The sequence below is a fragment of the Phasianus colchicus genome, chromosome 3 (assembly GCF_987193195.1).
Source record: "Phasianus colchicus chromosome 3, bPhaCol1.hap1.1, whole genome shotgun sequence".
NCBI lineage: Eukaryota > Metazoa > Chordata > Aves > Galliformes > Phasianidae > Phasianus > Phasianus colchicus.
This window is the reverse complement of record NC_143438.1, coordinates 89,226,659-89,298,747: the sequence shown is the minus strand read 5'-3', so window position 1 is coordinate 89,298,747 and position 72,089 is coordinate 89,226,659. Positions and strand designations below refer to the sequence as shown.

Sequence of the window (72,089 nt, the reverse complement as noted above, 5' to 3'; positions counted from 1 at the left end):
TTGTTCGTAAAGCTCCAGCACTTTGTTGGGTCTTGTTGTTAGGTAGGAAATAAAGATGATCATAAAGCAATGTAACAACAGGTGCCTCTCATTGCTTTCCTGTGTGTTTTGTGGAGTTCATACTAAGATTCAGAGACTGCAATATTCCTGTGAGCTGTGCAAGACCTCAGTTTCTCTAAGAGTTCTTGTGTGGCCCCAGAGGTAAGTCCCTACTCATCATCATATCTGGTAATATTGGGATTTGACTGCATTACTATAATGCATTGGAAGTAACAGATTAGACTGTAAGAGCTCGGATCATCCACTGAGTAGACTCTACAGAGACAGCTATACTATACACAGCCTGCTGTTGGGAGCCTTCTTTAGCAGGGAGGTTGAGCTTGATGATCTTCAGAGGTCCTTTTCACCCCCTGTGGTTCTGTGACTCTGTTTCTGTTTCACTGTATCTTCTGTTATCACTATGGCCTTGCATTTCAAATAGAAAAAGTCCATAATATTTTGTAGGATTCAGATACAAATGAGAATGCTCTGACGGGAGGGCTGGAAAATCAAGTTCCTTATATGAAATTTCTACAATATAAGAAGAAATTTAGCTTGTTGCTTTCTTACTGTTAAAGAAAAAGGAGAACTGAAAAGTAAAAATAAAAATAATGGGCAAAGGAAAGATGTAAGCAGTGATGGAATTCTCCCTTACCCTGCAGACGACAGCTCTGTGTGGAAGTTAGGATGTCAACAGAGGAGTTAGAAATGAAGTCTCCAGCCTGCCATGGAGTGATTTATGGAACATAGGGTTATCAGATTGCAGAGCAGAAATGGGCTGAGCTGCACTAAATTATCTGGTGCTTTTCTGACAAGTGGATCAGGATTCTTTGTGTTTTCTGGCTGGCCTCATTAAGTTTCTATAATTATCATTTATTGATAAAGTGCTGTCCTTGGTGATACTTCGGACATGCTGCATAATTTTAATAACACTATGCGAATGTAAGATAAATATACTAACAGAACAAAACTTGTCTTACAGAAAGAAAAGGGTTAGTAGCAGGGATTCTTTCTTGATACTAGAACTGAAGAGGGATTACCTTTCTGGCAGTGAAAAATTCATCCTTTCAAAAGGAATATTTTTTATAAACTAGCCTATCTCTCACTGGAACTGCTGAGGATCTGTTGTCAATCCACCTGAGTAGTAATGTTCACCTCCTGTCTCTCTCAGTGCTTTTGTGACAAATCCACACTCTCAGTTTTGTAACTGCAGATCATGAGTTAGATTTCTAGAATTAGGAAAAATTACATCACTTAACTATAATGTTGAACACTTTTCAATGAAAAGAAAAGGGGGGGGGGAAATTTTGAGTTACATTCTCACCCAAAATCAAATGTAGGAATACATAACAGAGACCTAGATCCACAGAGGAGTTTAGGCATACAACTATTTATCTGGCAAAAAACAATCAGGTTAAAGAGGATAGATGAAATGTCTTCACTGAAGAGACCTAGGTGTTGTGATACTCAGTGATGCAAAGGCTAAGATGAAACTGGCAAGGTCGACAGACATTCATAATGATGGATTAAATGTATATGGTCCCCATGCAAAGGGAAGAGTTAGGTTCATACTAGCTCAAGGATATATAAATTCACCATCAGGAGTAATTCCAAAGACATTTGCCGTCAGTGTGAGATCATCTATCTCTAGAAAATCACATTCACGTATACCTTTTAGAGTGCAGATATTTCTCATACTTAGAAATCTGCTATAAGAAGATTAACATTCTCCACATTGTTTCTGTACAATTTACCCAGTTATTATCTAATTAAATATAACATAATTCTTTTATTTCAGAGTCGGGGATGATCCCTGTTTTCCTGTTACTAAGTAGTGAGATGAAAGACAAGTGCTAAACTAGCACCTTGGCAAGATACAGATACTCAATCACACCATTTATATGCCTGAACTTGTTAGGCAAACTTTTCTTTGAAGATGATACAGGCACCTTAATTCTGTGTATTTAGGATCCCAGTCACTGTACATAAAGTGAGCATTGGGTTGTTAATGGGAAGGCTGTGGTAGACTGAAAAATATCTTTAAATAGCCTAGCCATGAAGGCAAGAGGGATACTCTCATTCATTTTAATGTTGATTGAGTCCATGTAATTATGCAAAATCTTTTTGCTTCTGTGAGATTACTTGCACTGCATAAAATAAATATTTATTTGCCACTTTCACCTTCTGAGTATTGCTGTCATTCTTCTTTTAATTACTTCATAGTTTTTAATAATTGCATGTATCACCTATTAGGCTGCTTCCTCATTCAAAATGATTTGCAAATGTGAAATATCTGTAACTGATATTTTTAGAGAAAATACTAGGAACCATTCAAAAATTAGAAAGTTAAAAGTCCTGCGTGAACTTCACCTGACCACCATTATAAAAGATAATAAAAAATGTTTTTACAATTTATTTACAGCAAGATGATGGCAAAGGAGTATTTTCCACCTTTATTGGCTGTGGCAGGGAACATTATCACTGAGTGTGAGGAAAAGGCTGAGGTTTTCAATGCCTTCTTTATTTCTGTCTTTAATAGTTAGACCAGTTATCCTCAGGGTACTCAATCCCCAGAGCTGGAAGACAGGGATGAGGAGCAGAATAAACAACCTACAATTCAGGAGGAAACAGTTAGTGACCCACTACTCCCCCTGTACTATCATAAGTCCATGGGCCCTGCTTAATATCTTTATTGACAATCTGGATGAGGGGATTGAGTGTAGCCACGGTAAGCCTGAAGATACACCAAGTTGGGAGGAAGTATCAATCTGCCTGAGGATAGAAAGGACTGTCAGAAGGATTTGGACGGCTGGAATGATGGGCTAAGACCATCCAACAAAACCAAGTGCTGAGTCCTGCATTTTGGTTACAAAAACCCATGCATCGCTACTGTCTTGGGTCAAAGTGACTGAAAAACTGCACAGAGAAAAAGGATCTGGGAGTGTTAGTCAATAGCTAGCTGAAAATGAGCCCAGATGACTGAGAAGGCCGACAGCATTCTGACTTGTATCAGAAATAGTGCTGCAGCAGGAGCAGGGAGGTGATTGTCACTCTGTACTCAGCTCTGATGAGGCCACTCCTCAAGTACCATGTTTAGTTTTGGTTCCCTGACTACAAGAAAGAGACAGAGGCCCTGGAGCGTGTCAAGGTAAGGGCAATGAATCTGTGGAGGGTCTGGAACGCAATTCTTATGAGGAGCACCTGAAGGAACTGGCATTGCTCAGGAAAGACCGTATCACACTCTACAGCTCCCTGAAAGGAGGTTGTAGTGAGGTGAGCGTCAGCCTTTTTTCTGGGTAGCAGTGATGGGACTAGAAGTAATGGCCTCAAGTTGCTCCATGGGAAGTTCAGGTTGGATATCTGGAAAAATTTATTCTCAGAAAGATTGCTGAGGCATTGGAACAGACATGGTTTAGAGTGGTCATAGGCATGGCTTGATGGTTGGACTAGATGACCTTACTGATTTCTCCAACCTTAATAATTCTATGATTCTATGAAAATACTTGTCTGCAATTTCTTGGGATAAAATAAGGTTATATGTAAATTAAACTACATCTTCCTAGATACATATCTGAAGGAATGTAACTGGATTCTTACTTTATCCTGGAAATCAGAATGAGTTCCATATGGAAAAAAACAAACAAACAAACAAGCAAAAAAAAACAAATAACAAAAAAACCTTTATTTCAGAGTGTCAATGTAGACGTTCAAAGGTGCAGTCCGTGTATGAATCAACTTTGCATTCTATCTAGATCCAGTCAACTCTGACAGTAGAAACTGGTGAGTAGAATCCAGTCCATTGCAATGCCTGTTTTAGGACAAAGCTGCATTTCTGTACAGCTTCTTCAGCCCCTCGTTCCCAACAGTGCTACTCTACCAGCAGCAAAGGTGACCAGGGATCAGATGCTCAGGAATGGATAGGCTGTTAACAACAACTGCTGTGAATGTTTCAGAAAAGAAACTGGCCTACCTACCTACCTTTTGTGAAACTCTTCTTTGTGTAGGCTCCAAATGTTTGGTGCTTGACAGAGGTATTGTAACATAGTCACATGAAACATGGTCTCTGCTGGCAATCCATGCAAACAACTTCTTGTTTCTACAGCAGCCAGGCTTATATTTATTTACCTTACTTGTACAAATATCTCTTGACAGCATAAGTGGTTTGCTGCATGGATTGTACAATGTTTTTTATGTTTACTGGGATGGACATCAAATTTTCATTCACATGATTACCAACTTCAGTCTATTTCATACATCTCTCTATCTACCTAAATATCTCTATGTACATAAAAATATCCATATACCCATGAGCATGTATCTCTATATATAAATGTGTGTATATGTTTAAAATTATCAAATCTGAATAAACTCTAAATAGTGGCTCAGAAATTTAGTAATGAATCTACTGCTGCTTTTCAGAATGCTGTTTGTGCGGTAATGGAAGTAGAAAGACACAGGCTACAAGCATAAGCAAGATCCCAAATGTAATCTCCATTAAAAAGTAATAAGAGAAAAGGAAGGTGTTCCGAATGACTCATGAACAATGGCTTGTTTAGCAGTAGGCTTGTCCTTTTGAAGAAACATTTCACAAAACTGATAGCATAAAAAGGCAAGGTTACTACCTACTGGAGAAAATTGTAGAGTGTGTGTCTTTACATCCCTAATATTCATGTAGTAGGGAAAATGATATTATTTCAGGCTTTACTGTTTAAAAGTTCACTTTTTTCAATATATATTTTTCTGCCCAAGGAAATCAGTGATGATCAGTGTTACAAGTCCTAAGTATAAACAAAGTGCACACACATCTACAAATATGTGAATACATTCACAGACATGGTCTCCTTACATATATGTATGTGTGCATATTGTGTATGTATGTATAAATGCATATATTTCATTTAAAAATGCAGCAATATGAATATTAAGAATACATTTATTTCCCAAATAAAACAGTATTTTTAAGATCAGTGTACAGAACTGGTATTTTTGTCCTTATATTGGAGTTGTCTAATAACAACATATTTGGAAGGATTTTTAGGCTAATATGATTCCACTTGCTGTTCAATACCTGTGTCCAGAAATGAAAGATGATGCACAATGAACACGCCAGATGGAAAATACATTTATAGGGGGAAGAGGCTTGGTGTTTTGCCACTGTGTGGACTACATTAGGCAGTACAGCAAGCCAGTAAAGTAATGATGTGGAAAAAAATTAAAGGTTACAGAAATAAAATTCAGAAGAATGGTGATCTTTCCACGGAACAGAAGGCAAGAAAATATTCCAGATAAAGGAGGAAGCCAGAAACAAAAAGTAGAATTGTTTTTAAGATATCAACTGCATATGAAAAATAAGAAAAAGACATGAGAGAGCTCTGTAACTAAGTAGAATGGGCTGCTAAGTAAAGGGGGCACCCAGAAAAAAAAAAATAATAATAAGATTTCCAAAAAAACAAATAACAAAAAAGGGGACTTCTCATAGAGGAAGAAGAGAATGAAGAGCGACCGATGACAAATAAAAAATCAAGATTAAAAAATTGGATATAAGTAAGAAGTTTGTAACAGTAAGGGTAAAGAAGCACTGGAACAGGTTGCCCGGGGATGTGGTGGATGCCCTGACCCTGAAGACTTTCAAGCTGAGACAAGATGTGGCTCTGAGCAACCTGATCTAACTGTAGGTGTGCTGTTCATTGCCGGAGAGTGGGATTAGATGACCTTAGAGATTCCTTTCAACTCAAACAATTCTATGATTCTATGAAATTAAAACCATAACCATAAAGTAACCATAGAATCTCCGTATCTCAAATCACAAATCAAAACTTGTTGCACGTGGTTTCATGTGCTTTGCAAGTATTCTATTCACTAAAAGAAAGCACTCTTCATTCCTTTAGATAAAATCTAAAATTTCATTCCTCTTTGAGAACTGTGGAGGCCATAGGAATGACGAATGAGCATGATCGTTCTTTGGGAGGGAAAAAGTATTAAGTTCAAAGAAGTTCATTTCTTGACATTAACTGAGAGAAAAGCTAGAGGAAATTAGAGCAGTGTGTTATTTTTTCAGTTGTTCAAATTATAAGATAATACACATTTATGAAACGTGGCCAAGGAAGTACAGGGTGATAGATCCAAAAGTGATAATACAAAAACGTTTATATCAGGTCAGCATGATTACTCTTCATTTTACACCTATTATATATATGCAGATAAATGTAACATATACATATTAGAAATCATAAAATCATGATATTGCAGGATCATTTGAGTTGGAAGGAACCTTTAAAGATCATCTAGTCCAATCCCTTGGCAATGAACAGGACATCTATAGCTAGATCAGGTTGCACAGGGCTACATCCAGATTCAACTGAATGGTTGTGATCAACAGAAGCCGAAGACCTTATCTATAATCCCTAATGTGTTTCTGAAAGCTACACTGGGAATCTTTAAGCCTTCTCTACATTCAGAAGAGCTGGCCATCAGCCTGCTGGTCTGTGAATTAGTTTCCAAAGACTCACTGAACATCATGCACATTAGTCTTTACATTTTTGATTATGTTGGCATTGAATTTGCAACCCCTAGCATTGTTTACATGATGATGCTGCTACTTTGTCTTGGAATTGCAAATTTCCTAGTTACGGGAATCAGCAAGTAAGAAACATCTCTCTTGTGGGCAAACCTTAACATACTAACAGAATAGAAGAAAATGTCACCGCCGGCATCTTGGAGAAATGTCAAGGTAAACTACTAGCTAATAAGTGGAAGATTTCATTCTGTAAGCATTTGGCCTGAGGCTTCATCAGCCAGATTCGATGAATATTAGAATCAATAAATGCCCAACTATCCATCACAGTCATGAAGCATGGTTTATTTATCATAATATATAATGTTTATTTAATGAAGAATATCATCAGAATTTTTTATGATAAAATAAGTGGATGCTTCCTCCTTTCCCACTCCTGTAACCTATTGTTTCAAGTCATAAATACCTGACCTAAATCTTCCTCTTCTCCTCTCTAGGGAGGAGGTTAGGCTGATGCCGCTAGGCTGATAGTGGTAAGAAGTAGGTCAGGTTCAAATGCAATTGTTCTGACACTTTTACTGATACAGAGCAGTTACATGAAACTTTCACATTTCTGAGTCCCTTGTTGCTATTGGTATCCACCTGTGTCTACCAGATATGGTCTTTGTCTAAAACCTTTTTTTTAAATGACTGGACAATATTTTGTTGTTGTTGTTGTTGCCAAATACCTATCGCAGATTGCCTAAGCATTGTTCAGTGAAACTAATAAACAGAATAAGATATTGCTGGGTTAAATTTACAATTATTTCTTTTTACAATTGTTCTATGAAACATTTATCAATAAGATTTTTCTTTTTTTTTTCTTTTCTTTTTTCTTTCTTTCTTTCTTTCTTTCTTTCTTTCTTTCTTTCTTTCTTTCTTTCTTTAATGGGAATCCAAAAGTTCAATTAAAAGTTGTTTCTTTACAAAATGGCTTTGTCACCTCTTCATGACAGAAGGGAAAATACAGATAAAGATAACCGCTAGAAGCTGGTTTCTAAAATGAGAGGGTGAATTCCCTCATCCCCCTGCAGCCTGTGGTGCTGTGGTATCACAGCATGGGGAAGATTTCAGGGAGTCTCCAAAGTGTCTTCTTTCAGAAGGAGCTCCGCAGTTGAACCATACATCAAAAAAAGACCTTCTGCCACCTATTTCTTGTAAATACGAGGTGCATATGAGGTGCTGTTTGACAGGTCACAGCTTGCACAGACTGAGCACTGGGTAACAGGAATATTAAATAAAATACTCTGACCTGGTATGGGAATGGGCAAACAGCCAGATCACAATCCATCATATTAAGACACGAGTTTTGCCATTGCTGGGTCAAAGATTCAGTTGTTTGTCAAATAGCATTATAAACCAAACGGGCTCTTTTAAACAGAAGAGCTGGATGGAAATAGAGACTGGAAAATGTGATAACACAACTATTTCACAGCAGGATTTAGGCAACTAGCTGTTACATGCTTTTTTGACAATCTTAGATTGAAATGGACACATGACCATAAAATATTAATTTAACTCAGTGCTGTTTCTGGACAAGAGTATAGGTAGCAGCTTTGTAGGTGTTGTTACATGTGAAAGAGTCCCTAAGACACAGTCAGAACCAAGCCCGAGAGCAATACTGCCATGAACAAAGGAACTGCAGAATGATTTCTCCCAATCATGTGTATAGATCCACTAACAAAATTCAAAACCTTGAAATTGTATCAAGCAGATGCAAACAAAGTCTAGTGCTGGCTATGTTTCTTGCTGATTCTCTTGCTTTATTTTGTGTTTGGGATGATTCAAAGAGCCACTTTTCTTTAACATCTGCTGCCTGCCTGTAAATGATGAACTAGATTCCAGACACAATTTCTGCAGGTAACCAGCTGTGATACCCTGCAGTGATTCATAATACCAAAGTGTTTATGGAGATTTTTGAATTTACATTTTTATGAAGTTTACAGTGTGACACGAGAGGAAATAATTTAATTGATGTTGTTTATTTTGCTGCAACCATGGCTCTGCAGTTCTCAGTACAGTAAATAAAATTAGTGTGTACACTTCACTCTAAGGTTGCAAAGCTATGGTCAAGAGGACAAATCTTGGGGAGAGGGAATTGTGTGAGATCAAGAAGAGAAGTGAAATTTGACATTGTAAAGTCAAACATCCGTAATGCAATGTAATTTAGTGAAAGAATTTAAATTGCTCAAAAATTACAGATAATCAGTCAGGGAATGATTTTTTACTTGTTTTTATGGAATTAAGTATCCTTCTGGAAGTCAAAAATTGAACACAGAAGTATCTTGCTGCATGTAACAGAACAAAAACGGGCTTACATGAGGTGCTCCCAAACATCTGTGGGATGTTGTGGTAGGATTTTTGTGTAATTCAACAGCTCCTCATCCTGACTGAGAAAGATGCTGAGAGGATGCATCTGTTGCTATGTGTTCAACACTAATTGATAGGAAGGACTGTGTTTTGGCACAGAGTGCATGGAACAGGTTCAATACGGTTGTTACTGAAGTTGGGGCTGGCCCTAGGCTTTCCATCAGTTTGTACAGCAACACTCAAAATGTGACAATAACTGAGCAGTCTTCAAAGCATTGTTCTGTTCTTGATCTTTTCATGGAAACTGTGCTTAGAGGAATTTGGGAATTCTGAACTGAATCATTGTTTCCAAATTTTGCCTTAGTCCTTTGATAGTAGGTTGGAAAAAACAAGTGAGCAACCTTCCTGAAAAACTGAAGAAGGAGAAAACAATTTGAAAGAGGAGATGATCCAGTCTTTTTTTGTTGTTTGTTTCTTTGTTTTGTCCTTTCATTTCTTTTGGCCTCTGGTATTGCCTTTTCCCTTAGAACACACAGGCTTTGTGCTTGCAGGGAGAGATCTGAAGATATAATTCTAGGCAGCCACTTTTTTTATTCCTGTCTAGTGTTTACTATACAAATAACCATCTTTATAATCACATTAGATTAAAAGAAAAAAAAAGAGAGAAAATGAAAAAAAATAGTGTCAGTCCTGTTATCTGATTGCACAGGCACTACAGCATGGCTTGCATCCATGTGCTAATCTCTCTTGTCTTTCAGAAGAGGATGGCTTCTTCCCAATTGCTTTCATGAACATTCTCTGTCCTGCACTTGCCCCAGAGCCTGGGAACATCTAGGAAAGATTTGGGAGAATGCTGTCTAGTGCTGCACAAAATTGGGCTGGGAACTTGCAAACAATTAGTTTATTGATATAATTTATGGTGCAGTAATGTCTTGTCACCCATCCAAATAGACATCTTGATGCAACTCTGAGCAACAAATCTGTAGTAAGGCAGACAGAAATTACAGCTCTAAACATTTTTGCTTGTGGGATATAATCCAGTTTTCTCTAAGCAGCCAATCATTTCAGAGGAAGATTTGTGCTAAGCAATTACATCCACTTGCTGTTCTTATGTTTGGGCTGGTTACCATTCCTCTGGCTAGCCAGCTTTCAAATAAAGATGGAAATGGAGCAGTAGAAAGAAATAAAATATCAAAGAAGAGAAAATAAATATTAAATTAAATTTCAAAAAACAGTTATAAATTAGAATCATAGAACAAGGGAAAACTCAAGGTGTTGATAATATGTTAAAAAATAATTTAAAAAAATAACCAACATTAAAGGAAAAAATTAAACAGGAAAAAAAAACCCTTTATTTATTTTTTTTTAAAATTAGGAAAATAAATATCAATTAGATCTAGATGAGTCTAGTCAGAGGTGGATATAATCTTAATTTTCACCAATTTTTATTTTTCAAATCGGCACTATCTCTTCTGTACTCGAGTCCTAATCTATGCTAGCTAAAGTTATCATTAAAACCTCTTAAAATTATTCTGGTTAGTACTTCATGCTTAGAGGGAAATTGTATAGAATTTATTGGGATATTTTAAGCATTCAATATGTTGTTTTTTGCTTAAACCAATCATCTAGCATTTAATAGACAATTAGATCCAGCTATTGAAGTCCACAGGATAACTCAGACATTCTACAAATAATAAACTTTTTCTCTATTAAGAATATTAGATTTTTAGAGTAACTGATTAAGTCACAATTAAATGCTAAAGTACTTTCCCACCAGGGTACAAACAATTAACACAAGCCAAATTCTTCATTGACTAGCATCTTGTGCAGAGAGAAAGAAAAATGCTTGTGATATGGTATCATTGTACAAATATTTGCTATTTATTGTACATTACATTAGTACAGAGACCATAAAGTGCTCTCTCCTCATTTTTCTCTCTCTTCTTAAAACACTAAATTTTCAGAGTCTGTAATATCTCCTCACACGTGATGTTCCATAATCCCTTTATCATTTGGGTTGTGCCTCAGTGTTGTTCTTTTTATTAAATAATTTATTGATGTCCTTTTTATGCTGTAGGAACTAAACTATGCTCTCTACTTCATTGCTAGCTAAAGTAATGAAGGAAATGATGGGCACAATCCTTTAGATCACATTCAAGTATCTCCTATCAAGTCTTTTTGATGGCATGCTCGAAGAAAATTTTTTTGGTGCTTTCACTATGTTAGTCTGAATAAGAAACCTGTGGACATCAGTAATAAGATAGAGTCAGGCTGAAGGTGAATTACAGCTTTACAGCTCTGAGTTGTAATTCCAGACAAAGAACACGTTTTTTTTAGATCATGTACTGGAGGAAAAAAAGGCTGGCTTTTCAAACTTTTTCAAACCTTTCAAATGTCTCTTCCTGTACATGTGTTTTATTAATGATATTGAATCACGAAATCAATGAATTTGGCAGCACCTCTGTAGATTGTCTTGTCCAACTCTCTGCTCACAGCAAGCTGGCTAGAGCACATTGTTCAGGGTCATGTCCAGTTAGGTTTTGAATATTTCTGAGAGAGGAGACACTGTCACCTCTCTGGGCAATCTATTTGACCACCTGCAGTGTGAGAATCCTTTTCCTTACGTTTGCAAATCTGTCTGTATTCCTCCTCGATCACATGACTTGGATTCCACCTTGAAATTAGTCAACTAAGTTTAGTTTGGGCTGAAACAAGGCAAAAAGTCTTCATGCTGTGCCTGCCTCACTTGTGTCCTGTGTGCAACATGACTTGCATCATGAAGTGAAACATTTCGTCAATCCCAGGTTTTTCTGGCTGTGTGCTAATTACACATTTGGTACAACACCTAGTTGGTTAGAAAGTAATGGATAAACTTAATATAAGGATATTCGTTATACAAGAATATTACTTATTAAGGATAACATTTCTTAATATAATACATTTCTTAACATACTGTAAAAAATTTCCTTCTGACTTTTGCAAAGCAGTGATACAGACAAAAAATACAATTTAAGATTTTCAGTGAAAATGATTATAGAAACCTAAAACATCTTGCAGGAATGTCATTGTGATAAAAAAGAAAAATAGAAACAAATGAAGAAACAAATAAAACCAGAACATAATAAAAAAAAAAATTCAGACGATTGCTATAAGAGTTTGCTAACTGATATCATTGCAAGAAAAAGTGCTTCTCTAGAATTTTGGCTTCTCTAAACAGGTCTAAGAAACAACAAAAAAAAGATTTTTATCTCCATAGTTGTAGATATACTCCTGTAAGATAAACTATAATAATTGTTCTTTTACCTTAGTTCTGATAAGCATGCCAATAAGTCGCATTATGATATTTGTAAAGAGATTTTTTTTACTGAATACTCTCTTCCAAAAATAAAATTTCATCTATTGATTATGACTCTCAAATTTCACTTGCTTGTTTTACAAGATTTCTTATTTAATATAATTTTAAAATAGAGATTAAAAATCTATATTTAGCCTACTAGCTACTAGCCTGCTCAGTTAGCTACATATTACCATGGCAAATTGTATGCCTTGAGTACCTTTTCGTGTGTCTGAGACAGGCAGCTCTACCACATCATCTGCAGACCTGGAGGGCTGTCAGCCCACCATAAAGCAGACTGAAATATTTTGAAATGAAGGCAATAAATCTTAAATCCAGGACTGCAGGTCTTACCTCCCTAGAGATGGGAGATGGGACCAAATACACATCTTGGGTGAATTAAAATAATAATTTAAAAAAAGTGTTAAATCTTGCATGATGAGCTACAATTTTGTATAGCTTTCAGAAGAATGCAGACACTACATACAGAAAACTATGCAGGTGTTATCCAGCTCTGTTTTCCTTTCCATCTGTAGACTGTGGTTTTGCTCCTGAGGGATTTACAAAATCTTGCAAGCTTCCTAGATGACAAGAGGATCCTAGCCACTGGTTTAGAGCTTTTGAGTTGGTGTTGAATGCTCTCTGAAATGTCTGGAATTTCTAACATGGAATGGAGCATCACATGTCAGTTTAAAGTACAGGGATACACACGACCTGGTGAGCCACGTGACCCTTATTTCTCCTGCTATGTGAGTGCAGTGTGACAGCCATCTCTTATAACCAAAACTGGTATGTAATAAAAAAAAAGTGAAACAACTTCGCAAAGAATGAACGAAACAAAACACAACAAAGGTCTGCTGGAACTAAAGATCCTAATTAGGTTTCTGCATTACATAACACTATGATTAAAGACATACATTCAAGGTTGAAGAAGACTACATGAAAAAAGGGATGCTTTAAATAGATGTATTTACAGCAAGACAGAAAAAAAGTGCTAGATAAAGAATAGACAACAGTTTGGTGCCATAGGGGGGTAAAAATGTATTTCAGAAAGAGGATCTTCCTATTTTTTTTTTTTTTCCCTTTCACCTTAGAAAAGCAATTCACACTGAATTACTACACCATTTATTTGCAATTGTAATGTATCATGTCAATCTTTATGTTATTTCATTTTGCTTTTAGTGGGAAAGAACAAATGCTATTTTGGTAGGAGTGAGGACTGTATACTGCAAAAAATAATCCTGCTCAAAGTACATATCCCTTTGTCACAATCTGCCAGTGAATTAAGAAGACCTAGTGAACTGTCACATATATATCTCATGGTGAAAAAAAAATGTTTTATTTAAAAAGTTACTATATCTTTACATATGCAGATGTATATACAGAGTATATACATATGTGAGCAGTTACAGATGTATATGTGGAAGGAAGCAGACAGGAAAGAATGAAAGAACAGAAATAAATTTCTAGGAAGAGAATTTTCATCAAACAGAAAAAAACAGAAATCTTACTGCATCAGGGAAAAAAAAAAAAAAAAAAAAAAACCTCTTAACTATTATTTAATGCTTCTATTCAAACCCAGCATAAATACAAAAGAATTAATTCAAGCAGAGAAAACTCCTTCTTATATCTTTTTTTATGCCTCCAACTTCCCTACCCATACCTGCATCTAAAGAATTTCTGTGCATATGAAATAACTTGCTGATTCATTATCACATGCTGAAAAAAAAAAAGAAAAAACCCTTTACCCGTGGTATTTCTGGTGTGGTCTAGATTAGTTCTATTCATTTTTTTAAAAAGATCAATTTATGATATTAGTAACCTCCAGAAGCTTGGCTGAGTCAGATAAGCTTCAGATAAGCATCTGACCTTTGCAGAGTTTATCCAAAGTGATGAGAAGCTATTGAAGTGCACCTAGCACTAATTCTCCACTTGTTCCAAGTGGGAAAGTTTCATTGATGTTAATGACGTCTTTGTGCAGCAAAGAAGAGGAGTTTATCCAACACATATCCACGCAAAAGAGAAGTTAACAGCAGAATATGAATCAACAAGAAGACAGTGCCAGAAAATTTACTTTTGCAGTGTGTCAGGTAGTTTCATTTTAAAATAGCAATATTACTCCATAAAACTAAATTGAATAAGTTACCAACTGAAAGTAGACTTTTTCTTTCAGCATAAAGTTCAGTTTCAATACTGCTTCGTTGTATGTGTACTTGCAAAATATAAAAGACAGAAAGAATTTTTAATCACCAAAAACAATTTGAATGATTTATACAAATTGATTTGGCAGAGTTAAATTCTTTGAAGTGTGGAGGTAAAAACTATTTCTTGATTTAAAATCACTCTTATCAGTCCTGTATAACATAATTTCAGCACAATATTCCTTCCTTCCCAACATTTAATTGGTCCTTTTCTTGTTTATGTAAAACCAAAAAGGATTAATCACCAGCACTCTGCGAGAAAATTATTCAATAGGCCCTCATGAAAATTGATGTTTGAAATGCTCTTGCCAGAAAAACTGGTTGACTGTTCTGCTGCTCCCTAAACTTGCAGCCCTGAGAGATGAGAAGCAAGAGGGGCACCCTCAAACTACCATTACTTTTTGCTTTGTCCTCTCACTTCTTGACGTGGAGCAAAGCTGGGCATTGAAATTAATCCAAAGCTTTGACTTAGAGGACTGTATAATGTAGAAATGAGAATCTTAATAAACAAAATTAACCAACAAAAACAGTTTGTAGGCATGAGTCACATACTGGTCATGATCTGCTGCCATGATTAATTCCCTTTGTTCTTGTCCTTAGAATTCCTCTAGGAAGATCTAGTATGTACTGGAAGTTAGCAAACCAGGCTTTACTTCCCCAAAGCCGGGCCACAGAAGCTTAACAATGGCTTTCACAAAAACTAATGAAGGGAGATAAGCTATGAAAAGAAAGACCTCTCTAGAATTAATATTGCAGCTGCACCCATTTATATCAGCTGCAGATCCAGTCTTTTGCCTGTCTTCTCCCCTGATAAAGCTGTCTCTCTTTTTAAGAACAGAGACTTTTCTTCTTTTTATCATTTCTATTTTTCCCTCAATGAGTTATTTGTTCACTGGAATGTAGAGCTAACCTAAGCTAAAAATTCATTGAATATGCATCCTGCATGGCAATGCTTATCTTCAGAATCCCTACTAAAAAACCCTGACCTGTGCATTTCCATTGTCCTACCCAGAATTCTATTATATTCATGATATTTTTGACATGAAGCAGAGAAAGAACAATGCTGGAGATGTGAATATATTTCCTTTCTCCCTCAAGCAGAACAAAACCTAGTCTATCTCAAGCCTCTCTTTATGGAAGAAAAAAAGAATTAATATATTGAACATAGGACATACCTCAGAGTTTTAACAGGATCTCTAATACACTGAGTTGGGACATGTAATTTTTAACATTTTGTTTTTTATTATGGAATGTTTTTTCTTTGGGTACTCCAAGAAATGAACATCTGGTATTAATAACTTCTCAGCATAAAAAGCTCAACAAAATTACCACCTATTGTAGTTGGCAGATGGGTTACAAAAAAGAAGAAAAATTCCACAAGACACCAGCTAGATTAATTCACTGCAATACTGGTTCAGACTGTAGTAAGCAACAAAATTCTAACAGCAATGTTTTCACCCTGAGCTAAACCTAAGACAGTTCTGACTTTATGTAATGGCCGTGGATGAAGTGGAGCAGGTACCTTTCCCAGAAGGACTGAATTATTTATGAAAGAATACTGTTTTCATTCCTTAAGGGAGAAAATATGTGGAGATGCCTTGCATGCTCCTTTTCTCTGTAGTCATCCAAACAAAGGGAGAGCATGTCCTTTATCAAAGCAAAAAAAATACAGTGTTAATGACATAGACTGCCATAAAAATTGAAGGGAAAGAAACCTTAATAAAAGGCAAGGTTAATAGATGTAAAATTGGGCAGATTAAGTTTATAGGAAAGTTTCTTTTCACTACAGAATTTCTCTTAACATGATTGCTTATATAAAAGATTTTGGTAGCCTAGAATCTTGTTGTCACTTGATCAGACTTTCACAGAACTGTAGGTGTTGGAAGAGACCTCTGGAAATCGTCTAGTCCAACCTCCAACACTAGTGAACACATATGGAATAATGCATAAAAGATAGAGCAAATGTGATGCAATGCTCTGTACACCTTCCCAGTTATAATCAGATCAGAGATCACTGAGAAGATGTTTATGTCTAGATAAACTTTTTTTAATCTATTTAAATTATACTAGTGGACCATCCTCCATGATTTGGCTGATTCTTTTATAACTTGTTTCTATGTTTGGCCTTGGTAACTTTTCACAGCAGTGAGCTGCCCAATGTGATTATATCCTATGTGAAATATTATCTTCTCTGTTTTAATCTTGTTATCTAATAATTTCCCTCAGTGACTCTAAATTCTTTAATTGTGACACTGAGTAATTTTTTCTTTTTCTTTTTTTTTTTTTTTTTTTTAAGTCTCGTGTATGCTAGTTGTCACTTTATACACATCTATCAGATTCCACTCTGTATTACTTAGCACTCGAATTAATAATTCCTATTCTCAAAATATATGTCAAAGAACTGCATGTTAATTCACACTGGAAGGGTCCTCAGGAAGTCTCTAACCCAATTTCCTGCTCAAAGGAGGGTCAGCCATGGGTCCCATGGGTTGGGACCAGGATACTCAAGACTTTGTCCAGTTGGTTCTTAAGAGCTACCAAGGATGGGCACTGTATGTCTCCATGCTATTACATATTATTTCCCTCCAAAAGAAGGTGGCTGCATTCAGACCACCCACTAAGAAAGGTCTACTGCCAGCACTGCCTTCTGAACTATACTTAGTACTGTTTGGTAAAGTGTTGCTGGCCCAATAGCCCATTTCAGCAGTATAAATGATTGTTCCAGTGCCTGGCGCCATTCCCCGATGCTACTGAATACACTAATGTTTACATTGCCTGAGCGTATGCAGTGCTTCCTGGTACATAAATCCATAATTCTGGCTCTTCAAGTTGATTTTCTGTAAATCTTTCATTCCAGATGCAGTGACTCAGATGGAAATAACAGCTAGAACTTAGACAAAAAACATTCCAAAACTGCAGCTGAAATGATTGGGATTAAACTGGGGAAATGGAAACAGTGCTTTCAGAGAACTTGTGAATGTGATCCCATGTGTTTTATGTGGCTGGTGAATGGTTGCAGCATGTTTAAAAGCAGTGAACTCCACAAGGATAGTGTTCTGCTGTTGCATTGGCTGAAAGGTCTGTGTCTGAGTCAATGGTACAAAAGAAAATTGAAAATCAGTGCAGTTACACTTAAAAGATGCAATAATCATTTTAGTATGAAAATTCTTGGGCGAAAGAAAAACAACCAACACAACACTGAGGCACTGCGTTGACACTTCTGTATCCTGATGGAATGTTTGCTGTCCTGTTTCTTTGTATTTGTACTAAGTGGATCCATAAAGCTAAAGAGTAAAAACCCAGAGATTAAACTAGAGCTTTAAGATATAATCTGCTGAACTGGTTATTATCATTGTATTCCCAGGCATGACTATGGCTTGCACTGCTGAGCAGTCTCCCATGTGGTACCAGGGCATGGATAGGGCAGTATCCACCAGGCACTATGGAGAAGATAAGATGATATTCATCTCCCTCAATCCAAACTAGCTCATCAGGCTTTCAACCTCAGTTTGGTATACTATTACACCATGTTTTAGAGTGTGAAAAATATTTTTTTGTTATAAAAGCACCACTGTGTTGGGCTTCAATGCAGACATGGCATTATTTCACACATCTTTATTTGGGGGCAGAATAAAGCATAGTCACAGATAGCAATAACACTTTCTTAAGGCTGGAATATATCTCAAAGACACGAGAACCCACAGAAAGAGTTAGTTCATGAAAATTGAGTACTGGGCCTTGTTTTATTTAGTGATAGAAATCATAGAATCACAGAATCACCAAGATTGGAAAAGACCTCCAAGATCATCCAGTCTAACCATCCCCCTACCATCAATATTTCCCCACTAAATCAGGTTATTTAGTACAAACTCTAAACTTTTCTTGAACACCTACAGGGACAGTGACTCAACTACTTCCTTGGGCAGCCCATTCCAGCTCCTGAGCACTCTAACAGGGGATAAATTTTTCCAGATATCCAACCTGAGCCTTCCATGGAGCAACTGGAGACCATTGCCTCTAGTCTGATTGCTAGCTACGCAAGACAAGAGGTTTACCCCCATCTCACCACAACATCTATTCAGGTAGTTGTAAAGAGCAACAAGGTCTGCCCTGTGCCTCTTTACCAGATTAAACAATCCCAGTTCCCTCAGCAACTCCACATAAGCCTTGTGTTCCAGATCCCTCATCAGTTTTGTTGCTCTTCCTTGGACAAGTTCCCAGGTCTCAAAGTCTTTCTTCTAGTGAGGGGCCCAAAACAGAACACAATACTTGAGGCGCAGCTTCACTGAGGTGAGTATAGGGGTACAATCACTTTTGTGCTCCTGCTGGCAACACTATTTCTCATACAAGTCAGGATGTCATTGGCCTTCTTGGCTTCCTTGGCCCACTGCTGGCTCATGTTTAGCTGAGTGTCAGCCAACACCCCCAGGCCATTTCTTCCACACAGTCTCCCAGCCACTCTGCCCCAAGCCTGTAGTGTTGCCTGGGGTTGTTGTCTAGGTGGAGTAGTAGTTCTCTGTTTCCACCTGCATCGTAGGGTTCTGCTCCCCATCCCAGACTTCCAGGTCTGGAAGGGTCAGAGTCTATTGTATCCTGACGATAACTGGTCTGACTTTTAAAGAGAACCTCAGGTTTTTTCTTATCCTCAGTGGTTCCCACTGCATCCATTAAAGAATGGAGATTTTCCTTAGCCCTCCTCTTATTGTTTATATATTTGTAAAAAAAAAAATTGTTTTCTTTTACCCAATGGCCAAGTTGAGTTTACCCTCCAGGACTGAATCCCAAGGAACTCTCCTACCAGTGTCCTGAGTAGTTCAAAATCTACCCTCCAGAAGTTCAATGTAGCAGTTTCGCTGGCCCCACTCCTGACTTCACCAAGAGTTGAGAACTCTACCATTTTATGGTCACTCTGTCCAAGACAGCTCCTGACCTCCACATCTCCCACATCCTTCCCTGCTTGTGAATAGCAGGTCTTGTGCGGCACCTTTCCTGGTAGGCTCTCTTACCATCTGTGTCAGGAAGTTATAGTCCGCACACTCTAGAAACCTCCTAGACTGCTTCTTCTGTGCTGCACTGTATTTCTAGCATACATCAGGAAAGTTGAAGTCACCCATGGGAGCAGTGGTTGGAGGCTGTGCAGCTTCTGCCAGCTGTTCATAGAATGGCTCATTCAATCTAGCCATACAGATCACAACTGGGTTCCTGGCAGCCATTCAGTCAGACTGCATCTTTACTGATATCTGAGCAGTGAAGAAGCAAAATCTATTTATTCTCTGGGACTCAGTTTCCTTAGTTTTGTACCTAGATACTTGGAATTACGTTAACAAGGATATTGTGATCTTTGGGTTTCTTGAAAAGCAAAGTAAGAAAAGCAGGATAGTTTAGAAATCATGGTTCTCACTTGGGTTTTCAGATTGTCCTGATAAATCTAGACCTCTAGTAACCAAGTTACTATGATCCTTTTCCCTCCCATATTATTGTTTTTAATATCTCAGTTACTTACATTGTAAAAATCCTTTAGGAATTAGGCTGTTTCTTACTACATAGCTCTAATGCATCTAGTTTTCAGTCCTAGTTAGTGCCCAGGTGTTGCTATATTGAAAATAAAAACAGCTGGATGACAGTCTCCTGAAGGAAATCTTCATAACAAAACACTGATTCAAGGACAGTAGCTTTAGCTGGAAGGTACAGATTTATAGTACGGAATATCTTGAAATATAGCTCTTAGAACTCCTGAAGTGTTTCAGATTGAAAAAAATAGGAAGCTAGAGAAAATTTAAAAAAAAAAAAAAAAAAAGTTGCAATTTATCCAAACAAATAGGACTGTGTTTATAAGAAATGTATATGTTTTTGTTAGTTTATTTTGCTTTATTTTTTTCACTCTTTCCTTTATTATTTTCTTTTGAATGGAAAAAAAGCATTTTGTTCAAAAATGAAAACTCTGTCGCCTGCCTGGACAGTTCATCATTTTCTTTTATTATTATCAGCAGACAGTTTGTCAGCAGCCAATAAATCTGCAATATTTCTGGGAAATCTTTTTAAGAAAAATTAAATATTTAAATCAAGAAGCATCATTTTTTTTTACTCCAGAAATGTAGGTTTCCATGTAGCTGTCATACTTAAAAAATAGCACTCTAAACCTAGGCCTATAATCACCTAACACCACATATACCATATGCAAATATGTAATTCACATGAGATTGGCTCCTGAGGGAATTCCTATTAGAAGCATGAACTGTATTGCGGGTGACAGTCTTTTTAGTGCCATTAAGGTAAATGAGGTGGTAATGGGAAGTGCAGATTATACAAACTTCAATAATTTATTTCATGCCTCCCATCAGGATAGCTTTTATAAACAGCTAGTGTTCTTAATTGAAATGTAAATGAATGATAAATTATGAAAAATGTATTATGAAAAGGAAAACACGGTAAAATAAAGGGAGTAAAAACAAAATTCTTAAAGTAGAGGAAAAAAGATGAGTTTGCATGTTAATTAGATAGCACAAAATGATAGGAAAACAAGAAAGAACGCAGATGAATGCCTTTGTGAACAGAATGAAGCCCACATATCCCCAGCATTAATACAGTGCTGCCTGACCGTGCCGAGCATACATGAACAGCAATGTGTGCTCCTCAGTCTGTTTGCCTCTCCTTGAACACATACTGTCTGAGGTGTATATTACTGAATGGAAGGTTTGTATTTCATGACATTGCTCTATAGCAGGGGAGTGTGCATTGCATCCTGGCCCTTCTAAAGGACCCTGGCAGGGATTTCCAAAGATAAGCAGTGATTTTCATGAATCATGAAGACTGGAAAAGACCACTGAAGTCATCTAGTTCAAATATCATCCAGATATCACAACCAATACTGCCTGCCCACTGACCATGACCCACATTGCCACATCTTCATGTTTCTTGAACAGCTTCAAGAACAGTGACTGTACCACCTCTCTGAGCAGCCTGTTCCAATGACTCACCACTCATTCTAAGAAATTTTTCCTACTATCCAATCTAAATCTCCTCTGGTGCAACTTAAGGACATCAGCTCCTCTCGTATCACTAGTTACGTGTGAGGAGAGGCTTCTGACTGCTTCAGATTTTCTTTTTTATCATGTTCATGTTGACGGCCGAGGAGTCAGGATTCAAAGAATTATGCCAGATTAGATACACAAATGAGGCTTCTAATTATCAGTTATGAAAAATCTTAACATTTTCTAGTTAAGATGGCCCTAAATAGCTCCATTTTTAAGGTTTCTTTCCTTACATACATGAAAACAAAAACATGAAAGACTGAAAAAAAAAAGGAAATATGAATCATGTTGACAGATAAGTTGCAGATCAGTTGCAGATAAGTTACAGTATATTATCACTTTTTGAACTATTTATATATTGCACCAAGAGAGTCCACAGAATGTAATTAAAGTGCTGGAAGATTACTGGTCTGGGCAAGTACTGCATGCTAGAAATAAAATACATACAACTCTGCAGTTTCTGGAAATGCTTGCACAGGTCTTTGCAAAGTATCTCATATATTTGAAGCAGCAAAGGTCTTATTAAAGATTAAGAAAGTGTCAGGAATTTCAGAAAACATTTATTTGATTATGTCTTTCTAAGAAATTGGTGTATTGTGCTCTCTACTCTTTCAATAAGAGATAAGTTTACTGAAATCAGTTTTGAAAATTAAAAAAAGTTGAAAGTCAGTAAGTCTTAAAATAAATTAGAAGTACATTTGTTCATAAAGTATACAATGGGCAGAAAATCCGTACTCAAAGTAAGCCCTGAGTGATTAAATATAAATCCATTTTTCCTTATCAATGCCATAAGACATATCCATGATAAAACTTTGGAGGTGCCCTAAAATATCACTTGCTGAGATGTTACACCATCTTCACTACAAAGATATCTGGACTGTATTCAGCAAATCCACTGCACAGAAGTTGGTTTTCCTCCAAAACCTTATGTGGCGTCAAGAGCAATGTATACAGATGAGACTTCTCTATCTCAGTGATGGCACAAAAACTGCAAAGAAAATGCGTCCCGTTATTATCTGAAGTCGTTATGTTTCCTTAAGAGACAAACTGCTTACTGACCTACTGGAAGAGTAAATCACCAAGATGATTCTCAAGGGAATATTCTTCACTGAAAATATTCAGTAAAATGCTTTGTTAGATCCATAGAAAATAAAACATTACTGCGAAAGATGCAACATTAGATTAAAAAACAAACAAAAAACCCTAAAGCTTTTGGCAAGTATTTCAGCAATATTGTTTCATTAGAGATCAAAAGAAACATGGGATAGAGACTGAAACTACTGGATGACCTGCTTAGAATTGTGAATAAATGACAAGCATTTTTACTTATCATGCTGGGATAATTAACCTCTAAATCTGTCAGTTCATGTCATTTCTGTCATAAATCCAAAATGTAGGGAGGATAGACAGGCATTCAGACAACACTCATTTTCTTATCCCATGAGCCACAAGTCATAATGGTAGCTGTCTTTATTTCCATTTTATGTCCAGATGTAAGGTCTAACAAGAGCTTCTCCTCTGCTTTAAGGAAGACAGATAATCTCTCAGAGAGGCTGTAAGATGCTTTGGGAATGCCTGTCACCAGGCTGCTTGTAACATGTGGAGTCATGGCCCTTGTAAACATCTGCCTTGAATGGTCTTCAAGGCTTTGACAGATGTCATTGTGCCTACAGGGCAGAAGCAAATGGATAAAGAACAGCTGTTTAGAGGAAAATCTGGGAACCCAGAGGCAAAAGCATGCTTTCAGACAAAATCACTTAGGAAAGACAGTTGGGTACTTAACCTACCAGCCAGTGAGGCAGTCTAGTCCTTCTCCTATATAATAGTAACATTAATATGAAACAGGCTCTATTCTCTTTTGGCTCAACTCATAAAAGTGGTTTTGTGGTACTCTCACATCTTTTCCTTAACTCTTGGTCCTGCAAATTGGCATGCTGAACTGAGTTTTAAGAAAGAAGTAACATAGTTTTATTGCACAGAAAAATGTATGATGTCACATGTTTCATGAAAGTAACTTGATTTTTTTTAACAGAATCATGGAATCTCAGAATGGTTAAAGTTGGAAGAGATGGAGGTCATCTGGTCAAACACTCTCTCAGATGAGCTACTCAGCCATGTTTGGGCGTGTTCCTCCTAATGCTTAGTCATCTGCAAGGTACACATGTGCTTCCTGACGTTTAGCCAAAATCTGCTGTATTTCACTCTGTGACCGATGCTTCTTGTCCTGTTACTTGGCACCACTGAAAGAGGCTGGCTCTATCTTTTTCACACCATTCCTTTAGGTATTTATATACTTCAATTAGCTCTGCTGATAATTATTTGCCAGTGATTAACAAGAGCATGCATTCTATGCTTGTAAATACCTGCATGGCCATCCAGTCTGTCGGCTCTTTCATTTTCTTGTCACCATTGCTGAAATGCACCACCCACTGCTTCACTATGCTCACATCCACTGTCTGAATGTGAGGTACTGATGAATGTCAGTGGGTACCATTGTTTTCTGTGTGAAAGAATTCAATGTCAGACCTTGACTTTTTACTCTCTTCCATGTCAGCTGCCATTTTGTCAGACTGTCCCTCTGCTGTCATCTGTCCTATGGAATGTAATGGAATATTGGTGGGAAAGTTCATCCTTTACTGTCATAACACCAACAATCACCACTGATGTCATGATCCAACAAAATAAAATAGGAGGCATTACATTCAGAGCAGCATGTGTTAATGGCTTAAGTGTACTACCAGGTTATTTCTTTAAGTTTGTACAGAGCTACCTACTCTCTGAAACTTTTATGAAGTTTCCAGATAAATTGAAGCCTGACGTAAGTATCAGTGAATTAAATGCACTGAGTTTGGCTTTTAAATTTTAATTAATTAGTGTCCATAAAACATCTTGCAATTCTCAGAATTAAGGTCGATAAGCACACAGAACAAAATACAATTATTATTAATCCTGTATCTCCCTGTGTGTAGGAGTATCAGCAGAACCTCTTAGCACAAGCACTATAAATTACAGAGCCCTCCAAAGCTACCTCCCACTGCTGAAGCTCCATTATTTTTGCTTCTGTTTTCCTGGAATGGATTTTTTTTTTTTTCTTTTCTTGTTTGATGAAGAATTAAAATGAAGGACCACACTACCTTTTCCTTAAAGCTGTGTGCTTTGACTCACAGGAATTTGTTCAGCTCCCTCAATGACAGCGTGCCATTCTGTTGAAATAATGCTGCAGACACTTAATAACATGGAAGAAATAGATACAACCTAAACATGCAAATATGGTAATTACCAACCTCAAACACAATTATCTCATGTGCTAGTGCTCGTAATGGGAACAATATTTCAGAATTGTTTTTTTTCTAAGAGTCATTTGCAAAGCACACGCTCTGTTTCTTTCCTTGTGGATATTTGTCTCTCCCACAGAATTTCATTTTCCATAGTGACACAAGAAGCACTGGTTCAGTGACCTTGTCAGCTCCTTCATAGGGTATATAACTTATGCTGTCTTTCCACCTTTACATGAACTGTGTATTTCAGTTTCACAAGTTGATCAGGGAAATGTGCTTTAGCCCAACATGTGTATGGCTGAGGATGCAATTACTGGAACTGGCTTTCCTAGCTGCCTGCTGCAGGAGCAGGAGGTCAGGTTCTCTGTGGATGTAAAAACTGCTCCAAATTCATACTGGCACCAGAATGACTTATGCTGGTAGAGAATTTGTACCAGTTTTTATGTCCATATCAAATTTGTTTGTATAATAATACTCCTCTGAGATTTTATTCTTTAAAATAAGTACAGCTGTTTACTCTTTTGTTTTGTTTTGTTTTTCAGCAATGGTAATGCACTGGCTTACTAGATAGTGTTACAGAGGTAAGGGGCTACTGTTATGTGCATACAGTCATCTACTGAGCAGAAATAAGAGACTTACTTTATGGATTTGAGAATGGTAACTTTAATCTTCCCTTCAATTTAGATGAAAAAAGTTAACTTTCTTCTAACTTTATAGAAGGCCCTATAGGATGATTCTTGTTATCCAGATCATTCTTGGTACTGAAATATCATCAGAAACATTTCTGTAAAAATATTTGGGAGTTACTCAGAAACAGGAAAGAACCATGAAAGGTTTTTTTTTTTCTTTTTCTGTTTTTTTTTTTTGGGGGGTGGGGGGGGTAGGGGGGGGGGAGATGGGTTATGTTTTGAGATTTTCAGCTTGTTTTTGTAGATTACATGTCGGTCTTGGTATTTCAGGCAAGAGTTGGAGTCCTGCATTTTCACATATAGCCAGCAGCTGTTTGAATACAGAGAACTCATGTATTTCTGTAACTCTTAGGCCACAGATCCAGCTCAGGTTTTTTTTTTGTTTGTTTGTTTGTTTTTGTGGTAGTCTTACATTAAGACAGAGCAGTTAGATTGATCCTAAGAAAGGAATTTTGAAAGTACTCTTTTCCAAGTTCAACAGAAAGTACCACATGCAGGTCCATAATTGCTCCCTCCATTTTATTCTATTTTGTACATTACAGACAAGAAGATTAATTTGAATGTCTATATTTTTTTAATTTTTTTTTGTTGTTCCAAGTGTCAAGATAGAGTGTGGACGCTGGAAGAATAATTCATTATGCAATGATTCATTAGTGCAATGAATCAATGGGGACAGCAAGATTTTATCCCTTGAAAGGTAGAGATCAGCTACAAGAACAATGCATTTTGTTCAAGAGTCATATGCCATCTCATCCCTGCCATATGTGTGTAGTGGTTCTGGTAAACTGTTGATGCCCAATTACTTCCAGGTCAGGATTATCAAACTTGTATTCATTTAAGCTTTCTTAAGCTCTCTACTCCCTCCCTGTTCCAGCTGCTCTCAGTATACTTATCTTGCTGATTTTGCAATTTGATCAAGTATTAATATAATTTAAATTACACTCTAAAAATCACATATGATGTTATGGCTCGACATTATGGATCACATACATATGATGTTATGGATCATTATACACTTTTAGACACAACCAGAATCTGAACTCCATTTGTATTCCATAACCCGTTTGTTATTGGCACCAAGAATCCATGCAGTGTGTTTGTAAATAATGAAAATGGAAACAGTTACAGATCATTAATAATTATGTAGACAACAAAACTGATTAATAAAATTCTCAGTCAAGATTATCCCCTTCTCAGGTACCTGCTGAAGCTTGGATATTTGACTTTCAAGCCCATTCATGCACCTGTACTATAAGAAACCCCACAATTTTCACAGTGTTTACACTGTTAAATGTCTGTGGCTCTATTCAGAAAACAGGATGACCGAAGGACTTGCACACATGAAAAGAGATTTTTTCCATCATGAGAGCACAAGTTGACTGAATCTGTAGAATAATAACTTTTGAGTATCATAGAATCATAGAAAAATAGAATGGCTTGGGTTAGAGGGGACCTCAAGGATCATGAAGCTCCAACCCCTCCACTGCAGGCAGGGCCAACAACCTCCATGTTTAATACTAAACTAGGCTGCCCAGAGCCCCATCCAATCTGGCCTTGAACACCTCCAGGGACGGGGCATCCACAGCCTCTCTGGGCAGCCTGTTCCAGCACCTCACCACTCTCTCTGTAAAGAACTTCCCCCTGACATCCAACCTAAATCTTCCCTCCTTCAAGTTAAAACCATTTCCCCTTGTCCTGCTGTTATCTACGCTTTCAAAGAGTTGATTCCCCTCCTGTTTGTTGGCTTCCTTTAGGTACTGAAAGGCTGCCATGAGGTCTCCCCACAGCCTTCTCCAGGCTGAACAAGTCCAGCTCCCTCAGCCTGTCTTTGTAGGGGAGGTGGTCCAGCCCTCTGATCATCTTTGTGGCTCTCCTCTGGACCCTCTCCAACAGCTCCCTGTCTTTCCTGTATTGGGGGCCCCAATAGTAATCTTAATAGTCTTAATAGTAGTCTCAATAGTTTTGCATTGGGGGCCCCCAAGAGTAATCAGAATTGTAGCAAGGTTGGTTAGTGGCAAAGCTTTCCCCTGCAGTGGTGCAAGGAGCAGGAGAGACAACTGAGATGTGAAAATGATGCCAGCAAGTACACTGTGCTGTTTCAAAAGCAGGGGAGTGTGAAGGATCAGAATTCTGGACTCTCCGAGCACTTCTATGCAATACAAAGGCAAGGTCATCATTTTGGAGAAGAAGGAAGTCTGCAGATTTGAGCCAGGATAACATATTGTTTAACACCAGTCTAAGGAACACGTGTGCAAAACACACTGTAGAGAATCAATATAAATTTTAGCCCATGTTTTGTTACAGATTCTGACAGAAGCTCTGCAGATTACAGAATCACAGAATGGCTGAGGTTAAGAGGTACCCCTGGAGAAGATCCTGTCCAAGTCCCCTTCTCAGGTACAGACACCTACAGCAAGCTGACCAGGACCATATCCACATGAATTTTACCTATCTCCAAGGAGGACTTTACTGACTCTCTGGGCAACCTGTGCCAGAACACAGTCACTCACATAGTGCTTACTGACATCCAGAGGGAGCCTCCTACTTTCCACAGTTTGAGCCAGTAGCCTTTTGTCCAAACATTGGAAAGCACAGACAAGACCATGGTTCCATCCTCTCTGCACCCACCCATTAGATGATGGATGAGATCTCCCTCTCTCACACCTCTCAGCCCTTCTATAAAGACTCTAACTCCTCTTACTAGCCATAATATTTCCATTTCTCTCTTTTAGTGGTGAGGACAGAACTGAAACTCCAAAATCTTCCATAAAACATTGCTGAAGCCCGGGGTTGAACCAGGGACCTTTAGATCTTCAGTCTAATGCTCTCCCAGCTGAGCTACTTCAGCCCCCACTAAGCACACATTTTCTCACAAAATGATGGAACTTATGTCTCTTTCAGTCCTTTTTCATTCACCCTCATTTTGTGGACATTTTACTCTTTTCCTATTATTAGATAAACACTACAGGGGGGAAAACACTGTACCCCACTGAGATCAGTGATATCAAGTCTGCAGCAAGTGGATCTGGTAAAAGTCTGCAGACATTACCTTGCAGATAATTTTTTAAATATCACCATCAACATAGACATGATTCACAGAGATATAAGCCAAAGACTTAATATAAATATGTTTTAATTTCCTACAGAAAAAAAAAAACAGAAGAATTGATATGTTAGCATGGGGCCTTGCTGAAGGTAGAAAGAAAACATTTTACATTTGGAGGAAATTAATTTTGGAAAAAGTTAAATTCTAAATTTATACTTCTTTTTCTATGCAGAATTTACATAAAGTAAAACTAGTAAGGACTCATTAGTTAAAGTTAATTTAGCCCTTCATCCTGTCAGGGCAATAGAATCCTAATCTCTATATTTCAGGTGTGTTTTGAGTATCTTTTTTTTTTTTTCCCCTGAGTTTTAAACTCCTCCTTTTAGTTTATTTTAAAAAATGTCTTTATCCTACCTTGCTTTGACATCTTTTCATTGGACCTGAATGTTGGTAGGGATAGTTCAAATTTATTTTCTTTGTAGGATCTTACAAATGGTACCGCAATGCATTTCACAATACCAGTTTTCATGTTCCACTATATCACTTCAATTAGCCTAAAGTGCAGTTCATATGAATAAATTTTGACATTTCCATCTGGGACATCCTTCTGGTCTATGAAAAGATAAAAAATGCTTGTGGGGTCTGAATTTAAACTTCCATGAAATAGGTCATGGGAATTGTACTTATTCATTCATGCCTGTTATCTCAGCTGACTACAAAGAAACCTACAGTGACTAGCACAGCTGGAGACACCTACACTGAAGGTATTTGAAGCTGAAGGAGCTGAATCCTATCCTTGTTCCCTAATAAAGGCAAATTTTCAGCAACAATGGAAAGTGAAATTCTCACTTGTTTGGACCCTTGTTCAGCCACTTGAGTCTTTGCAATATGATTGTAAATAAATCACTACTGACTTTTATACTATTTGGGGCAGACCTAGTTATGGCACAGCCTACAGTGAAAAAGATTTTTTTTCTGACTTGCTCAAGTGAAAGTCTGCATTTCTCTCCCTTCATCATAAAAGCCCTATTACTGTTTATCTCGACATGAGAACTTAGATATTCTGTGATCTTTTCATTGCAGCTGAGCAACAGACTGGGGACTGAGAGGCCCTGATGTGGAATTCAGAGGAAACCCAAGAGCTATTTAGAAGCTTGCTTTATATTCCACTTTCTTCTTTAAAAAAAAAAAAAAAAAAAAAAAAAGGTTATGAATTATTTTGGAGAACTTAGAATTCAGTTGGAATCCAAGCAGGACTTGGCCTACTTTATTATTATTTAACAGTCAGTAGAATTTCTTCCCTTATCTCTTTTTATTAATATTATTATTATTTTTAATGAAATGCAAAAATAAAAAATCAACATATTTCATACAGGAAATATTTCCTGCATGGAGAATGAGCCTGTTAACTGAAAATTTTAGAACCTGATATATTATTGTACTTTTTATCCATGAAACTCATGAATAGTCTTTGATACTTATAAAGGAGGCTGGGCAATCAGACTGGATGAAAGATCCTGCTTAGCTGATCACATTGTATTATTATTATTTACTTTTCATTAAGTGAGCTATATCAGTTGTGAATTTTCAGACTGTGCAGAGTAGTTCTTCTGAGACCTTACAAATTCTGAGTTAAAAATGAGGATGGAAATACCTTAAGTCCTTCTGTGCTTGAGTTTTCACCCTTAACTTTTCTAGGAGATTATCTTGATGGCTTCTGGGTTGCAGGTATCTCTGTAATTAAAAGGGAAAGTGCTCTTTGAAATAATTTTGCTTGCAGGAGACTGAGCAGTGATCATACCACCAACAGGAGTTAGCTTCCAACTAGAGTCAAAAAGAGAAGTTCTCTCCAAAAGAGAAGTTCTAGACTGCATTGCTATTTCCTTAAGCCATTTAAGTCTCCTTTGTACAATCTGTACCTTCTATTACAATTCCTTTTTGTCATTTGCTTTCTGTGGTCTGTCATATCCTTTTCCCTTTCACTCCATTAATAGAAGTATTGGTCATTTTGGGCAGTGGGAGAAGAAAATAAAGGGTTATTGAAGATATGTCACCACTGAGTATACTTCCAAAATAACAAAAACCGCTGTTCCCAAATTTAGTACCATACACTAGATTGCAAGATAGCAGCAGACCATAAATTACTGTATTTATGACATGTAATATAATATGTGGACCATTTTGCCAAATTTCTGTGACAAGTACACAAGAATTATTGGAAAAATATGACCCTATTAGGGACCAGATTCAATGGCAATTTATAGCCACCTTAGTTTCCACACCTGCAGGAATTAGTGCCACAAGCATATTTCCCTTTTCCCTGGTCTTGAAACTTTTACACCTGTACATGTAGCATGAAGTTAACATTCATCTATTGGGAAAAGAAGTGTGGATGTGTGTGTGTATGAGCACATGCACACCTGCAAAGCAAATTTATTCCTTTTTTTCTAGCATTGTGTATGAACAGGCTTCCCGAGGGGCCATGTAGATTAAGAGTAATTTGTGAAAAGGCGCGAGCTGAGAAACAGAAAAGGGCAGCTTGCTGCAATTAATGTTAGGAAGCTTCCCATAATACACTTACTGGAACTCAGCATTCTTGTAAACATATAAAAGATTGTTAGCATTTATATTAAAGAAGGCTGATCTTTCCTGTCTGTTTCTACTAACATCTGAAATAACTTGCAAATAATGAAGCTTGTGCAATAACAGTGTGACACCTTTGTAAATCAGTCCCTAGATTAGCTAGCAAACAGGAAGAAGAAAGACAGTAGCTAATTGGGCAGCTAATTATGCTGGATAAAATTCCTATCTAACATAAGCTGCTCTTTCTTAGGTGGCTGGTCTGGAATCTGCAAGACTTTTCTTTTAATGTTTAATGTCCTGTTCCTCAAAGATAACTAAAACTGCATTTTAAAAAGATTACTTTAGGCTGCTGAGTTCACCTGGATGATCCTACATCCAGAATTAGATCCCCAGAAAACCCTATTTAGCTACTTCTGAAAGACTTCTGTCATTTGAGAATCCTCTGATAAAGCCAGAAATCTGTTGCATCCAGACACATTCAGAATTTCTAACAGTCATGGCACTGCAGTGGGGCGGGTATGGTCTAAGTGCTTTGAGATCCTAGATATTACATCAAGGATCTTATCAGCAGAGTCCAGAGTCAAACCTCATGGGATGAATCTGCTAGTTTAGGTGTTGTGTCTCATATTACTAAGGAAACACAAAGTAATTCCTCACCATTTTTACTATTTTCCTCTTCACCTTTTTGTTCCCATTTTTCTATATATTGCAAAGCATACTTCCTAAGTGGATGCTCTAATCACCAAGCTAGGATATTCCGTGTAAGGCAGCCTCAATCCCTGTTGCTGCAGCAGTTCTGTTTTGCACCAGAAAATTAAATATTCTTTGGACTAAGGAAAATTTAAATAAAATACAGGGCAGAAGAAGATAGGGCTGACTGAGAGAAGTTTGGCTATCAAAACCTACGTGGGGAACTCCATTACAGTGCTGAAAGATTCTGGAGTTAAATCCCCTTTTCACTTAAAAATCACAGTAGCTGCTGAGTTGTAGTAACTTAGTTTCTCAGTGCTTCATTTAAATAAGGTAATAGTAATTCTTCTGTTGATAAAATTACCAGGGTAAATTCATCTAGTTTCAGGAACCATTATGGTTGGCCATTTTTAGGGGGGGGGGGAGGGATGGGAGGAACAAAACAAAAAACTAACCCATCTAGAAAATATACATATTGATAGATCTGTAGTTTGATCAACCTAACTGATTACTATGTATGTGCCTTTGTATGGTTGTACATTGAAAAATGGGTCTGATTATGTCTCATTTTCATTTAAGTAAGCTCTGATTTGCAAGCAGGGATGTGGGAAGAGGAGATTAATCTCTGTCTTTTCTCAAGGTTATCCTGTGACTTTGGATAGGTATTTCTACACCTGTTTCCCAGGTGTGAGTCTTTTCTCACGTCATGGTGGTTTTTTTTTTCTTAATTATTTCTAAATTTGTAGATCTGCTTTATGCAAAAGTAATACTACAAAAAGAAACACTTTTTTCCCCCACGGAATGTGAAACCAAGTTGCAATATAAAAACATTAACCGATTCCTTATTGTTATAGACCAATTTAGTCATTGTAATATGCTTTGTTTAACAAAACACTGTTGTGGTGGGTAGTCTCACCTGGATCTTTACAGATAAGCAGACCCAAAAGATGCAGAGAACACATTTTCAGCGCAGATTTTATTTTAATAAATTTGTCTCACACAAGATTTCCCAGCACCCTTCAATCCAACTTCAAACATATACAGCCTCTGAATATAAATGATAATTTACCTAATGAAAGTAGGAGATTCAGCTCAGACTCAAGACTGCTGATTAGCGTTCTCATTTGCAAAAGAGGATGGATCTGTGCCTGATAAATTTCAAGACATAATACTTATCTGCCTCGTGTCCTGGAATCAGGTTTACTTTTGTCTCTTCCTGTACTGAAAGGATCAACTTGTAAACCTCACAAAGCCTAAATGAGTCATCAGAGATAGTTTTTGTAACAAAAATAAACAAAGGAAAAAAGACTGTTTCTGGCAATGAAACATTACTGCTGGAAGTTCATAAGTAACATCAGACCATCTTCCAAATCCATTTGATAAGAAAGTTCTCTTAAATACAGAGATTATTTCTCCTCTATTTGCAGATTACCCTAAATCTGGTATGGATTTGACTATCCTTTACCTCCATCTACGCTTCTATACTTATAAAATATGGTTGAGATAATTTAATAGCAAGAAGGTATCCTTCTGTTAGCAACACATCGCACAACATGCATTGTGTGAAACCCAGCTCAGTTCTAAGCCACATGAATTTAGAAAGTCATCATTTGCCACTCTAAGCAACCTAAGAGCCTCCCTGAAGAAATGCAACAAACTGCCCTTTCTCTGTGATTATCATACCTTCTCTGGATTGCAGATATCACATTCTGAAGGAGTAGCTTTTTCAACTTTTTTTTTTTTTTTAACTGCTTTTTGATTAGTGTAAGCCACTTCTGATGTTTTAAGCCCTGTTCTTTATGTAATATCTTCCATAGAAAATAACCATTCAAGTATTATCTGGATCCCTGACAGAAAGAGCATTTGTAAAAAAAAGTGTAAAACAAATATCTGTTTTTTTCTGGATCAATTTTTACCACACTGCTAAAATCATGCTATTAGAAAAGAGACAAAAAAGTGGGAATGAAGCGAAAATTAAAAGCACTTTATAGATTAGTATGAAAGTCACAATGTGATAGAAAACAAGCAAACCAACAAACAAAACTCCATGGGCAAATCCACAAAACCAATACCTTGCTTGAAAATGTGATTTTGACCTAGTTATGTTTCGTTAAGCAAAATGTGTTCACTCAATATTCTTATCCATGAAGATTAATATTAAGGATTCATTAAAGTATCCACTGAGACATTTATAGATGAATGTGCAGAGAACAGAGCTGACTGCATAGCTGTATATAATCCTATCTGCTCCAATGATCATCTCTACATTAGTGGGGCTCAAAAGAGTGTTACATTAGACAAAAAAAAGCATTACAGAATAATAAATCAAAATGTATTGATTTCAACAACAGAATATTGTATCTTGATATTTCAATGTATAGAATTTTCTATAAAATATTATGGCGTTTCCAGGAGAAGTGTTGTGATATGATTGCAGGATGTGAGCATTAGGAGTTCCTGACAGTGCACTTAGGAAGAAGCTAAATATTCTTCCTAGTTATTTGTGTTATTAAAAATGTTTTATAAATGTTTAATACATGCTTAGCTCTTGGCAGTGCTATTCCTCCATTTACAGTAAAAGAAAAGCAAATTCCAAGGCCACCTATAACCTGTCACAATTCCATCAAATTGTTAAAACTGGTATTACCACATGTACTTACAAGGATTTTCCATCAATTACAATGTGTTCACTTGACTTCATTTCTCAGAGAGACACCTTGGTATTAAGGGTTGTTAAGTTCTTCTACCAGGACATCTGGACAGAGGAGGACTTATGACAGGGAAAAGTTTTGTTTCTACTAGAAGATTTTCATCATTAGGATATGGAAAATTGTTCTAAGCCCATCCACGTTACCTAAACTGGTTGAGTAGGGAGATGATAAGTTTATCAGTCTCTGTGAGAAAATAATTGTTGCCCTTCCTACCTGAAAGAAGGAATTTGCATCATATTTCCTCAAGTTTATTTTCCTAGCTGTAATTTAATTTTAAAAAAAATAATAATAATTAAAAAAAAAATCAACCTGGTATATAAATAACACTTCAACCAGATAGAAATGAGCTAAGGGATGATTTCAACACTGCTGAGATCTCTGCATGGGACTGGACATAATTCCTTAATAATTCTGCATCCCTTTAGGTCGTTTTTCTTTTCAGCCTCCTTTGGATGTTCACCTCCAAACATGATGGATTATGGCAGAGGTGATGGGAAGCATAGGCTGCAACTACATAATACCTCCTTTATTTGGAATACTAGTTTTATAAATCTATTAACTTGTTTTCTTTGAACTTTAAGATCTTGGTTGTTAACTCACTCTGTTATGAAGCTAACTTTTAAAATGGTAGAATCATAGCTTTAAAAAAAAGCAAAAAAATTAAGCAAACTGAATAATCCAGCAATAAATCCCACTCTCTTGCTCTGACAGTCTCGTTAATTGCCACTTTATTTAATACCTTCCTCTTCTGCTAAAGGTTATTAAGAAGGATGTTGAAACCAGACACACTTTCAGGCTGTTATTTTATTAGACAGAGTGAGACACTGTGAGATTTCCATCTAGGTTCTCACAACAGGGACTCCCTCTGCTCACTGCTCCATAATGACTGACCTACATATCTCTGCCGACCAGGATTTTGCTGGTTGACTGCATTACCCAGCAGAATTTGACTCCCCTCACTGTATTCATTTGTTACAGCAATTAAGTCCGTGTGTCAATTTATTGAATGCAGGCCTGGTGTGAGATGCAGAAATGCTCATGATTCATTTCTTTCTTTTTGGCTATAGCACTACTTCTTTCCAAATTGTATTTGGTTGTCTTTGTGATGCTTTTAGTTGCTTAGAATTACATTTGGCTTCTAGGGACAAATAATGATCATACCTCCCCTTTTTGTAATTTTGTAATATCTTTATTTTCCTCTTTCTCCTTGATTTTTACTACCTTTAAGTTCAATGCCATGTGGTCTCTTGGCAGATTGATATGGAAATTATTGCACTTTCTCACAGCCATTCTCTTACACAAATCTGTAGATGCATTGTGTTCCTGACTGGAGACCTGAACAAGAAATGAGTATACAAATGAGGAAACGAGAATATTTTATGAGGGCCAAATTTCATAAAATATTGGTGCAGAAGGTTGGTGCAAATCATATACTCTATGTACATGTTATGAAAAATATAGCTAGGAAGATGTTGGAGAGCAGAACTGTACTGAAACTTTCACCAAAATATTCACTCCTCCATATAGTACTTAAGACAAGACAGGGGAATGGTCTGGTGTCACACCCACATCCCTTGAGGAAATTCAAACCTCCCTTTCTCAGAACTTGAATGTGAAAAAAGATCAAAAAGATCACTAAAATGTCTGAATTTGCTCGTGATTTTCACTGTAAGTCAGCCTCCGTCATGGTGTCCAAAATGCTCAGATAATAGACTAATTGATGTTATGATGTACCAAGTAGTAGAATTTTTGTTTCCTACAGGGCTTGGCAGGACAGTGCTGAGCTCACATACTTCACTGGGAGGGACCAACAACATTTTCTGTTCCAGAGGCCACTTTTTCCTAAAACTCAACTCAGGAGGAGGTGGAAAGCAGTTCTGTTCCTTGCACCTATCTTTTCTCTTTGGTATCCAATGATAGAACGTATGAGAACAGCAAAAAGTTGCGTCATGAGTTGTTCAGCCTGCATGTTAGGAAACATTTTTTTATCTAGCTGATTGAACATTGAGATAGGCTTCCTAGAGGGGCAGTTGATGTCCCAAGCCTGTGAGTAGACCAATGTATAAAGCCTTCAACAATGCACTTTAACTTTTGTTTAGCCCTGAAATGGTCAGGAGCTGGACTGTGTGATTTCTGTAGGTCCCTTCCAACTGAACTATTCCATTCCATTCTGTTCTGTTCTGTTCAATTCAACTCCATTCTTCTAAGATAGAATCTACATGTTTGCGGTGGTTCCTAGGGACCTTACATACTGACTACTCAGTTCCTTCACAAAACTGAAAAGTTTTGATTCTACACTTTCCCCTTTAGGAGAAAATCTTTACACAGAAGGGGAACAAGGGGATAGTATGTGTGTGGGTGGGAGAATGCAAGGAGGAATCAAAATGTGTGATATTCTAAAGTCTTCCTTATTGTTCCATGTACACCAGAAGATAAAGCCAACATTCTGTCACAAGGTGATTTTCACACTCCTAGTGAATGTTCTTAATATTTTTGTGGTGTATTAAATGCAGGAGAGATGGGGAAAAAAAGATTTGAGGATTAGAGGTGTCTATTTTCAAACCCTTACTTTTGTACAGTTTTGTAAAGGCAGGAAATATCTAAAATCCTTTTAAAAACAGGCCTGGGGCAATGAGTGGAATGGCAGTGATGATTTTAAGGTAGTCTTGGGGAAAAAAAAATCCCAATACTCACAGAAAGAGGGATCTGAATAAACTTTCTTGTCTTTTTCATCATAATGATGCTGAGCAGATCCTATGGTCTTTGAGCCCTCTAAAGAAACTGAGTTATCCCATTCAATGTTCAGTGATTCCAGACAAGTTTCACTGCATGTGCTACATACTTACAAGCTGGAATCTGCATCCTCTAGTCTTGTGAAGGGAGATTGAAATAATTGTTTGAATTGTTCAGCTTTCATCTCTTCTTGTCATTTATATGAAATTTAAAATGGAAAAGAAACACACTTTTACCTCATGGTGCTCTTAATTCATTGGTCTTTGCTATATGGTTACTGATGTGTAGGAAGGAATTTGTTTGACTATATTTAATACAGATTGGGTCAATATAGACTAGGGTCAAATAATATGATTTTCCTGTTATTCTACATATTACACATCTAGTACTCAGGAATGGTCAACAACGCAGGACTCGCAAAACATAAAAAGAATGGGAACCTTTCCTTTGTTTCAGATACCTCTGCATGTCCTTAAACAACAAATTTATCTTCCCCTTCTCCATCAAGGTGAGACATGTCAACAGTTGCATCAGTTTCCTCTTTAAACTCCTCTCCTTCCGATGTCCTTAAACCTTGCCACGGCCTAAAAAAAAAAAAAAAGTGATATTTAGAACTGAATATTTATTGAATACACATATATATAAACCTGGTCCAAATCACGCCCTGTATGAGAACAGATTTCCAGTGTCACTTATTCCTGGAGACAGAGGCAGTCAAGCAGGATGAAAGGGATAGCAAGGAGAGGTTTCCTTGGCACCATGTGCTTGAAAGATTTCAAGGTTTTTATCATGAGATAATGTTTTTTGCTTTGTTTGAATGTTCGTTCGTTTGTTTTTTCCCCTATTCTCATGTGAAGGGGAAGTAGGAATGTGAATCAAGTTGCTGAACCCGTTCACTCCCATCTGCCAAAATCACCATGCAAACATTAGACACATGACTTGCACCACGTCTTCTGTCAGGGATCTGAGGCCACTTCTGATGGACTCCAGCACCTCTAGGAAGAGAATCAAGCTCTCTTTGATGTGTGCAGAATGAAAACTGCTGCTTACTCCTGTTGGGATTCACTTGCCCATAGGCATTTTCACTTTTTCCTGTTACTCCCTTGAGTGTAAGCCAAAGAATGAGGTAGAAAAATTCAATGGAAGAAACAACTTCCTTGATTAGAAGATTTTAAAGACTATGTTCATATTACCTAATTTCAGACTCCTAAATGGAAGCAGAATTAAATCACTTTACATTCCCATTCAGCAGACAAATAGGCAGAATAATTCAGCTCTGTGGAAGGTTGTTTTACTTTCTGTGGGCACAGTTAAGTGGAGTTAATTCAGAGTGTTAGAATGACTCTGCACCTGTATTATGCTACTTACTGTATTTCTAAAGTTATACAAGACAAGACCATGCCTTAGAGTCTATTTACATGCTCAGAGCTAAAATAAAAAAAAACAACACAAGCTTACAAGTTCACTGTCAGTCTTGCAACTACATGACTAATTCTTTCTACTACTTTCTCTTATTTTCAAAATCAAATATTATTTGATGTTTTCAGGGTTATTTAACTCTGTTCATTTCCACAATACTATGTTAGATTTGTACCAGGGAGTTATGATAGGAGGGCTATTTAGACCTACAGATATGCAGGATGACACTTGGGCCCAACTTAAGCCAATGGGAAGTCATCATTTCATTCAGTAGAACAGATGTCATCAATAGTTTTAGTAAGTTTATCATATAAACAATAGTTAAGTAAGTTTATCATAAGGAATCTACTCAAAATTTCATCACTGGAGTTAATCTGATGTAAATGAGGAAGGCCACGCCAATGTTCTTGTGCTATTGATACTGATCCATTTACTCAATTGTATTCTTTACCAGTTTTCAGTACGTGTCATTTTCTAGAGACAGAAAGAGAGTGAACTAGGAGAACTGTATCTTGCTTAGTCATCTGGAAGAAACTATGAGAAGGTAATTGAGGACTGATGGCTCTTTGCTATATTGACTCAATAGGATAAGTGTGATAGAAGCTAAACTGTGTTACCTAGGTTTCAGTTTCTTATGAAAAACAAATGTAATAGCATGACTATTCTTGTGTGAAGAAACACTGTGTGTGGATGCAAAGATAAAACTGAAACAGTTACAGGTCATGGCCAGGTAATACCCAAATGTCTTCTGTAGTTTGCCATTAGATAAGAAGAAAAAAAAAAAAGAAAAAAAAAAAAAAAGACCTGGAAAATGGCAGACATAAGTTTGAAAGTTTGGGATAACATAAGAAAAAAGTTCAGAGAATGGTATCAGGCTGAATTAAGTTCAACGTCAGTGTCATGGAGTAAAATTCTACGACCTTTACTAGAAAAGAAGTCAGGCTAATAGATCAGTAAATCTGTGAAATGAGGAGAAATATGAACTTCCTGTGAGGAGCAGATTGGGACATAGAGCAAGAGGCTCTTATTTACTTTCTTCAGGCTTTGATTTCTTTGAATTTAATATATGGGGTGTCATATAAGGCAATATGAAGCTTACACCCTTCTTTAGCTTGTTTGGAAAAAGCCTACGTGGTCTTTGGAAGTAATTAGGGTATTTTGGTTTTGCTTTTTCTTTACAGCTATTCCACAAATTCATTTGTTTTCATAATTATTCATTTGAACAAGTTCCAAAAATATGTTTTAATACATTTGCAATTCTCAATAGAATAAGGCAAATTGTGTTTTAACATCAGAGGACAAATCAGTGACTCTTCTGGATGCACTGGAATCATGCAAATAACAACCCACTGGGAACCATGCAAAAGCTCAACTTCTTATTTGTTTAACCATAATTGCATATTTATAAATTACAGAAGACTTTTCTAATTAATTTTGTATCACGCAAATAACATTGCTTTGTAACAACCTGCTATATTACTAAAATCGTTGCCAAGAAAACATAGCAGTCTGGAGTCACATTTAGTTTAAAGGGAAATGAAAGGCAGCCAGAGCAGAGACTAGCTTTTTGTTTCACTCATGAGAGGTAATTATCAGCTCCAAAATACAAGGATAAAAGCCTTTCAATAAACTGACACCTTCTGCACATTACGTCCGCAGAATGTTTTTAATTCTGTCAAACACAAAGGAAATGTACAAATAAAACCACAATTTCAAGTCAAGCCAACAAAAGTGATAGCATTTGGCAAAAAAATGTGGTTATGATGGATTTCCTTCTGTACCTAACCATTCAGAACACAGAAAAATGCAAGGTCCCATCCTAAGATGTGCAATTGAGCTTAGATCTTTCTGCAATCAAACCTGTGATCTGCATATAGTTAGGGTATTGTATGGATATCAACTGACAGATATGACACAGAATTTACGGGAAATTCATAAGCCACAACAGCAGAAAGCTGAGAAGCATGTTTCAAAGAGCACTTTGTTTAGGTAACTGACTCCTTCCCTTGCTCTCTACAAGCCCATAGTACACGGTCTTCACTCTACCTGAGCTCAAACAGCTTACAAATCCCATCTATTGTTACACACTCAATCTTGTTATGGACAAAGAAAAGCACATCTGATTAACAGAACTGAGAAATTCTTGTTAGGATAATTAAAATATTATCTTTCCATGCAAAACCACTACAGTTGTTTTTATTAGGCCAGGTACACCATTATATCTTTATACCCCATCACTGTTGTGAGTTTTGGACAAACTCATCAAACTCCTTGGTTGATGAATTTCCTGGGTATATTTTAATATGTTTTCTTAACACAGTGTGTAATTTTTAATTGGAAACCAGATAAAGTTTGAAGCTTCATCAACACTTTTCTCAGTTTCACTTAACAAGACAAGATTATGTTTTTTACTTGGTGATTGTTCAGGTTTGTTAGAGTTTACCATACATGACATTCACCAAGATAAACTAAAACAGCTTAGCTAAAATGTTTTAGGCTATGGCCACCTGACAGCTAGCCAACTGTTACTGCAGGTGAGATAGATTAAAATCAGCTCAGGTTGAGATAAGCCTGGACAATTCCTGATGCCCGCCTTTATGTGTTATTATAAATGCTGTGATATTTTACTGAGAAGAGGAATTTTCTGCATTACAATGGACATCTCAAAGCAGCTATACCATGGCTTCTTTAAGGAAATGTCCCCAAATGGAACTTCATAGTTGCTTGTTCATGATGTAATTTTTCAAAGGGATATTCCTCTGGAGATGCTAATTGGGGTTTTTCCAAAGATCCCTAAGAATCGAGGAATATAATCAAGCATTTTGTCCTTGGAAATACAGTGAAGAGGCAGCCAGGGTTTCTCCTCTTGATTTTGCAGTGGTTCTAAAGGTTTGCCTTGAGTATGCTAATCTACCTTATAGTTTGCAGCCTTGAAATCACAGAATCGAATGTCCTGGGTTGGAAGGGATACACAAGGATCATTGAGCCCAACTCCTGGCTCCGCACAGGACCACCTAAAAATCAAAACCCTATGTCTGACAGCATTGTCTAAACGCTCCTTGAACTCCAACAGCTTGGGGCCACTGCCCTGGGCTGCTTCTTCCACGCCCTCTGCCTTCTGGTGCAGACTCTGTCCCTAACCCCCAGCTCTCAAATAGTTTTATGTCCTGCAGAGCAGGTCAATCCCTTCCCACTGCCTGGTGGCAGTTCTGGGCCTCTACCCTCGAGGGAATCTGTAGCTCCTTTCAATTCAGTGTTGTCCACAAATTTATTTAGTATACCTTCAAGTCCTGCATCCAAGTCATTCCTGTAGACATGGAGGAGAACTGGCTTTGCAAAACCTCACAAGTGACTGGAAATGTATCAGTGAGAAAATTTAAATATATTCTATATTCCCAGGATAAAGCAGCATGAATGATGCTTGGACTAAGATCATTAGTAAGACCAATAACATTGACCTGATTATCTCACATTTTTTCTTCACAGAAATCTAAAATTCATGAGGGCAAGATTAAAATAAAATGAACAGCAACAACAACAAAAAATAGATCAGTTAATTAATTAATAACTTTAATGCTTTTCATCACTACCAGCTCTACAAAATAGGATAGGGCAAAAAATCATGGCAAATCTTTATGTTTCATTCCCCACCTTCACCGTGGATTTTTAAATTATTTTTTAAAACCCTTTGTCTGCAGCACAAAGTTGTGTGAAATACAGGCAAACAAACACAGTGTTCTCTCTGGAGAGAAGATGAGAGAGAATGAATTGCATGTGACCAATATAAGTTACATTATTTGAGTTACTACTGACATGTCTTCAAACATTATAGTAGAATAATATAGATTATTAAAACTAATATCTTTCTTGTACATCTCTCTTGACTGATCAGTTGCAGATCATTTTAAAAAGTCTGTTTGCACTGCAAATCTTAATTGCAAAGAGGGCTTTCAAGCTGTCATAGATAATTTTACTGAAAAATCTAGAATTAAGATACTGCTACTGACAATTTTTTTAATGTGACAGAGAAGACCCCTTGCATTCTCATTCTGTAAACTCTGATCCACAGTTAGTGTTAATCAGCATAACTTCATTGATGTGCACTGATTAGCCCTCAGGAGGCACATGTTGGTGTAAACTGAGTAATCACCAGAGTTGTGATGATTTAAACTGTTGAGAATATGGCTCATTTTGTTCTATTCAAATCCTGTTACTAACAAGAATCATAAGAAAGATTGCCTGCAGATAAAATATGTTTCTACAGAGCTGTATAAGCAAAACTCTGTGGGGAAAAAAAAAAAAAAAAAGAAAAAGCAAATCTTGTGCTGCTTGGATTTGGAGGTTTATTTTCTGGTACATTATGACGATTTTTGCATTCAGAATTAGCATTCTCAGTTTTAATATGTTTACTTTCATGAAATTCAGATTGTAATTAAATGTCAGGCTGCTTAATTGTGCCTTCATTTGTATAAATTGGAATGTTGCTATAGAAAAAGAAAACAAATAAAATACCTTTCATTTCCATTGCAATATTATATTTGAATTAATACTTAAATAATGGGAGAAAATATTTTTTTAGGAAATCAGTATTAATTGGTATTTCACTGTCTGAAAAGATATGTTGCCACAGAGCATGTATCACTTGCTTCACAAAGACAAAATGCTTCAATAAAATGTTTTTCTGCCAAGGGACCAAAGAATGTGCACTGTGGTTCAGAAAACCAGAATTCAAAGGTTCATCCTGCCTCTTAATTGTTTGGAGCCAGCTCTGAGAAGGAAAATGGGCTCTTGGTATGAAACTTGGGAAGCATTAATGCACCTGAATCCAAAGTGAATCCAGAAGATCTTGTACTTGAGCTTAAGGCACCTGAATTAATAGAATTAAGTTCATGTTTTTGTTCCAGTGAACACACTGGCAGTGTTCAAAGCCCTGACAGTATACTGTAGATTGAATTGCCATTTCGTATAACAGCCTGACAATCAAATTGTCTTTCCAGAAGCAAGCAGCCTGCCTGAGGTCATTATTTTCCACAAAGAAGTGAAAAAATATATCAGATTCTTTGCAAAGGCACTGTATTGCAGGATGGCTGTTCCGTATTTCCTTCTAGTAAATATTGCCAGTGGGAAACGTTGACTTATGGTTCCTGGGCAAGGGACAAGGAAAGAGAAATTAGGATAATAAATGTAGAGCTTTACAGGCAGGAGTCTCAGTTGGTCCTGATAATGCTTTTATTAATTCTCTTGCATTTTTTAAGAGGGAAAATAGTTGTCTAATGTACACGAGCAGCCTTGGTGGCAGGGAACAGACTTTGACCTTAAGGACATTAGCCCTGAATAGTTTTGTGTAACAGTGGCAAATTTGCTAAAAAAAAAAAAAAAAAAGGTGGGAATAATGCCTTCAACATGTTTGGTCTTTCTCCCCAAATTAAGGTATATAATTACAAACTTTCTTCATGCAGAAAGAGCAAAATAATTATTTCACTTGCTGGGTAGGATATAAACATTCACTCATTGTTCACTCAGCCCTAGCTGAGATAACTTTTAATTATTTGTTTGTTATTGTCTCTGTGAGAATTCTAGATATTGCAACTATCCTCATAAATCACAAGTCACTTATTAAGCCAACAGGCATGTTTTCAGAGGATCAACTGCCAACAAATGAGAATTTTTGAGGTTTTCAGCAGATTATTTTTTCCTTGCAATGGGGTCTGAAATGAAAGCAGCATTCATGTTAGACATGACAGAAGGCACTGCAGACAGTTGAGGCTGTTTGCAAAGAAAGCATCAAGCTAGCAGGACAGAAGAAATTCATCGCAGTAAGAAACGACTGGATTCTTGTCCCCATAAATACAGCAAGCAGATGCCTCTCTGTGCTGCTGAGCTTATCCTATGGATAAGATGTTGCAAGAAGAGGGATTTTGCTGCTAACAAAGGAGCACATGCAGAGAAGTGCAGGCACTCTCAGGACCAGCATCTGTAGTGTTTCACAAACTTAGCTCACTGTAGTGAAATCTATTAGACACACTTCATGGCAAGCAAGAACTATACAGAGAGATAGTTAATTATTTTAGGCACAAAGTAAATAAGGACTGCATATTTCAATGTTTCTCTTGTATTAACATGACTTATCTGCAACAGGATAGGTCTCATTCTGCATTGTACAAGACTAGTATTTGTTCAGGATGACAGTCACAAAAGCTCCGGAAAAGCATATAAGCCTATGATGGTTTCACAACTGTAAGTAGTACTGGTGGAAAGTCACCTACATCTTATTATGATTTCCTTTCTCTCTGGAAAGGTGACTAAATGCAAAACACATTGGAAAGGGTTCTCAAGATGTACTACACACTGTAGATTTGTATGGTAAAATATCAGCTGGCCCAGACACAAGCTAAGTCAGAGATGAATGAGGAGCTTCCCTAGGGGACATCTTTTACCTCTATTTAAACAGGTAAGATCTGATTTGATAGATGAGTTGTATTCCTGTGCTTAGTTGCAGAAAGCAGAGAAAGTTGTTATTCAGAGAATCATAGAATTATAAAATCATAGAATTGCTTGAGTTGGAAGGGACTTTAAAGATCATCAGTTTCCACCTGCCTGTCATGGGCAGGGCTGCCAAAAACTGGACCAGTCTGCGCAGGGACCCCTCCATGAAGGGAGACTCCACAACATTGTAGGAAACCTTTGCCAGCGCTCAGTCACTCCCCAGTAAATAATTACTACCTGGTTTTCAGATGGAACATATCATGTTCCAGTTACTGTACCCTCAATTTCTTCCTGGGATAAACCATAGTCTCATCCTAAATTTGGAATCACAGAATCACCGAGGTTGGAAAAGACCTTCAAGATCATCCAGTCCAACCATCCACCTACCACCAATAGCACTCACTAAACCATGTCCCTCAACGCAAAATCCAAACATTTCTTGAACACCTCCAGGGTCAGTGACTCCACCACTTCCCTGGGCAGCCCATTCCAGTGCCTGACCACTCTTTCAGAAAAGTAGTATTTCCTAAGATCCAGCCTAAATCTCCCCTGGCACAGCTTGAAGCCATTCCCTCTAGTTCTACCACTAGTTACACGAGAGAAGAGGCTGACCCCCAGCTCACTACAACCTCTTTTCAGGTAGTTATAGAGAGCAATAAGGTCTCCCCTGAGCCTCCTCTTCTCCAGACTGAACTCCAGCTCCTTCAGCCGCTCCTCATAAGGCCTGTGCTCCAGCCCCCTCACCAGCTTTGTTGCCCTTCTTTGAACACACTCCAGGGCCTCAATGTCTTTCTTGCAGTGAGGGGCCCAGAGCTGGACACAGAACTCGAGGTGCGGCCTCACCAGAGCTGAGTACAGGGGGACAAGCACTTCCCTGATCCTGCTGGCAACACCATTCCTGATGCAAACCAGGATGCCATTGGCCTTCTTGGCCACCTGGGCACACTGCTGGCTCATGTTCAGCCGAGCATCGATCAATACCCCCAGGTCCATTTCCTCTATGCAGTCTTCCAGCCACTCTGCCCCAAGCCTGTAGCGTTGCCTGGGGTGGTTGTGGCCAAAGCACAGGACTTGGCCTTTGGCCTTGCTGAAACTCATCCCACTAGCTTCAGCCCAGCTATCCAGCCTGCCCAGATCCCGCTGTAGGGCCTTGCTACCTCCAGGCAGATCGACACTTCCAGCCAACTTGGTGTCATCCGCTGACTTACTGAGGGTGCACTCAGTGCCCTCATCAATAAAGATATTGAAGAGGACAGGCCCCAGCACTGACCCCTGGGGAATGCCACTCATGATCAGTTGCCAGCTGGATTCAGCTCCATTCACTACCACTCTCTGGGCCCAGCCTTCCAGCCAGTTCCTCATCCAGCCAAGTAGTGTTAATTTCTCCAAGTCTGTTTTTTCACTTCAATTTTTTTTTTAAGCAGTTTTATTATTTTTATTCTTAATATCTTATCTAAAGTCATTTGTGCATTACTGATACGATCTGCTCTTTTACTGTGGCAATTCCTATTATCAAGCAATAGACAGGTACAATTAATTTTATTATATATTTAATAACCTATTATGTTTATTCATATTATGATTATACTCCACAACTTCAAAAAAGGGAATGACTGCACTGTACAAAATGATGTGTAAGCCATTGATATGCATTTCTTGCATAGTCTGTAGGGAGATTAGCAAATTAAGGGTTCAAGAATAATAGCAGGTTTATTAGATTTATTTCATTTTTTTCAAAGTAAAAAACACTGCATCCACAGCAACAGTTACAATCAAACAACAGTTACCAGGATCCAATATGCTTGATCCTGGAAACACTCAGTTACTGGTCAAATTTATCTTTCATTCATCAATTGAAACATTCCTAATCAAAGTGTTCAGAGTCCTTTTAAGTCTATTTAACTCATCGTTATTCATGGAGGTAAAATAACTACTCATGAAAAACTAGAATGACCTACTTGAAGAGTCCGTGATAAAAATGTAGCTGATTACAGCAGTGAGGCAGCATTTGCACATGAGAGATGGAAAGAGACATTTCCTTTCCACTGGAAGGTTAAGAAGAATAGTCAGAATCTGAGTTTTTGTACAGATTTCTATCGAAGGGGAATATGGTTTTTGCATTGTTGAATACTATTAAAGACTTGCAAACACAAATAGTGTTTGAAGTGTAGAAAAATAGTCACATACAAGTTAACAAATTTATATATACCATGTTTCAGATCAGACCAAATACTATAGCTAGTCAAAATAACCTATTTAATGTCTTGATTGGTTGGTTTCTTTGTGGTCAGAATTAAAATTACTTCAAGGAATAGCATATTTCCATTCATTCTTGTGAGTTTAGGTCTGTCTTTTTCTTTTCTTGAAGGGGTGTGATATGCTTTCAAGGAAAATGCTGTTAACAATTAGAAGTAATTTTCCTCTATGAAAAATTTTTCCTCCTGGGAGCAAAATTTTTTTCTGCTTTATAAGTGTCCATTTCTAATAACAAATAATATATTAGGCATATTCTAATGCCCATATTGCCAAGCATATTTAATCTCACTCTAGAAATACTCTGAGCCAATTGAAAGCCATGTAGCCACATAGCCATGGAAAAGGAAATCACAGAATTGCCAGGGTTGGAAAGGACCTTAAGGATCATGAATCTCCAACCCCCCTGCCACACGCAGGGCCACCAACCCATCCCACCTAATGCTAGACCAGGCTGCCCAGGGCCCCATCCAATCTGGCCTTGAACACCTCCAGGGACAGGACATCCACAACTTCTCTGGGCAGCCTGTTCCAGCACCTCACCACTCTCTCTGTAAAGAATTTTCCCCTGACGTCCAACCTAAATCTCCCTTCCCTCAACTTAAAACCATTTCCCCTGTCCTACTGTCACTCACCCTTTCAAAGAGTTGATTCCCCTCCCCTCTGTAGGCTCCCTTTAGGTACTGAAAGGCTGCAATGAGGTCACCCCGCAGCCTTCTTTTCTCCAGGCTGAACAAGCCCAGCTCCTTCAGCCTGTCCTCTCAGGGGAGGTGCTCCAGTCCCCTGATCATCTTTGTGGCCCTCCTCTGGACCCTCTCCAACAGCTCCCTGTCTTTCTTGTACCGGGGGCCCAGACTTGGACGCAGTACTCCAGATGGGGCCTCACAAGAGCAGAGTAGAGGGGAACAATCACCTCCCTGTCCCTGCTGGCCACCCCTCTTCTGATGGAGCCCAGGATCCCATTTGCCTTCCAAGCCGCAAGGGCACACGGCTGGCTCATGTTAAATTTTTCATCTCTCAAGACCCCCAAGTCCTTCTCCACAGGGCTGCTCTCAAGGACCGCTCCTTCCAGTCTGTATGGATGCCTGGGATTCCTCCGGCCCAAGTGCAAAACTCTGCACTTTGCTGTGCTGAACCTCATCAGGTTCACCTGGGCCCACCTTTCTAGCCTGTTGAGGTCCCTCTGAATGGCATCCCTTCCTTCAACTGTGTCGACCACACCGCTCAGCTTGGTGTCGTCAGCAAACTTGCTGAGGGTGCTCTCAATTCCGTCATCGATGTCATTGATAAAGATGTTAAAGAGCACCGGTCCCAAGACAGACCCCTGGGGGACGCCACTCGTTACCAGCCTCCACCTGGACATAGAGCCATTGATGACCACCCTCTGTCTGTGCCCTTTCAACCAGTCTTATCCATCGAGTGGTCCACCCATCAAATCCACATCCCTCCAGTTTGGAGATAAGGATGTGGTGGGGGACTGTGTCAAAGGCCTTACTCAAGTCCAGGTAAATGACATCAGTCGCCTTTCCCTTGTCCACCGATGCTGTCACTCCATCATAAAAGGCCACCAGATTGGTCAAGCACAACCCTCCCCTGGTGAAACCGTGCTGGCTGTCACGGATCACACGCCCTTTCCTCATGTGATCAAGCATGTCATCCAGGATGATCTGTTCCATGATCTTCCCAGGCACAGAGGTGAGACTCAATGGCCTGTAGTTCCCAGGGTCCTGCTTGCTCCCTTTCTTGTAAATGGAAGTGATGTGACCCTTCCTCCAGTCATCCGGGACCACACCAGACAGCCACGACTTCTCGAATATGATGGAGAGCGGCTTGGCAACCACCTCAGCCAGCTCCTTCAGAACTCTGGGATGCACGCCATCCGGCCCCATAGACTTGTACACATTCAGTCTCATGAGGCGGTCTCGGACCTGCTCTGTCCTCACAGTAGGAGGGGATTTACCACCTCAGTCCCCATCCAGAGGCGTAGGGATGCAGGGCTCAGGGACGGGAGAAGAACTGGAGTCCCAGTCACCAGTGAAGACCAAGGCAAAGAACTCATTCAGTACCTCAGCCTTCTCTCCATCCGTTGAAACCAGTTCTCCTTTTACATTTACCAAAGGAGGTACACTCGCTTTGGCCCGTCTCTTCTGGCCAATGTACCTGTAGAAAGTCTTCCTGTTGTTTTTCACGTCCCTTGCCACGTTCAGTTCCACCTGCGCCTTGGCTTTCCTGATCCCACATCTGCAAGTCTGTATGACATCCCTGTATTCTTCCCAGGTGGCACATCCTTGTTTCCAGAGCTTGTGCGCACCTTTCTTCGCCCTCAGCACGTCCTTACCAAGCCACACCGGCTTCCTCCCTCTTCTGCCCACTTTCTTGTTCAGGGAGATGAAAAAGAAATTACCTTTGATAGAGGCTGTATCCATCTCTGTCTCCTAAATATTTTTTGAAGTGGTTGTGTACAGTGACTTACTGGCTGACAGATAGCATGTTAGTTTAATGCTAACGTGTTCAAACAATTCCTGGATCCAAATTATCTCTAGTTATTTGGTTGTATTTTGAATCTGCCATAGATTTAAAGATTGTTCCTGATCTCCTAATTCCTACTTTAATGCCTTAACTGTGAGACCAACTTTATACAAGTTGACCTTCAAATCAAAAACAAAAAACGAAGACAGTTTAATCTGTGAACTCTACTTGAGTTTTAAAAACTTTTAAACTCCTGGATTATATATATTTCCCATAGTCAGTTATCTTCAATGTGTAACCTTACCAAGAGCCTTTTGAAATTCAAAGTTGATGGCAACCCCTGTGGTTTTCACATTTCACCATAGCAGGAATAATTCCACAATCTATTACTTTGTTCTGCGGATTCCATCCTGATGCACCTGAAAATACGGTCACTATCACAGATAGTTTTTTATCTTCCTCTATTATGAAATAATGAAATGGAACAATTTGGGCTTAAAAACAAGGGCTGATATCTTAACCCTTGTTTCTGCCACTCCCAAGCTTCTCGTTGGTCTGAACTTGTGGTTGTTCGTTTTGTCTTCTATGCTACAGTATTATTTAGCAAGTAGCATTTCTTTCCTTGTTAGTCACTAACACCATAATGAGGTGCCCCCTTATCTATCTGCATTTTTTTTTTTTTTTAACCTTACTATTTCTCTTTTCTACTATTGCTATTCTATATACTTGTGGTGATCTTGACTGTCTGTGTGTGTATTTTCCTGGAATAGTTTAAGTTTGAATTAAATATTCAATCATTATATCTAAGGACTGTATTGATATATTGTTTATCCTAGGCTTCTGACAATGGAGTGCTTGTTTGTTAATCTAGCTGAGGCATTTGGAGAGCATTAGAACTTCAATATATTTGTTCTAAAAGGTAATATCCAGTAATAGATTTAAGCTAAATAAACTGTAGCTCTTAGACACCTTTCTTGGGCAAGTAATTTGCACATCTTTCTAACACATGTATGATTTCTGTAGGTTTCACAGAATCACTGAATGGTTGAGGTTAAAAGGAAGATCTGGAAGTCTTTGGTTCAACTTGCTTGGGTATGAACTCCTAGAGCTGTTTGTCCAGGACATGTTCAGATGGATTTAGGCATGTCCAAGAAATGAGGACTCTACAGCATCTCTGAACAAGCAGTTGGACACTAGGTACTGAGATACTATTACCTGATATTTGGAATTTCTTCTGTTCCTGTTTGTTTTATTGCTTCTTATCCTGGTTCTGTGTGTACCACTGTATAATCAATGAATATACAGATGTTATAATTATGAAATAAACAAGACAGTTCTGACTGAGCAGGTTATTATACCAAAAAGAGAATAGATGGAGTGCTTACCCTTGCCCTGAGCTTGCTGTAAAACTCCAAAGGAGGGATCTCCAGAAAGACATCCTTCCCCACTGGTAGTCAGCTCTTAAATGGGTCTAGGAGAGGTAGAGCCAGGTTCCACCCCTTACAGCAATTCACCTGTGCTCCCAGGACTGACTCATTGCTTGCCTCAGGTGATCAATCAGAGGTTCAGGTTGTGATTCAGCAGTTCCCATACAACCCCTGACAAGAAACTGGTTCTGCCCTCTCTGTACCCTTCCTCCAGATTCTTATGGACATTGATATGATACTCCAAGAACCTCCATTTCTCCAGGCTGAAAAGACCAATCTCTCGATCTTTCCCCAAAGGAGAGTTGTTCCCATCCGTGTTCCTTCTCACATGGTAGCCCATGTGTCTTTCCTGGATATCAATGTCTCTTTTAGTCGCAAGGTCAGAACTGAAACTGCAAAATCTTCCATAAAACATTGCTGAAGCCCGGGGTTGAACCAGGGACCTTTAGATCTTCAGTCTAATGCTCTCCCAGCTGAGCTACTTCAGCCTTCACTAAGCACATATTTTCTCCCAAACTGACGGAACTTATGTCTCTTTCAGTCCTTTCTCATTCACACTCATTTTGTGGACATTTCGCTCTTTTTTGTTATTAGATAGAACACCACATGGGGAGGAAAGCTGTACTCCACTGAAATCAGTGATATCAATTCTATAGCAAGTAGTTTTGATAAAAGTCTGCAGACATTAAGTTGCAGATAATTTTTTAAACATCACCATCAACATAGACACGATTCCCAGAGACATCAGCCAAAGACTTAATATTAATATGTTTTAATTTCCTATGGAAAAACAAAAACAAAAAGATAACAAAACAAAAACAAAAGACCAGGAGAACTGAGAAAGAAAACATTTTAAATTTGGAGGAAATTTACCCAGAAGCGATTCATCTCAGTGGTTTGGGATGAGGAAGAAGTTCCCACCAATTTAAAACAGACTTTAAACATTGGTAATGTCCCAGATTTTTATTTTTATTTTTTTCCAGCTTCCAGCTGTATACCCTATTTCATATGGACTTGTGGTCTTTTCTAGTAATGGTGTAAAGATTTTTGTTATATGTGTCGAACTAAGAGATTTTTCAGGATTTTTCATCGAACAACTAGAATATTCTTGCCAGTGAACCATCTAATTGTCCCATATTCCTCTAGTTATTAACTAGCTAATTCTGCCATTCATAACATAGTCTGTGAATAACATGAATGACACATGAACAGAAAAGAGAGAAAGAAAGTGAAAAGGCAAAAGAGAACAGGGAAAAGGAAAGAGAAATGGAGAGAGGAAGGGAGAGAGGGAGAAGAAGATGAAGAGGGAAAGAGAAAGGGGAAGGGAGAGAGGTGGAATGAGAGAAGGTGAGAGGGAGAGAGGGAAAAGCAAAGCATCACTGGTAGATTCAGAGTAAGCTTAAATGAGAGATAATAGCTCTATTTGGTGAACTCACAGGACTGCATCATTGAATATGTCCTTTTCATGCTTACATTTGTCCTAGATGTCCCTTCACTAATGAAAAGGAGTTGACTGCATTGGTAGGTCAGAAGTCTTGGTCAAAGATCGTAATATAACTGTTTTTATCAAAACAATTATTTAGTCACTGATTTTCATAGCCAGGAGCCTCAGTTGCAAGAAGTTCCTGGTTGCAAGTCTGCAAGTATTACTAACGTCAGTGGAAAAGGACCATCCCCTTTCCACCGTTACTACTATCTTGGAATGGGTTCTGATTTAATCAGAGACCTTCTGAGGAGGAATTTGTTTCTGGATTGTTTAAGCCTTGGAGAATTTCAACTAAAATCTGTAAACAAAGACAAGAGTGAGAATTTTTGCCAGTAAATATGCTGGTGCCTTCATTTCATCTATCATGAATTGAATGAAAATCTTAGCTATAACTCCCTCATTACCTCCTCAGTTTAAATGTTTTGAAAGATCCAGTTCATCAAACCAAAAGGCTATCAGCTCAGCAAGCAAAGTGAACACAACAGAGAAATCTATAACAGTTGCCATGCAAGGAAGAAACACTGAGATTGATTCATTACACCCTGCCTTTGTTTTGCTAACCTGCTCTATCAGAAACCACATCCTGTTGAAAGTTAAAAGGAATTCAAGATAACTTAATAAAAACATGGCAGTAGTTCCTTTCTGTCAGCAAATTTAACACTGCAGTTTCACTTCTGCTTCAAGTTCCTTGGGTAAAAAATAACCCCTTCAAATTCTTCTCTTGTTGGAAGCACAGGGTCTTAAGACATGAAATCACAGCTGGCCTGAAAGTGTATAAGATTGCTTTCGTTCAGAAAAAACAAACAAACAAATAAACTAACAAAACTGGAGGAAAAAGGAATCCAGTGAAATTAATTCTACTGCAGTCTACTTAGCATTAATGGGCATCAAAGGTGCAGCCCAGGGGCACCATGCATCATAATATATCATGACCAAGATAATTTATATCTAGATTTCCTGCACTGCAGGAGATCAAACTGCAGAGAGAAATTTCAAGTTACCAAAGGATATTTACTAAGAGTACTAGAAACAGCAAAAATCCAAGTGCTTATTTACAAACCTAAGAATTCTTTAGGAGCTAGGCATTTACCTAAGAGCATAACCTCAAAAGAGTCTGCCGGGTTAATGAATTGTGAATAGGTTTTGCTGACGAGCCTGAAGCTTTTCAGATTCAAATTCACTGCAAATAAAACACTCTGGTCCTGATAAATGGGCATTCTAAATTAAAGATGCAGCTACTGTGTTGGATCATCAAGCCCATATCCTTTCAGCTCAGAAAAAAAATACATATATATTTCCAGAATGTTTTTTAAGGGATTAAAACTGTCTATTTTAATGCACGAACTGGTTCTTGAGAATCTCACTCACTCACTGAAGAACCTGTTCCACAGTGCATCAGTTCAGGGTTTGTCTGTGACTCAATGAGACTACCAGTGCAGTTCCTGTGAGTTACTTACAGTTGTAGCACTAAATACAGACCATCTTCTTAATTTCACTCAGCCCTCCTGGACTGCGCAAATAGTACAATTCTCTTAGCTGCATTAATCAAACTTCAAATCTTTGAGTCATGTCTTAAGTCTGTATTAATAATGTAATACTGACAGTAGCTGATGATTTTATTTCCTTCAGTTTCCTTAAAAGCAGTGTATTGGATTTTCTTGCTGATGTATAATAAATTATTTTTAAAATTATTGTCATGTAATTGGTGATCTTTGTATGATATTTCCTTCTGAGGCTTCATCCTACAGATATTAACCATTAAGCACACTCAATATTTAACTCAAATTTGAGGTGCTTCTATACAGGGTTCTGTATGTAGAAGTATACTTATGAATGAGATATCAGAATTCTCATTATAGTGCGTAAAGTTCAGCACAACTGATTAACAACCATGATGGACTTTTTTTTTCTCTAAAGCACAAATAGTGCTTTATGATCTCCTATTTGCTAATTTGCTAGTGCTATTTGAGATAACTAAGACATCCACTTATCTGTCAGATATGAACAAGTGTACTACAACACTGGAAGTAGATAGAAGACAGGATATTGTATCCTTAGGAATCTCAAGCTTTTCTATTTAACATATAATATTGTGAATTTCCATCAGAACATGCAGGTAGATATTTACATTTAAACATCTTTAACTGGAGTTGAATTCTATCTTTCTCTACAGTAAAAAACAATCCTGTCTGAGGATATGTTATTACATATGCATCTCAGCATATTTAATTAAAGTAGAATCAGGTTATGTGTTTTCTTGCAAGCAAGATGAGGTTTGTGAACTATCCCTGTAATGGTAGTGTGCAAGTGCTTTACAATTATACACAGACTTCCTTAAGAAGTCAGGAAAGATTTGTCCATGTCTGTTATGGTTAGAGAGTTGAAAGGAAATTCATTGCTAGATTATCTGACAGTGATATGTTGAAGTCAGTGACATTAATTTCTTTGGATTACAGGAGTTTTCTTAGATAGACTTTCTGGAGCTTACGTCTTCCAAATTCTCTGTATGAACCTGTCCAACAAACATTTGCTCCCTTCCCAAAGTTCTTCAATTCACTTTGATGATAAAGGTAAGCTTTGTCTCAGAGCCAGAAAATAAAAGTATTGTTTTAAATATCATAAAACATCTGATTAGGCACAGGCCACTCATTATTAAGATTTCAGAACACTCTTCTTGTGTGTATCATATGAAAAAAAAAAAAAAAAAAAAAAAACCCACAAACAAACAAAAAGAAGAATGGATTGAAACTGAACAAACAAACTGATCAAACAGCAACAAGAAAAAAAAGAACAGATGAAAAAGCAAGATGTAATCTTAGTCATTTAAGTCTTGTTCATCTTTAAGCAGATCTAATACGCTATGTTACAATCTAGCCATCTACATTTGAATCTGCCATGAAAACAAAGGTTCACAATGGGCTAAATTATGCTTTCACAAATAAGAACATTACCAATAGCGGAAGGGGGCACTAGTAACCAGCTGGTACACCTTTTGAATCTGAATTTATACACTTATAATATGTACTGAAAATAAACATGCACATACATAGTCTCACTTACTAGTTGTCCTTCTGACCTTTCTCAAGATGTACTGGATGTTCTGTGATATGAATTCTGTCTTCTTCAGCCTTTGCTTTTCATGACCAGTATTCTTTACCTGCTCTTTTGTTGCATAAAAGATAGCCACTTCAGAAAGCCCAGTAGGGCTAATTGTACCCTACAGCAGTTTCCTTCTAGGAAAATGTGATAGCATGCTTTCAGTGATATAGAAATAAAGTATAACCTTAAAAAAATAATAATAAAAAAATGTATTGTTTATTCATTCATTAAAAGAACAACAGCAGTTCTTACTTTGCCATGAGAGTGATGAGGCATTAGAACATTGGAATAGGTTTCCTAGAGAAGCTGTGAATTCCTCATCCCTGAAAGTGTTTGAAGCAAGGTTGGATGGGTTCTTGATCTACTGGGTGGCAATCCCGTTGGAAGTGGATGCTAGTTCCAACTAGATTATGTCTCTTGAGAAGCCAAGAACTTTTCCATGTGTCAGCAGGTCTTAGAACCAGAGATGTTTTGTTCTTAATTTCATTAAAATCATTGGCAAGGTTTTTGTTGCAGGGTTTGAAGGCTGCAAAAGTGGCCCAGACACTTCTAGATGTGTACAGAGCAGACTAATTGCAAGCCAGAACTAAAGCCATGAGTGATCACAGAATCACAGAATGGCCAGGGTTGGAAAGGACCTCAAGGATCATGAAGCTCCAACTTCCCTGCCACATGCAAGGCCACCAACCTCCTCATTTAATACTAGACCATGGTCCCATCCAATCTGGCCTTGAACACTCCTAAGGACAGGACATCCACAACCTCTCTGGGCAGCCTGTTCCAGCACCTCACCACTCTCTCTGTAACATCCTGACATCCAACCTAAATCTTCCCTCCCTCAACTTAAGACCATTTCCCCTTGTCCTGCAGTTATCTACCCTTTCAAAGAGTTGATTCCCCTCCTGTTTGTAGGCTCCCTTTAGGTAATGAAAGGCTGCAATGAGGTCACCCCAAAGCCTTTTTTTCTCCAGTCCCCTGATCATCTTTGTGGCTCTCCTCTGGACTCTCTCCAACAGCTCTCTGTCTTTCTTGTACTGGGAGCTCCAGACGTGGACACAATACTCCAGATGGGGCCTCACAAGAGCAGAGTAGAGGGGGACAATCACCTCCCTGTCCCTGATGGCCACCCCTCATCTGATGGAAGTGATGCTGGTGTTACCTCTGTGTTACCTTATTTAAGAAAGTTACCTCAGTAGCTAAAGGAGAGAGAAGTGAGAAAAATGTGAGAGAAATGGCCCTGCAGACAGCAAGGTCAATGCAGAAGGTGGACAGGAGGATCCAGGCATGGAGTTCCCTGCAGCCAAAGAAAGGCTCATGGGGGAACAGGCTGTTGGGCACCACATGGAGCAGATTTCCATGTGCAGTCACAAAGGAACCCATAGTGGGTGTGGTGAGCCCCCAAAACAGCAGGCCCTCAAATGAAGCTACAGCCATGGAGAGGAGTCCATGATGGAGGGTTGGGATGCTGCCCATAGGGGTCAGTTCATGAAAGACTGCATCCCATGGGAGGGACCCAACACTGGAGCAGAGGAAAAGCCTGAGGATGAAGAGTGGCAGAAACAAAGTAAAGAGATAGAGGAGTCAGGACTAAAGGAATGAAGTTGAACCTGGGAAGAAAAAAGGGGAGAGAGGTGTTTTTAATTTTGTTTTTATTTGTCCCCATCTTACTCTATTTTTTATTTACAATAAATTCAATTAATCTTCCCTAAGTTAAATCTGTTTTGGTCATTGGTGAGAAATATCACTGTCCCTATCTCAACCCACAAGCTTGTCCATTGTATTTTCTCCCCCTGTCCTGCTCAGGAGAAATAGAAGTTTTTCAGGCACCTGGAATCCAGTCAAGGCTAACTCACTACAGAAGGCAACAGATAAGCTAAATTTCTTCTTTTCAAATTTTATCCAGCTCAAATTTTACGTTATCCAAGCTCAAGCTATTATGCACTTCTATTCAGAAGGCCTACAGAAATCTTTCATCTCCCAAGTGTCCTGATATGTAATAAGAAAGGAGAGGAAATGTGCTTTAAAAATTTATACTGAGGGGTTAGAGTGGATGACATTGCAATTAGAGGTTAAGGAAATGCTAAAGGCATGTTGTCCTTTTAATGGAAGTTCCAATTCAGATCTTTTTTCTCCCTTGATAGAAGCAGGTACACAGGGACTCTGAAATGGATGCATGCAGAACCTGCTAAATGTGTTTCTAATTGTCTGAGTTTAATAATTGATAATATAGACATAGCTTGCAAATTTTTCTTTCACATAAAAGATAATTGTGCCTGAGTATAGCATAGTCTGAAATTAAATGTGTTAAGTGCTCCAGGGACTAGTATGTACGTGCTATGAAAGATCATTTCTCTTGATCAGAGTAAGCCAGAATCTGTAACAACTTTTATTTATTTGGCTTGTGGTGGCATTCAAAGACCTAAGGCAGGGCTGGTGATGCTTGATAACAGGTGCTTTCTATTCCCTTCCTTTACCAGGAGTCAGTATGAGCTGTTGTTTGCTTTCACTTGTCTCTTTTCTTCTCCCCATTTGAAAGCTCAAAACAAGACCTCTGGCCTTCCTGGCTTCTTCTTCTTGGGTGATCTGCCTTTCTGTTCCACAGCTCTCACTTTCATCCCCTTTCTTACAGTCTCTTGCACCTTAGGGAAGTGAAGATGAGGCAAAAGAAAAAAAAAACAACTGCTTCAGGTTGCCTCTAATTTCTCCTTCAGTGCTGTTTGGGGGAAGAGGATGGATTGTTCAAGGTTTAAGAATAGCAAAGAGCACAGGGCATCCTCTTAGGAGGATGTAAGTTCCTAGATGCTCAGGGAAAAAGGAATCTATGAAACCTCACTGCAAGTGAGGTGAGGTGAAAGTACGTCATTGGAGGGAGTTTTCCAAGAAGCAGAGAGAGGTCAGAGTGCATGAGAAGGAAAGAGAGAAATGTATCCTGAAATTTGATGGATGAGCAAGATGAGAAAGTGGGCAAGAGAGACAGAAGAAGCAAGAAGAGAAGACAGTGATTAGGTAAGATTTTCATCTATAATTTTGACTATTTTATATGACCAAGGTAACAAGTATGTCAAAGTCTTTATATAGTTATACAAAAGTAAATGAAATTAATGGGCTAGAATGGTAATCTGCAAAAAGAGTAGAAGAGTGAAAGGATTGTGAGGTAGAGCAAAACTATTTTTGAGGGCATGATCGTGCAACAGAAATGCTAAACGGGCATTTAACATTTTAGCAACAAGGGCCTGTTTTTACAGAAATTAATATTAGACTTGAACAGAAATCTATTTAAAAAACTGTTAAAATCTAAAGGAATTTCAATTTCTAAGAGCTCTGAATTAGAGCTCAGTGAATTCCATCTGTTGAGATGCAGTGATAAACAGGTACACCTACTCTGCTGCTCCTATATGACAAAAGTTGATCATTTTGTCTAAAGGCTTGTTGGACATATACTATTATGCAGTAACATACCCCAATCTCAGGGAGTGACAGGTTACCAGATGGATTTAACTCTATTCACCACTCTCTGGTCCTGGCCTTCCAGACAATTCTTTACCCAGCAAAGAGGGTACCTGTCCAAGCCATGAGCTTCTCCAAGAGAGTACTTTGGGAGCTAGTATTATTTCAAAGATATTGAAAGGCTATGTTCTTGAACCATCGTATAAACAGACAACAAAGGAGGCTTGGTTGGATTTTCCTGATGTTGTTTTGTGAAGATGCTCTTACGTACTGTCCTAAACAACAAACATAGCACTCTGCTGACAAAACTTCTGTGACTTTCTTCGGTGTGCTCACATCAAATGCTTGTATGTGTTTGAAATCATAAGCCTTCATCTCCCATTTTAAGGCACAGCAGTCTCTAATGTGTGTGGTCAGATGTCTGCAATTGCTTTCTTTCAATATAAAGAGGCTGCAGTCCAGAAAATTGGGCATGAAGTCTATGTACAAGTAAAACTCTGGATAAAAATGACTCTTCTATTACATTTCTGAACTAAAAGTGGCTCTAAAAGTGGCTTAATGTAGAGAGTGTACTCATCTCTCACGCTCTCTTTCATACAAATCAAAGAAATTCTGTGAAGCAGAGCAAGCAGTATACTGAAAAATAGTAATAATAATGAATAGCGCAAATAAGAATAATCTGTAATTTTATATCATAGGTGAAAGATAATCATGAAAATAAAAAATTAGAATGAAACAGAATGATTAATTTAAAAACAAGAAGTACTCAAGAAAAGCACTTTTCTAGTGATGAGCATATCCAAGTACAATTATAGTAATGTGATAAAGGACACTGCTGACTGCATAGATTTTGATAGTGAAGATAAATGACAGTTATGCACACGACGGTCCTAAAAGCTGCCTAAAGATGACTACCAAATTACAGCAGAAATAGATGATTTTTGAAATGATTCACTGATGACAAAGTAAAGCAGTTATTAAAGCAAATCTAGAAAAATGCAATGCTAGAAATATGTTTGCCTTATATTAGAGATATGCTTAAAGTTTGTGAAAGCTTAGTAATTGGTTAATAAATTCCTGTCTAAGAGGTCTGTATATTTGTGATAAACCTTATTTACACTCATTTATATGTTCTTTAATTAATGGATCAGGATCAGTACATACATTGCTAACATATTAAAGGAATTACTGTTATTAATCTTTTTTTATATTAGCTGCTTATGTCTGCTTCATAGAGTAAGGAACATCGGTGTGAAGTGGAAGGAAAAATACATTTAGAAATGTTCTCAGTGATAAATGAAAACAGAATTAACAGGACACTTGAGAATGTGAAAAGAAAAATACCAAAACACTTTGCAGTTGCCTAAATGCTGACACTGATGATCATTAATGTTAATTGTGGCTAGTCTGCTCACAGCTGTCATCTTTCCTGTGTAAGTAAGCATGAGCACATTTTAGTTTGGAGAATGGGAAAAAGCGAATGCTTTTAAGCTCCCTCTTTTCCCATGGATGTAATGGCCTCAATAGGTCATTATGATCTTTAGATCAAAAAGACCTTTATATCACTGTGTGTCCAAGAAATTATTCTGCTTCTTTTCTGATATAGTAACTTTTTTTTTTTCCCATTCTTGAATTAGTCTTAAAGGCTGACAGTCTTTCAAATTTCAGTACAGACAATTGTTGCATTGATTCAATGTCTTAAACTCTTTAAAATATTACCCTATATTTTCAATTCCATTGATACCAACTCCCAGTGCATTAGGTCCTGTTTATATGAATAGTATAGAGTGAACTCATGGGTGAAGTGTTGAACATAGGTGCTAAGGTTGTAAACAGTGAATAGAAACTCTTCCTACAGGAATGGTCATGCAGAACAAACTTTTTAATGTAGTTAAGACATTCAAGAGAGTTTTTTGTGTGCATCTGAGGTGAATAAACAGCACTAGGGTTTTACGTGCTAGAGTGATTATGTAGAAGTCTGGCCATCCAGATCCTCCCCTACAGGGACATGCTGAGAGTTGGGGCTCTTCAGCCTTGAGAAGAGAAGGCTCTGGGGAGACATTACAGCAGCTTTCCAGTACCTGAAGGGACCTACAGGAAAGCTGGGGAGGGACTTTTTATAAGGGCAGATAGTGACAATGAGGGGAAAATGGCTTTAAACTGAAAAAGGTTAGATTTAGACTAGATATTATGAAGAAATTCCTCACTGTGAGGGTTGTGAAACACTGGAACAGGATTCCCAGTGAGGTTGTGAATGACCCCTTCCTGGAAGCATGCGAGGACAGGCTGGATGGGGTTGTGAGCGACCTGTTCTAGAGGGAGGTGTCCCTGCCTATGGCAGGGGTTTGGAACTAGATGACCTTAAAAGTTCCTACCACCTAAACTATTCTATGATTCTATTATTTTTATGCAGAATTATCCTCTTCCAGAATCCCACTGTTGTTATATTTTTCTTTTAAAAGTCTGTGTGTCTGTGTACCACAGCTCTGTTCATTCGTGTGTAAGTGAAACAACAACAACAAACAAACAAACAAACAAAAAAACAACTGCAATAGGTGTTGAGACGAGTTATTTTACACAGGAAGTGAAAAATAGTTCTCATGAGAGTGTAATGAAAGCTCCTGGTTTATTTAACACTGTAAATCCAAGACTGTCAAGGAGTATAATTTTGACCTATAAATATGCTAGAGGAGTGAATGCTACTAACAACTAAGAACTGGAGAAGGACAAAATCTTTACTTAACTACTATGAAGCAGCTATTTATAGACAGATACTGAAAGATGGATTTCACTTCCCATTAAAGAACTGAGATTTAAAATTAGAGTAAGAGTAATACGGGTAAAAAATTTATAGTATTTTATGCTGAAGCTACTAGCTTTATGAAACAGATCATAAGATGCATGCTAGAATTGCAAAACAGTGGCTCAGGGAGTTCTTTCCTTTCCAAATATTTCATTATTCCCTTTCAAACTGTTAGAGAATGCAATGTTTTTAATAGTTGTATAATCTGTTTTACCTACTAGATTGAATACTCTAGTCATGACTACCACCACTATTGTATCTTGTGATTTCCAGCTTAGACAATAGATCTCTGGGGCTTTGTAATTTGAATAAGCATGTTTTATGGCACCTCTTGTGCCAGCCATGTTTATGCATGTGGTACTGAGTTCACATACTCTGCAAAATAAGATGTCCTCAGAGTTATTTAAAAGTTGAAGTTTTTTTTTTTTTCGGTTGAATCCAGTCTAGGAACCAAAGCCTGCATAGACTTGACTGACAACTTTACATACTTTGAAGTGTCAATAAGCAAAGATATTACTGATCTCTAGTAGAGGGTGCTATCCTCATCATGTGTATTATGATTAATTATGTTTTCAATTAATTTTTAACCCACATGAGATTATTTATAAAATTCTCCATGCTCCGGATATATCTGATAACCTGTCTTCTGGACAGAGTCACCAAAGTGCAAGTAAGCTACCTTGCTGCCTGGAACACTAAAAGCAGATTTCTATGACAAAAAAAAAAAAAAATATCTGAATGGACAGACAAATATAGGGGTCTACAGGTTCTCTCTGGATGTTTTAATAATACCCATATTTGGTTAGATGCAATCCTAATGCCACCTTACACCTGCAAGATGGGTTTGTAGGAGGCTGCAGAGCTTACTGTCCTCTGTCTTCTTTACAAGACTCTTCAAAGTAACAAAATTTAATTTCTGCATCTCAGCACTAAAGCAAGATCCTCAGGCATGAGGGAAAAATATTTACAAATGAAAATTAAATAAACCAACAGCTGAAAATAATAACAAGTCATGTTCAATCAGCTCTCTTCCTTTTTAGATATGGTATTTAATAATCATATTTTTCAGAATTCACTCAGATTTCAACAGGCACTCATGAACAGTGTAGGAATAATTAAAAGTGATAGCTAGCTTTTTGCACATTTCTCTGAACTCTTTTCAGTGTATTTCAGTTCATTCCAAATAATCAGTGCAGTTTAGTTTGTTCGATGCAAATCACTGGATTTTAATTGAATCCAATTAGGCACAAATCACTAAAAGTCAACTCAAACTAATTATCTTCTATACAAATCAATATGATTCAATTAAAATCAATGAAAGCCCTATCTACCCTAATGACTGACCTGTTTCCCTTTCAATTTTTATTAAAGGACTCTGCACTCTGTTCAATGCTGTGTCTCTTGGCAAATCTCTCTCCATTTGTAAGAGAATAATCATTAGAGAATGTATGGAGAAAAAGATATGTAACTGGGTTATCTTTTTCCCATTTCTTACTCTCCTACGGTGAATTTTCTGCAGTGAAATCTCTTATTTCAGATTATGCAGGTGGTTGAATATGTGTGCAATTTTAGCAACAGTTGAAAACTGAGATCCGCAGTTACAGAAATTAAAAAATGATGTATTTATTCTCTTCCACACTGTTAATTTTTACCCTAGAAATCCCATTTTTTCAAATGTGATTGAGGTTAGAAAAATTGACCTGAAGTCTATTGTTAGCTATACTTAGCTTAATTGACAGCAGCTACTTGGTGTTAATCCATAGAGTGAGAAGTGTTACAGGAAAGATCTTAAAACATGCTATTTTAATATGTACTACAAAGAAAGCAGCACATACAAGTAGGGAAGAAAGACTGCATGTCACAGTAATTGCTGAGGCACAAAATTATTGGTATTGGAAGGCACCTCTTGATATCATCATGTTGCTTGAGACTACATCAGATTGGGTTTTGAAAATCTCTGCTGGGCTTTAGACACAGTGTTAGAGGCTTGGGTTGGGTATGCCTCAGGAAAAGTGTATCAGAGCTGCTCTGAAAGTAATGCATCCTATTTTATTATTCTTGTCCCATGACATCAGAGGTAGATATTGATGATATGGCAGTAGAGGTTGAACTTTCCCTCCAGTATTCCATTACGTCTTGTTGCTGTGAGACAGATGGCAGCAGAAGAGCAGTCTGACAAAATGGTGCCTGACATGGAAGTGCAGACGAAGCAAAGGGATATCACTGAACTCCTCCATGCAGAAAAAAAACACTGACACCCATTGACATCCATGGATACTTGCTGAATGTTTTTGGAGACCAAAAACTGGATGTGAGCACAGTGAAGTGGTGGATGGTGTTTCATCAGTGACAACAGTGATATGAAAGATAAGCTGTGCTCTGGATGGCCATGCACAGCTGTTAAACCACGAAAAAAAGAGTGCCTTGATCAATTCGTTTGCATGAACTGGATAATGGTGGTGACTGATGAAAAATATTTTTGTAGCTCAGAATTTTCTCTGTTGAATAGTACTATTATGCTCTTTGTATCTGTTGTAGTTTCCACAGAGATAAATAGGAGGCATTAGTATCAGAGCAACCTACGTAGTTACTGAATCCCTCAGTCAAGTATAAAAGTCTCTTCCTATCCTCACGATTATTTCTCATCTCTGCTCACTGACTGAAATGTAAAGACTGCCTCTGAATTCATCAAATATTTAATGACCCTTTTAAGAAAGGTGGACTTCATGGGGAAACAGAGAGTAGACCATGTGACACTGAAACCACTAATGAGAGTAGAGAAGTACCCCCACATCTCTCACAAGAAAGGAAATGACTCAATAATGAGAAACAAAGTAAAGAAACTGATAGTCTAGCACTGAGAATTTAGAAAACTGGACATCTAGCAAGTCCCATGTTGAAAATAATTTCCTTCTAGCAAAGCAATATCAATATTCTTTTGAAATGAGGGAAATAAAATGCTCCCCTTTGCAACCAAAAGCATTATGAAATCAGTGGGAAGTTTAAAAGATGCAATACAACATTATCTTTCCAGTCATTTTCCAAGTTCACAAATGTTTACAGTTTCTATCATCCCCACAGCAGCTTTTCAAAAGCTGCCAGTTACTTCCAATGAAAGATCTTTCATAAAGAGAACTACATTCCTAGTCTATCATTAAAATCTGTGTAGGTACAGAAATCCTATGACAAACAGTAATTTAGAAAAGACTTCTTTAACACTTATAGTAGCAAGGAAATAGTTCAGCTCTCATAAAACCACTTATATGCTTTTGATAGCTATTCAGAAACATAACAGGATAAATCACTTCTGGATTGTAAAACAGCTAATTATTAAGAAATTATACCTTGTTTCTATCAAAAAATCAAATTTAATACATTCAACATCTAAAAATATAACATGTTGGTCCCATGTGTTAGAGTATATTTGCTCAGGACAGTTTTTAATGTGAAGACTATTGCTTAATGCATGATTTTTCTAAAATCCGGATGGGCTCAGTTATTTATAAATAGATGTTATTAAGCTCTTCTCTAACAACTAGTTTAAAAATAAAATTTCAGGTAGAGTGCATCAGACTCAGAACATGGAATAAAGAATCAGAGATGCTATCTTGGTTTCAGATTTCAAAAGTCCACTGCATTTATTTTTAATACATTGTTTAATATTCTTTTTGAATGGCACAACAATTGCAATTTTGAATTTCAAAAAAAAAAAAGTCACATTTCTTTAGTTTTATGAATGGTAAAGCTATATGTCTTTTGTGGTGTTCAAAGCCTGGAAATAGAGTTTGTCTGTAGACTTCAATTTTTATAAATCAGATAGCAGATTGATTCAGTTTGGTGAACTTAATTCTATTTTCTTTCTTTTTTTCTCTACCTTGAATATTACATGCAACCAACATTAAAAAATATCACAGCTGTCAGCTAGATGTATGACATATATTAATTCTCTCAGTCTTACTCATAAAGAGTAAATTGTACGGACATGGCATAGAATTGAGAGATGGTCCAAGTACAGAGTTCATGAGACTTCATACCATTGTTTATTTTTAATATTTTTAACAATGAAATATCAACCGATCTTTTTTTAGGGCACATGGCTGCAGGAGTGGGAAGGCAGAATTGGCTGACTAGTTACACAGCAGGAGGAAAAAGACAAGAATTTAAAAACCTCCACGTAAGCTTTAATCTTCAGTTAAGCTTTCCCAGTACAATTTGAAAAATGGAATTGATGATGCAGTATTAGATTTCTGAAGTGATTGTTGTATGGAATCAATGTGTAGCACGGGATCAAACTCCTTAATATAATACATTAGACAATAAGTTTATTAAAATTTGAACCATTAATTCATTATTGATACCATTAATGACTCCCAAGCTTGAACTAAATTACAATTCTTTGTTTACTGTAAGTGGAGTCACAAACAGAAGATATGCCACTTCCAGTTAGGTAGTAGAAATTTCTGCCCTAAAGCCTTATTAAGAACAATAAAAGTCTTTTTCTCCAATCCATATCTGTCTGTAAATGGCAAATTTCAAATACAATAGTTTATTTTCTGTTGTATAAATCACTATTTTTTTTTTACCAGACAGTCCTTGCTCATGCTGAGTGCTAACTATTTAAATGTCTTTGCTGACGTCAATAGCTGTATTTGAGATAACATCTGACTTCCTACGGGTATTGTGCTATGACCTAAGTATATGCATTTAAAAATAGCATTAAAATTATTACAATTCCAAAGCCTTTTTAGAAAAATAAAATAGAATTAGAACTTCTCATTTTATTTATTGTTTGTTTTTGTTGTTTTTTTTTTTCCGCCTTCCATGTAGACATTTATGAGAACATGCAAAAAATATTGCAATAGACATTGTTAATAATAAATGTTCCACCCTCTCAAGCATAGTCATGGCTTATAAAAGCCTACTATCAATTTGCAATGCTTCTTTTAAAGAGAATGGTTAGACACTAAACTGATGTAAAGGCAGTGTTGTTCCTAAATATGGCTTGAATTGATTGATAGGCTGGAGTTGAAGTCAGGGATAGAAAAAAAACAAATTATACATGAATATATAATTCCAAGAATACACTTATATTTGCAAATAAGAGCTGAAGGAAGAGTATAACAAAATAAGATTAATGCTTTATTGACATACCATGAAAATTTATGAAATATGTAATAGTGAGTTGTATACTATATACAAAAGATTCTAAAAAGACTATAAGAAAATATCAATCTGTTCAGTGTTGATATGGAATTTTGTATTAGTGCCAAAATACATAATAACACAGAATCCAGAATCACAGAAGGTACACAATCACATAGGTACAGGAAGACTGGACCAAAGACTCATCGTATGTTGTATGTTGGGTCTGAAGTACACAATAGTAAGTCTAAATCATTTCTTCAGAAGGTTAGTAGCTGAAATGTGGGTGTAGAATTTGGCACTTATTCTTACCAAGTGTTTTCCCTCTGTTGGCTATTTCATGAAGAAAAAGCAAGTATCAGGGCACAAGGTCCTTAAGTGAAGAATGAAAGCAGCTTACTGAAAGCCATGAAATACTGCAGAACTTAAAATATAAAGAGGAATTAGAAAGAAGGCTTGGGTTTCGAACTAAAGGAGAAAATCAAATTTCACCAATGACTAAACCCAGGGACTATGGAAAATTTGGTTGAGATGTGCAGAAATATTTTTCTAAACCTCAGACATGAGATTCATGTCCTGCTCTGCTATAGATCTCATGCAAACAATCCCATTTTCCTATTTCTGTGCTCAGGGGTACAAGGGATGAAGAGAAAACATAAAACCTGAATCTCTTTAGTTAGCTCATTTGGCTTTTTCCCCAACATTTTTTGAATTTTCAGTGGAACAAATGGGATGTTTTACACAGTTCAGCCCCTAGAAGATTTCCAGGCATTTGTCTGAATTCTCATTTTGGCAAACATTGCTATGAATGTGGCTTGGGGATATAAACAGTGTCTGGTAATACCAGCTGTATTTTCCTAGGGTCACCTCCAATGGTGGCAATTGAGCCAGCTCAGTTGAGCTGCTAATTCTCTTCCCCTTCAGTGTCACATTGAAACAAAAGTTCTCATTTTTATTTTCTTTATGCTTTATTTCCAAGCTAAATGGGCTGTACATATTACTGGTCTTAATCCTTCATGGAACCAGTGCAAATTGACATCTTATACATCTCAGGGTAAGACAAAGATTAATTAAAAACCTCATGCTGCCTTATTATCCTCCCTCTTCATTTCATTTTTAATTCCAGTGAGTTTCAGACTGGTTTTAAAATGATTCCTTTTCCAAATATGAATACATTCCAGCATCAAACTCTCAAGCAAAAATCTCAAAAGATATCCATGTGATGATAGGAAATTTCCTGAAACGGCCAGTTCTCTAGCAAATCCCAAGCCTGTTTTGCAGAGTTTCGATAAATAAAGATGAATGACCAAAATTCTAATTGCTTATCCAATTAAAGGTCATGAATCATAGGCTTATGACTATCATTAAAGGGTTGCCAGAAAGAAGGCAGTGAAGTGGTGGAGAAAGCTGAATGGGAAGTTGCTCTTTAAACTCAGAGAATTCAGTACACTACATTAACATCTTACACAGAAGGATGCAGTATCTTTTTTTTTTTTTTCTGTGTATGAACACATACACATGTGTGCTTTTGTGTAACTCTTTTATCATTATTGACTAAACTGTAATAAACAAATCAAATACAAGGAGATAAATTGGCTCGAGAGTTTGCATAATAAAAACCCTCCTCCTTCTGGTGAATTGAAAAGGTAGGAAAGGATGAGAAATTCAGCTTGTACTGTTATGGACTTGATGTCTATCAGTATTTGACATAATTCTGAGAATGTCTGCATTGATTGTAACAGAAAAAATGAGAAAAAGTATCTTTCTTCCTATCAAGAAGGAAATGGTGCAGGAGTATATTCACCTTTAATCTGACACAGAACTGGATGTCACACCCCTCTGCACTTGTCTCATATCTAGCTGCAGGAAGTAACTACATGTTATTCATCTATATGTAAAATTCAGCACACAAATATAAAAACACAGAAGTAGCTACCATTTTTTCTTCTTTTTTTCTTTTTTTCTTTTTCTTTTTTTCTTTTTCTTTTTTCTTTTTTTGCAAAAAGTTTTATTTATTCGTGGAATTATTCCTTCTCATAATTCTTATTGTTCTACCACATTAGTCTTCTGCTTGTGTGAATTGTCATCTAGCAGCATTAATGCATTATGGTGTTATTAAAAGCTAAAAAATGTTACAATGAGTTTAGAACAGAGAATAGAAGATGTAATTCTGATCGTGCTCACATTCTGTCTGTTGGAAAATTATGTGCTGATCTGGATTGAATAATGCAATTATACAAGATTTGCTGCCATGCAATTATACTCTCTTGACAAAAGTCAATTTATACATCAATTTGTAGTGTTTGAATAACAGTTTCAAAATAAATTATTCTATTAAAAGGCCTCTATAATCAGAAAGTCGGGAGCAGAAAAAAATTAAATAAATTTTTTTGTACTCTTCTAAATATATTTCCTTTTCCTTTCTGTTGTGTATAATATTTGCTTATTATGTTGATTTATCAATAGCTAGAGAACACTATTTGCTCCAGCTCTCAGGGTCAGCAAAACTCTACATATAATTTCTCCTGTTCTGATTCTATTCTACTTGTTACACCACATAATTACTACACCAATGGGGTCTTCTTTTGAAATTCATGAAGCAGATTAATTATTGTTCCCAATGCAGAAGTCTCCTCCACTGTTTTCCTATTTTTTCATTTCTCCCTAAAAAAAGCATTAAATAAAAGCATTTAAATAAATAAGCAAATACATTACATTGTATTAATACTGTCTGTTTTTAATATACAAAATATATTCCACTCATCTCTTTTCCATCCAAAATGGAAATCTGAAATTTTTCTGGTAATCTTAGAGCTTTCGTGCTGGAGCTTGTGAAACTGATTTGAAACCCTTGTCCTGAACACCTCAGCATCAAATTCTACCCATGTGGACAGCAAGATGTGAAGCTGTAGGTGCCCATGGTGATTACAGATTTTTTTTTAATTTTTTTTTTTTTTTCAGTTGATGGACACGTTATTTCTTTAAGAATTTACCTGGGAAGTAGATATTGCTGGGAATCCTACTGTCTTGATACTTTGTGGAATATGTTTGCTTCAGTGAAAAGATATGGAATTGTATGAATGAAAAGACTGTAAACTTCAAACAAGAGCTGGAGAAGGGAAGAGGAGAGGAGAGGCTGTTATCCTTTTGTACAGAAATTTCAATTCCTTAATTTTAAAATCTTTAATTTTGGGGAAGATAAACTGTCTTTCTATTTAATGCCTTTCCAGATAGTTTATTTCCTTTATAATATTTACTTGTCTGTATTAAATTTTAGAACAATCTATAAAAAATAGAGGAGCAATGTCACTTGGTTGATGCTGCTTTGAATAAAAATGGGTTGGCAAAGAGAAACATTGGTAAAATTAAAAGCACTGCTATTAATCAGCTGACCTGCCAGTTATTAACTCCAAGTCACTTGTGAACTGGATAATCTAAGCAATTATTAAAGCATGAATGTGAATTTAGCTAATGCCCTCGTCCTCCACATCATTATCTTAGGCATAATCACCCTTTGGTCCTTGAAAGTCTGTCTCATTTGAGTGCTGAAAAACTTAGCAAGCTGTTTTCCTTAGTGACAGCAAGACAAGGAAAAATACCTAGCTAACACGGATCTCATATTTTCCAGTATTCCTCTTGCATATTTGGAGATCTGTTACAACACACTGAAGAGATGTAACTAACTCATTTTATAGTCACAATATTGTACTGTATTTAAGTGCCTTATATACACTAAGAGAGAAGATGCCTCTGCAAAGATAGATTTATTACAGCAGGCATTTTAGGTAATTTGCCCTCTGCCAGTGCCTGCCTTTCTTGTCTGACTGTAGAAGAAGTCTGCATGAATAACTCATTCTCTCCCGTGTTGGCTGTTGAATCCCACCCTGACTTGCAGAATAGATTGATGGAAATGGCAAAATTCATGCTCCCATCCCTCACAGTAATCTGTTAAACAAATTGAACAAGGCACACTTTGCTGTCCACTCTTCTATATCCCTTGGGCATTAGTTTCTGAGTTTTTCATGGTGGTGACTTTTCAATTGCATGTCAGTTACTTCTATCTATATGAAAAAAATACTTAGTTTAAATTTCAGGCTGTCCCACTCTCCAGTAGCATCCTTTTTTTTTTTAATTTGCTTTAAAAGTTACAGTATTTAATTCCAGACTCAATCAAGTTTTTTTATAACCTACAGGATAAGATTAAAAAGGAGCTGCTACAAACTGTATATACAGAAGTAGCATCTTGTAATTAATTTTTTAAATTATGTATGTATGCTCACATAAATATAATGAGTACCTCTGTGCATATTATTATTTTCACTACCCCACCCATGCAGTGATTCTGATCTTAGACCTAGTGCATAACAACTTATGTATCCTGAGGTTGCTCTAAAAATAAATAACAATATAACATCAATTGTATGAGGCAAAATATGACATCCATTATACTGGCTTCACAATCCTTTATATTCAAATGTAAATACAGTATCTCAAATTGACTGCTAAATTTTTACTCAGAAATAAAATACGATCAAAGGGGATACTTTCTTATGTCTGATGTCATTTGACTTGATCTCCAGCTCTTGCTGTGATAATGCATAGGTCTTCTCTACCTCAGACTTTGGATCTATGTATTTTGTACTTAGTCATTTGTATCTACCAGGTCAGCTTATCTAGGATATTTCAGGCGGCTATATTGATGACTAGTGAGCTGAACCTCTGATGAGGGATGTTTTGCCACTTACTGAAAATTTCTAAGTTTCTGGTTTACTTCTAGAAGTCTCCTTTTTTTTTTTTTTTCAGTACTGATGTCCATCCAATTGAACAGAAATGCCTATAGTATTATAGACTACATATGTA

The 72,089-nt window shown here is 37.4% G+C and overlaps 2 non-coding genes across 2 annotated transcripts; both read right to left on the bottom strand.

The window, feature by feature from the left end:
• Nucleotides 1–28,210: 28,210 nt before the first annotated feature.
• On the bottom strand, nucleotides 28,211–28,283 carry TRNAF-GAA (transfer RNA phenylalanine (anticodon GAA)). The gene has a single exon. It is a non-coding gene; the product is annotated as a tRNA-Phe (tRNA).
• A 23,384-nt stretch (nucleotides 28,284–51,667) lies between these two features.
• Nucleotides 51,668–51,740, bottom strand: TRNAF-GAA (transfer RNA phenylalanine (anticodon GAA)). The gene has a single exon. It is a non-coding gene; the product is annotated as a tRNA-Phe (tRNA).
• Nucleotides 51,741–72,089: the final 20,349 nt, after the last annotated feature.